This window comes from Mesoplodon bidens (genome assembly GCF_964165515.1).
Source record: "Mesoplodon bidens genome assembly, chromosome: 1".
NCBI lineage: Eukaryota > Metazoa > Chordata > Mammalia > Artiodactyla > Ziphiidae > Mesoplodon > Mesoplodon bidens.
In genome coordinates, this window is record NC_138176.1 from 46,226,547 (window position 1) to 46,298,635 (window position 72,089).

At 38.9% G+C, this 72,089-nt stretch overlaps 2 protein-coding genes across 5 annotated transcripts in view; both read left to right on the forward strand.

Moving 5' to 3' along the window:
* The first annotated feature begins 3,217 nt into the window (after window positions 1-3,217).
* On the forward strand, window positions 3,218-35,629 carry UBE2D1 (ubiquitin conjugating enzyme E2 D1). Of its 3 annotated transcripts, none has more exons than XM_081223620.1 (7): window positions 3,218-3,465; window positions 27,327-27,390; window positions 27,484-27,515; window positions 29,822-29,899; window positions 30,958-31,063; window positions 33,915-34,008; window positions 34,750-35,629. In XM_081223620.1, the coding sequence occupies exons 1-7, from the start codon at window positions 3,442-3,444 to the stop codon at window positions 34,793-34,795; spliced, it is 444 nt and encodes a 147-aa protein (XP_081079746.1). In that variant the 5' UTR covers window positions 3,218-3,441; the 3' UTR covers window positions 34,796-35,629. The 3 variants fall into 3 exon arrangements, with proteins under 3 accessions (XP_081079746.1, XP_081079745.1, XP_081079747.1); XM_081223619.1 differs by lacking the exon at window positions 3,218-3,465 and adding an exon at window positions 3,475-3,634; XM_081223621.1 differs by lacking the exons at window positions 3,218-3,465; window positions 27,484-27,515.
* A 20,171-nt stretch (window positions 35,630-55,800) lies between these two features.
* TFAM (transcription factor A, mitochondrial) overlaps window positions 55,801-72,089 on the forward strand; it is a 16,411-nt gene continuing 122 nt past the window's right edge. Inside the window, exons 1-7 of one of the 2 annotated variants that reach the window (XM_081250130.1) lie at window positions 55,801-56,029; window positions 56,602-56,720; window positions 57,975-58,045; window positions 58,461-58,610; window positions 62,059-62,154; window positions 67,124-67,180; window positions 69,026-72,089. The exon at window positions 69,026-72,089 is cut by the window's right edge and continues 122 nt beyond it. In XM_081250130.1, coding sequence (XP_081106256.1) covers window positions 55,929-56,029; window positions 56,602-56,720; window positions 57,975-58,045; window positions 58,461-58,610; window positions 62,059-62,154; window positions 67,124-67,180; window positions 69,026-69,154 — 723 coding nt within the window. In that variant the 5' untranslated portion in view covers window positions 55,801-55,928 and the 3' untranslated portion in view covers window positions 69,155-72,089. The remainder of the gene's footprint in view (window positions 56,030-56,601; window positions 56,721-57,974; window positions 58,046-58,460; window positions 58,611-62,058; window positions 62,155-67,123; window positions 67,181-69,025) is intronic. The other variant, XM_081250131.1, reaches the window with a different exon arrangement.

The following is a 72,089-nucleotide window of genomic DNA, read 5'->3' on the forward strand; positions in this document are numbered from 1 at the left end:
CTGTATAGAGAACAGGTGGAAGAGAAACAAAACTGGCTCTCAGCGACTGTTCCCAGCAGTACCTGAGAAACAGGTAACTTCTGTTCCAGAGAGAGCAGAGCTGGTGGTGGTATTCCTAGCAGGGCGGCCTCTCTGCTCACCTCACTCAGCCAGGGCCAAGTTCAGCGACTACAGACTCCGGAGTCCTGACACATGCCCTGCTCCATCATGCCACACTCACCAGGAATGCCTGAATCTTTTCATCGAACCCTTCCTTTTCACTCTACTCTGAAAATTTCTGGCCAGATCAGTGTGTCAGTTTCTCCAGGGTCTTGATAAACTGCCCAGATGGTTGCTTTGAGTCTGTCAAAGACTCAGCACATTCCACCTGGTCCCAAGAAGCTCTTCAGTCACCTCTTTTACTTGCTCAGCAAACCTCTCCAGAGACTTCTCCAAATGTCTTAATTCCTTAATTCAACTTCTTCCCCTGGACCATTCTTTTTCCCCATTAACATCATCCAGCAACCATTCTGTATTCCAAGTGCTGAGAATGGCTGCTCCATGTCCTTAAATATGAGTTTCTGAAAGAAGCGCAATCCCTCTCATAAAGTCTGTATCATTTGAGTTGGGTTTGTCAGGTGCAGGGTGGGAGGTCGTTCTATGCAGAGAGAATGCATTGTGCAAAGACATGTGACATTAATTAACTATAATGTGTGAGCTAAAGACGGAAAGGAGGCATTTAGGGACAAACTGAGATGGGTATTTTGCAGTAAGCTGAGGCATTGGACTTCCATGATACAAACCAGTAGAGGTTTTTAAGCAATGGAGTGATTTGACTACTGCGTCTTTTAGCAGTATGTAGGATAACGTGGAAGAGGGAGAAATTAATGCCAGTGTCCTGGCCTTTTGAATGAAATTGCCCTGACTGTAGCCTCTGCGTAAGTGTGTGTTTTTGTTATCTACGGAGTGATGATGGACTGTCCTATCAGGACTGTCCACTTAATGACCCTGCAGGTTTTTTCTGGGCTTCCTGGTAGTGAGCTACCTGCAACTAGTGCTTCCCCGTAGTGGGAGCAGCTGAGCATGGCCTCACTTCCTACATGATACTATCCAAATTCTATCAGCTTGGGAATGCAACTCCCCAAAGCAGCTGATGCCCAAGCTCAGACTATTTCTCCCCTATTTACAAGGACACTCTCATGCTTGCCCTATAAAAGGGAAGAGCAATGTTTGGGGTAGGGCTCCACTTTCTGGAGCACAAAGATGGTGCATCAAGCTAGCCCCAATACACCTCTCTACAGGATGATATGACCTTGCTGGTGTGTTTCAGAAACCTCTTTGCCCCACAGTACTTCAAACTTCCCCCAGCTGATTTGACCATGGGTGGCCAACTAACCCAAGTCAATCTATATATACTTTGCTCACTAGCTGAAAATGTATAGCCTGGAGTAAAAAGATGAGTTGTGTCAATGGAATTCTTCCTTTTAGGGAGATAAATAGGGAGTACCAAAAGGCTTGGCCATTTAGCAGCAGGAGCAGTTGCTTGAAGAGTGTCGAAAAGTGGGCTAAGGGTGGTGGGAGCCTTGTACAAGAGAAGTTAAGGCGGAGCTGGAAAAAGGAGGGCAGGCCAGCGTGCAGAGAGAAGCGAGACCTCAGGGAAAGGAAAGTAAGAGAGTAGCCAGGCTCCAGACCAGTTTTAGTTTTTATGTTTATTTTGGGTGGGAGGGCGGGGAGGGGGAATGACAGGCTTCTAAATTAAGTTTCAGATTCCATTAATTATTTCTACCATTCTTTCACGATCCTATTTCCCTAGACATTTTCTTTTAAGTTACATGAATGGATTTTTGCTCCTTGCTCTTTGTAAGCCTTTAGAATGCTATGGTAGCTATTGTTCTGGACTTCCTGAAAAGCTTTCCTCCAGCCCTCACCTGGTAACACATTCTGATTCCTGGCCACAGGGTAGGAAGGTGCACATGTCCAGTAGACTTTTGGACATAAAAGGCTGAAACTGGGGTGACAGTTTGGTTGGAAAGACAGATTTTAAAGGCATCATCATATAGACAAAAACAAATAAGGAAATAATTGTTATACAGCACTTTCAGCATATTAGGTACTGTGTTTGGAACATTACATTAATATCAGTGAATTCTTACAATAACATATCTAGAGATTATTATCGCTTTGGACATGAGGAAACTGAGGCTTAGAGAGTTTATGTAGCTACACGGTCACACAGTGGTAGGGGTCAGAGTTGGGATTCCACTCCAGGATAGGGGGTCAATCTACAAAGCCCAAGCTCCTCCAGCCGTGCTGGGTGGCCTCGCAGGACATGGGAGGACACGAAGTCTACTTTCTAGGAAGATAGTGATGGTGAGAGATCAGGGATTGGAACTCCAGGGCACTCTAACTCCTGAGAAGAGGAGCTGGTAACAGAAAAGAGCAAGTCAGAGAAGTAGAAGATCCAACCAACCTGGTGCTCGGGGAAGCGGGAGGCGGTGAGCGTTTTGAAAAGCGAAAGGGTAGCCAGCAATTAAATGGGTCAAAAACATCACAGAGGAAAAGGAGTGAATTGGATTCGGGAATTAGAAGCTCAAGCTCAACTTTGGTGAAAACCGAATTCTGCTGCTGAAAGCAGAAGGCAAGTTTTAATGAGCACACAAGTTCATAAGAACTGGGGGAGTGAGGAGTGCGAGTAGACTATGTGGGTTGAGCAGGTATTGTACTGCCAACGGAAAAGAGGGAGCCAAGAGTGAGGACGAAGCTCAGAATTCAGAGTTCCAAGGAGGAGCAGACATGCGAGATTAGCGTCGGACAGAAGAGGCGCCTTTTGAAACAGAAACTAAGGAGGTAAGTAAGGCGTCATAACTGGAATGGGTCTGTGCATGTGTGAGAAATTTAGGCAATTCATATATTTGAGAACAGTGAAATCTGTAAAGGTAAAAATAACGAGACGAGCTGTAGCACATATTCGAATCCGGTACATGTTTTTCGAGCTAATTTGTTATCCTCATTTTACAGATTGGGAACTCCAGGTTCAGTACCTTGATCAAAATCCAACTGCAGGGACCAGCTCCAGAGCCGGCAGCTCTGAGCCCACGCTGTGGGTCGAGGTCAGCGGTGAGTACCAGCCCGGCCCGGGGCGGCGGCCGAGCAGGGCGCAGAAACTACACTTCCCAGTGTGCCCGGCGGGGCGGGGCGGGGCGGGCGCAGGCTCCTTCCCAGAAGCAAAAGCGGAAACAAAAGAGTCTCGCCGGCGTCCCCGCCCGCACACTCGCGCACACTCGCGCTCGGGCGCCCTAGGAAGAGGCACCGGCACCCGGAGCGAGCCAGAGAGCGGCGAGCTGGGGATTCACCCGGCTGAGCCAGCCGAGGAGCCGGCGAGCCGGGCCCGCGACGACCTCACGCCCCCGAGCCCCGCAGCCGCCCCCAGCCGGCCGGTATCCCCGCCGCCCTCCCTGACCCATGGCGCTGAAGCGGATTCAGAAAGTGAGTGCCGGGGCCAGGCCTGGGGCGGCGGGTCGGGCTTCGGCCCCCTGCCCACGCTGACCCCGGCGGTGGCCTCGAGAGACGCGCCGGGAGGGAACGTGAAGGGAGGATGGGCCGGGGCGGGGACCGGGAACCAGAGACGCCGGCGGGGCCAGCGGGCACCCGACAGGTGAGGTGGGAGCAGCGGCAGGTCCCGTGTGCTGGAGGTGCGTGGAGGCAGGGGGCCCGCTGTGCCCTCGCGCCGGAGCTGAGCCCCGAGCCCAGGCTGGAGAGCCTCCTTGGTCTCCAGACCTTCCCGCAGTCTGTGCTGCTCGGTCACTGCTGGATTTTGCCCTACACCCGGCTAGTTTTGGCCCTTGTCATGCTGCTTTCTCCACGCTGTTTCTTAAGCCCGTCCTCTTTATGTGCTTGCCTCCCCGGGCTCTCGGGAGGGCCTGGGCCTGCAGCCTTCCTCCGCGGAGCTGTTCGGTTTGTTCTTTCTCTCCTCTGCGGTTGGCTGTTGCTCAGATCCCCGAATGGGCTGGAAAAGCTCTTTTGGGGCCGGGAAACCAGGAGAAACCTCCTGCCCCTTCTATTTTGGTGCCTCTCCTGCTGCCACTTTAGGTCACATAGCTGTAGTGAAAACATAGTTGCTGATACACAACAAGATGACCTCCTGGCTGTGATTCATCGTGAGTCAAGCCAAGCAGGTTTTTTTTCCCCTCGTGATAAACTTATATGTAAAGTTTGAGACACAACCGAAGCTGCTCCAAATTAAATTGTTTGATGCTTTGACACATGGCTATAGAATGAGGAAGAAATGTGTATGTTCATTAAACAAATATTTATCCATCCCAACTCAGTGTTAGGAATTATCTTCTCTTGCATAATGTTTATTGCTACCATCTCTAATGTGAACATCTTACAAAACTGAGGTTGGGGCATTTTCTTTCTCTTCACTTTTATTTCTTTTTGGGTTATCTCGTCTGTTCACTGACACAAGTTTTAGGTTTTTACTGTTATGGTTCATGTGGAGAACACTGAGAATTTGTTTTTTTTTTAATGGGTAGCGCGTTCAGCAAGTTAAGCCAACAATGGACAGCATGTTTTGCAAAGAATTTCAAAAGAAATCCTACCAAAAATTTGTGTCAACTTTTTCAGGCATGAATCCACAGAGCAGTGATAGAGATGTATACATTGTATTCTCGGTTACCCTTGTACATCTTCTGGTACAGAGGACAGCAACTTTCAGACCCAGCCAGTTTGCCGGGGGTGGGGGAGAGGTCAAATACTAAATCTGTGAAATACTGTTATTTTTTTGTGCCTTTTAAGGTTCCTCTCACTACAATACACATAGCTAATCATCAGCATTTATTGATTAATGTGTTTTCTGATTTGAAGATAATGCAATTACACATTTTTTTCATGTAGATAATTCTAATTTTGAAGCCACACTGAGCATCTTTGCCATGCCTTGTGTACTTATTAATGATGATGTAATGTTGGCTCACATTTGAGGTAAACACATTCTTCCAAGGAAGTCTTAAGATTCCATTTCCTTCTTCCCTAGTTGTGAGAATTTTTCACAAGACTTTGCACATCCAGTAGCTTTTAAATAGCATAGAATTTGTCCACAGTAAGTAGGCATTCAAAGAAAATTGACACTATTTGTAAATATACTGGGCAATTATCAATCACCATGCTAAGCCAACATATTTGGCTTATATTTATAATATGGCATATATGAAAATCATATTTTTAGTAGCTATTAGTTATTATTAGTTTATAACAGTTGTCTGTAAAAAAAAAAGAAATTTGGGATCACATAATATCTTATCTCTGCATATCAATCTTTGGCTTTTCTTCTCTGTTATCAGAAAAGTTGACCTATACAAATCTATTTTCCAGCCATTCTTTCAACTTCAGGAGGCATTTTATTTGATTCCCCACTTTTCCTCTTTCTTTACCTACCTCCTTGACTAGGAGCAAATTCCAGGGGAGCTGTGCTGTTTGCCATATGAACAGTTAAGTTACAAAGCTGTCTTTGATATCATCAGTTTACAGATTCTTTCTGAATCTTGCATGCTTCAGAAAGAATACACGTAATTAACTTTCGGCCTTTCTTTAAAAATGTAATAAAGTAACACTGTCAGGTACCTTCCAGGTCATTGGGTTGTGATTTTCCTGTACCTACAGTGGCAAGCTTTAGAACTGTGCAGAACCTTAAAGAACTCTGCAGGAGTGGAGTGGGGTGGAGGGCAGGGGAATAGCTTATAGGCAGTGGTCCCCAACCTTTTTGGCACCAGGGACCGGTTTCGTGGAAGATAGTTTTTCCATGGGGGGTGGTAATGCGAGCGATGGGGGGTATGGTTCAGGCTGTAATGCGAGCGATGGGGAGTGGCAGATGAAGCTTCGCTCGCTGGCCCATTGCTCACCTCCTACTGTGCGGCCTGGTTCCTAACAGGCCATGGACCGGTATCCAGTCCGAGCCTGGGGGCTGGGGACTCCTGTTATAAGGTAGTGTATCAGAATCACCTGTGGGACATTTTCAGACTGTCCCCACTGCTGTAAATGGAGAGATGTTGAATCCCTCAGATGCGCTGGGGTGGAAAGAAGGTTGTGAACCACTGACTGACATTCTAGTCTACTCTCCTTATTAGAGAAGGAGCTTGAGGTTTGGAGTGGAGTGCTTTGTCCAGGTTAATCTCTTAAGAAGTGATTTGGCATGTTTTTAAAAGTTCATAACTTCACTTCATCTGAAAAGATTAAAGATAGTTGAATTAAAATTGTATGAATATACAAAGCATGTGGATATGAGTGCTCAAAATATATTTTTATGCTAGAGTATGCTTAATGATTTAATACTCTGATTTGGACATCCAATGCCAGTTTTGCATTTCGGCTCATAAATTTACAGACCCATGCCCTATTTTTAGACACAATGGAAGATGTTGTCACAGTCACCTGAATCACTAAAGGGAAAAAACTTGAACAAAGTCTGAGGAAAGATCCCCTAAAACATGTCTGAAAAAAGAGGGCAGTTTTTCAGCTGGACATTTATTATTTTCTAGAATTAATTTTGAAGTGTTTATTCTATGAATACTCTTTTAATACCTTGGTAAACTTTTTTTGGAAATCATTTTTAAAAATAATTAATTAATTAATTTTGGGCTGCATTGGCTCTTCATTGCTGCGCATGGGCTTTCTCTAGTTGCAGCGAGCGGGGGCTACTCTTTGTTCGGTGCGCGACCTTCTCATTGTGGCGGCTTCTCTTGTTGTGGAGCACGGGCTCTAGGCTCATGGGCTTAAGTAGTCGTGGCTCGCAGGCTCTAGAGTGCAGGCTCAGTTGTTGTGGCGCATGGGCTTAGTTGCTCCGTGGCATGTGGGATCTTCCCGGACTAGGGCTCGAACCCATGTCCCCTGTGTTGGCAGGCAGATTCTTAACCACTGCGCCATCGGGGAAGTCCCTGGAAATAATTTTTTTAAATTATAAATGTTATATCACAATACTGAATGTCTTGAAAACCAGAAAGGGAAACAAAAAAAAAAAAAAGGAAATTCTAACACAGTTATCATCTTAGTATATTTCCCTCTAGATTTGAGTTTTGTTTTGCAAATATAGCAACACAGATGACTATTCCTCAGTGTATAGTTCTGCCGCCAAAATGGAATATTTGTATTTTTAATAGTCAATTTAACTTAAAATGTATATATAAATATAAATTAAAATACTTTATAAGTGCTCTGAACTGTTGAATTTTTTGATTTGTACACTTCCGCATTAAACTATTTTATGTCAGTCTAGAAAACCTTAGGATACTTCAAAAAACAAACAGAAAAAAACCCCCAGCCCTTTGTGGATGGAGCATCAAATGGGAGAAGAAGCTCTGGTTTCTGTTCCTGGCTCTGTGACTTACCAGCTTGTTTCCCTATCCATACAGTGATGCTGCTGATAAGTACAACCAGCATGTATAATATATAATGGTTCCTCTGTGCTAGATACTGTATTAAGTGCTTGACATATATTAATTGATTTAATCATTAGTGGGCCCAAGAGGTAGAAATGATTATTATCCCCATTTTACAGACGATAAAACTAAGGCATAAAGATGTTGAGTAATGTACTCAGAATCACATTCTGTAATTGTAAGTGGCAGCACTAAGAGTCCAAACCAGACAGTTGGCTCCAGAGTCCCTGCTTTTAACTATTTCAGTATATCCAGGTAGACTCACATCTTCTATCTATTGTACTTAAACTGAAGGACATAGAGTCAAATGAGTTTATGGATGTAAGTGTTTTGCAAACTGGAATATTCTGTACAAATGTAATGTGGTATTATAATTAAGACCTTGGCATATTTAATCATTTTCACTGATGCATCACTCAGCTTGTTGATTATGCATTGTAAGTTTTTGCTCTGAGGTAATGTGCACTAGACCGGTTAACATGGTAAAAGAATAATGTAACTTTGTTCATCTTTATTCCATCACTTAAAATGTTTCTCCTCCAAAAGGATTTAGAAAAATTGGTGTAACTCATAAATGTTCTGTCAAAAGTATCATTTTATTGTGAGGTTTTCATTTGAGAAAATGGTTTACGAATTGATCTAGCTATTTAGTTCCTATAATGGCTTTGAAGAGTAGTCAACAGTTCAGATTACACAGATATATTAGAAAGACTTTCAGATTACAAGATTAAGTCTAAGACTCCAGGTTCCTTCAGTAAAAAAGGATATGACTTCTAAAAACATTTTAAAAAGAAAGAATACACTATTCATGCTTCTTGGTAGATAAATGGTTTGCCTTGAGATGAAAGGAAGAAAGTGTTCTTTTTCTAAAAAGCCACTGTATGCATTTTTCTGCTTTTAAATCTTTGTAATTAAGTTCAATCTTCCTTTTGCCGCCAAGATCATATATTTTTCTTCCTTTATCACAACAAAGGTGTAAAAAGATTAGATAACCTGTCCTAGTTTAAAAGTTCTGAGGTTCCTTCTCTGTGGAAATAAATAGCATAGATCTAATAAGGCTGTTTATGCCTGTTTTAGGAAGCCAGGCACATGTTATAAAAACCAAACCTAGCAGGATGTGGGATCGCTTCCAGCAAAGCAGAATAGCATCCTTATTCATTTTAGTTCCCTGAAATACATGTAGGAAACGTATTTAATGAGCACCGCTAATCAAAATGATCAGCCTAATACTTTCCATCAAACTGAGTTAATGGTTGTCTGTAATGTATTAGCTCCCCCCACCCCTTTTTTAAAAAGTGGGTAAACTAATGCCATGTGTAATTAAAAAATTAAGTATTGAGATACTTGTCCTCTCTCCTCTTAACCCTGTATGCTGGATTAAAAAATACTGGAATATATAATATAACCCAGATTTGCAGGGTTTCAGGATTGGAGGGGTCCGTAGACCACCTCAGAACAAATGAAGGCCAAACAGGTTCTGATGCTGGCCTGCTTTGATCTAGATGGCCTCTGAGAAGCTGAGGGGTTTTTTTTTTTTGCATTTAATTTGGTCTTGGGATGAATCTGTGAAGGTTCAGTTACATACATTAGACAGTAGTAAGAGGCTCCTGTGTTCCAGGAGTTGTCCGTAGTATGGGGAGGAAACCATCCTGAACAACTCCATCTAGCACTGCCTGTTGGATCACACCATGCTCTGCAGCTTCCTGTCTTTCCTCTTTCTGGATGTTTCCCCCACTGTTCTGTATTCATATTATCCTGTTTGCATGGCTCTTCTCCTTCACTGACAGCAGATTGCTTATTAGATTCCTAGTCTTCTTTCAGATTTAGGAAAGCCTTTCTAACTGGGGTGAGGTGGGGGGGTTGTTCCTTCACCTTAAACTTCATTAGCAGTAAAATTAACCTATGGTTCTCACTCCAGGTGGCCACCCTCCTTTTGTGAGCAGTTTGGATTGCTCTAGAGGTAACCCAGCAGACTTGGTGGCCTGGGCTCATTGTTCTTCTCTAAACCAGTAAAACTCTTTATTTTTTTAAAAAATGTATGTTGATTACACTATTTTTAAAAATTAATTATTTAATTTTTGGCTGAGTTGGATCTTCATTGCTGTGTGTGGGCTTTCTCTAGTTGCGGCGAACTGGGGCTACTCTTCATTGAGGTGCACAGGCTTCTTATTGCAGTGGCTTCTCTTGTTGCGGCACACGGATGCTAGAGCACGCGAGCTTCAGTAGTTGCAGCACACGGGCTCAGTAGTTGTGGCTCACGGGCTCTAGAGCACAGGCTCAGTAGTTGTGGCACACGGGTTTAGTTGCTCCGCGGCATGTGGTGTCTTCCCAGACCAGGGCTTGAACCTGTGTCCCCTGCATTGGCAGGCGGATTCTTAACCACTGCGCCACCAGGGAAGTCCCATAAACTAGTAAAACTCTTGCTGGTGTTTTTGCTTCCCCCAAGTTTTGATGTGTTGTATTTTCATCTTCATTTAGTTAAAAATATTTTCTAATTTCCCTTTTGTTTTCTTTATCGATTCTTGAGTTATTTAAAAATATTTATTTCCTAAGTAATTGGAATTTTACAGAGCTTTCTGTTATTGATTTCTAATTTAATTCCATTGTGATCAGAATATCTGTTATTATTTGACTCCTTTAAAATTTTTGAGGCTTGCTTTATGGCCCAGAATGTGGTCTCTATTTTTTACTTACACAATGATAACGTCCTTCCGGTGTTCAGCATAGCTTTTCAATGAACAATGTTCAGTAACTTCTAGTGTTCATTTTGCCAGTGTCTGTTTGGTGTCTGGTAGAGCCTAGGCTATGTTTAAGGAATGAATGCCAAACTAAGACATTTACACCTTGCCAATGTCTTAGTGTCTTCTCGCACTTCTATGAGCTTTCAGAGCAGGGGTGACAAAATCAGTTTGGGGGGACACAAACTGAATTTTAAAAAGTGGAATAGAAAACATTAGTGCTTTGGGTATAGTAATGGTGTTGTTTCATGAAATCTTTGTTTTAGTTATGTATATGTATTCCTCTGCGTGTATGTGTTATGGTGTACTAGGTTGTGGTATATAATGTTTTTCTTATTATGACATGCTGTAAGGAAAGTTTGAAAATCACTGTCCCATAGCATAAGATCTTTAGGTAAAATCACTATTGTCAAAAATACATGTCATATACATATATGTGTACATATGTATATAGAGAGAAAACAAATGAACCTATATACATACATACAAGCACACATACACAGATATAGATTCACACACATTGTAAAATGTTCTAGTCTTAGAACGTTTCTGTTTGATACAAACTGTCAATGCTCCTTGTTTTCTACTACAAGTAGCAGCATTTTATAGTCACTGATGTACAACTGCAGTGTTCAAGAATAGTACTGGGTGATATTAAGAGAGATTAATTACTTAATTATGAAAATACTTATAAAGTACCTATTATGTGCCAGTTATTAGGAATAGAACTGTAAGAAGGTAAATATTTGGTACATATTGGTAGATAGGTTTGTGTTTTAAGTGGGTTTTGAGAAATAGGCTGCTACCTTTTTTCTTTTTCCCTGAAGCACCATCTTTCTTGGTTACTGTGAAATAAATAGTAACTTTTGATATTGTAGCATTTAAAATGTTCTGTGTGGGCTTCCCTGGTGGCGCAGTGGTTGAGAATCTGCCTGCCAATGCAGGGGACACGGGTTCGAGCCCTGGTCTGGGAAGATCCCACATGCCGCGGAGCAACTAGGCCCGTGAGCCACAACTACTGAGCCTGCGCGTCTGGAGCCTGTGCTCTGCAACGAGAGGCCGCGATAGTAAGAGGCCCGCGCACTGCGATGAAGAGTGGTCTTGGCTTGCCGCAACTAGAGAAAGCCCTCGCACAGAAACGAAGACCCAACACAGCCAAATAAATAAATAAATAAATAATTTAAAAAAAAAAAAAAAAGTTCTGTGTTGCATGTTCCATCGTGTGTCAAAATTCTATTATGTATGTAATTTCCTATCATGTTTTTCTCGCCTTTCAGTGTCTTTGAACACAGACCCTCTCAAAGCTTATGAAGTAATGTACATTTCTAACCATTTATAAGAAAGAAGGCTCCTGGGAAAAGATAATAAGAATTCCTTTTCATTTCTTCATTTGTCACACTTTTGTTTCTCTTGAGCATGACTGAAAAATGTGCAAATGGCCTTCATTCAGTACTGGAGTATTGTTGGCTCCAATGTCGACTGAAAATAATGTGCTCTAGTTATTACAGCCTTGAGGTGAGTATTGTTTTGGAGTGGGAAGAGTGCTGGAGTGGAAGTCAGATGGTCCGAGCCTGTGTCCTGGCTTTGGCTTTGTGACCTTGGCCAAGAAACTCATAGTCTTTATTTTCTTTATCTAGAAATATAATGAGTTGAACTAGATAACTTCTGTGGTCTTTTCTGACTTACAATTTTAAGCACATCTAAATAATGTTATTTGCTGTTTTCCTTTTGTCCAGCAAACAGCAAAAATGGTCACAAAAATAAATATTGAGCAGTGACACTGCTCTACTGCTGCATGAAACTTGAGTTAAAATTGTTTATTTTAAATTGTCAGAACTGAAATAAATGTGGGCATCTTAATGTATAATATAAGATGAATGAGTCTCTAAAGGTATATTACTTTTTGATTAAAGAGCATTTATTTGAGATGCAAATAAGATGTATTTCTGTTTTTGTATGGGCAACATAATGTGCTTTTCTAATTCCATTTAGCATCCATCTGTTTCAAAGGTGTCTTTTGTACTTAAAAGATTATTTTATCCACATATTTAGACAGCTCCCTTACACAACTGCTTTACATGTAGTAGATTTTTTAGATTCAAGTTAATGCACTTATGGAGCACCTTATGTATATAAGGCATATACAAAATGTGATAAGGAGATATATGGAAAAGCAAGGTATAACCAACATTATCTAAGAAATTTTAAACTAGTAAGGTTATGAGATGCACCATAACAACTAGGTAGACTTAGGAAAGTGCCATAAGGAAAATACAACATTTGAGCAGGAGGGGAGTCAAAAGGTGGGAGAGGCCAAATTTATTTGGGGGAAATTAGGAAAAATTCTACGGAAAAGGTGGAATTGGATATAGGTTTGGAAGAATGAGTAGCATTTTTTAAGACGGGGAAGCTAGGTTCATAGAGGAAGCTACAGAAATGAAGGCACTGGAAAGTACATGGCTTGTTTGGAAAGGAACAGATAATCATGCTTTTGGGAAGCATTCAGAAAATAGTAGACCATAAAAGTTCATACTGTGGAGGGCCTTGAAGACCCATGCTGACAAATGTGTACTTAATGCAGGAGTTGGGGGATGCCATTGAAGATTTTTGAGTAAGGAAGAAACATTCTTAATCCTATTGCTAGGTATACATTCTTGCCCTCATAGAACACAAGATTCTTTACTGTTTGTAGTTATAGATTTGTAGTACATCATGAAAAGGGAAGTACCAGAGTGCCATGGGAATATAGCAGGGACCCTTTGGAGGGTTCAAGGAAAGCCGCCCTAAGGAAATGATGTTTAAGATGAGACATGAGAGTGAAAGTTGGGGAGGGGGTGGTGATTAGGAGTCTTCTATCTGAAAGGAAATCATATTTGAAACTAGAAGCAAGACAGCATTTTGGGGAATTGAAAGTCACTGTGACTGGTGCAGAGAATGTTGGGGGAAAGTGTGGGGCTAGAGAGCAGTCAGATCCTGGAAACCATTTTAAGGATTTATAAATCTTCTATTAAGGCTAATGAAAAAACATTGAAAGGGTTTGACATGGTACTTCAAGAATATGATTTTGACCACAGTGTGTTGGTAGAGAAGTAGGAGGACAACAGGTCAGTTAAGATAGCATTACACTTGTTCAAGTGAGGTCCAGGAGGGTCTGAGCCAGCCTGGTGGCAGAGGGCATTTAGAGAAGGGGATATGTGAGGAAAATTGTGGGTGTTTGTACCACCTGGCCTTTTTGAATTGGTCTGACCCACCGTACCTCCCCCTGCTTGGCCTTTCTAGTCAGATCTCTAAGGCTCAGTAATCTGGGCAGTCTCTTCAGACCCCTCCATCTACTGGCCAGTTCTTTAATAGTGTCTCCCCGGTTCAAACCTTTGGTTTCTTATCCTGAAATGTCTCTCCTCTGGCTTTTCTCCAACTCTTCTGCCCTTTGGACCTCAGTTTTTCTATAGGATGGGCCTCCTTCTGGGACCCTTTCAGTGGGAGGACCTGGACTAAAGGAGAATCTAAACAACTTGGTACTGATTTGTATAGACGATGGGGCATGAAGGGAAGAAGGAATCATGGTGATCTCAAGGTTTAGAGTTTGGGTTCCTGGAATAAGTTCATTTTTACCATAATACTTCATAAAGTAGATTCAAATACAATTTTTTACTGGGATACCTTGGATTTGTCTAAAATATATTTTTATTTATGTAATTCCTATGATGGAAATATTACATATAAAGGGAGGTTATTGAGTCTTCCCTTTAAAAGGAAGCCATGTTTTAAATTACAGGCAAGGTAGCATTTTGGGAAATTGAAAGTCATATTATGGCTGCTCTAGAGAGCACTGGGGGAAAGTGGTTTCAGATCTGAGACATTGGGTAGATAATGTCCCTAACCTGACCTCAAACATTTATTCTAAATTGTGCTCTTTATAGTTCAGATTTAATAAATATTACTTTGATGTGGCAAAGTCAATAGTGTCATTGCTTTCTTCATCATCTTCCTTTTGTGTGGAATTTGGCTGCATTATCATCATTATTTTTAATAAACAGTCTTTGCCAGAGATACCTGATCCAAAGAGACAGCGAAGCAGCCAGGACCAGTTTATTGAAGTGAATTTGGTTCCTATAACTTAATTAATTGAATGTCATCAGCATTTTGAAGTCTTCAGGAAAGAATCTTCACAGTTTAAAATAAAGATTTTTTTTTTTTTTTTTGCGGTACGCGGGCCTCTCGCTGCCGCGGCCTCCCCCGTTTTGGAGCACAGGCTCCGGACGCGCAAGCTCCGCTCACGGGCCCAGCCGCTCTGCGGCGGCATATGGGATCCTCGCGGACCGGGGCACGAACCCGCGTCCCCTGCATCGGCAGGCGGACTCCCAACCACTGCGCCACCAGGGAAGCCCCAGTTTAAAATAAAGATTTTTTAATTCAAGGGTTTAGAGAGTTTCTGTATTCAGAGACATTTCTGAGAATTGTTTGACATCTCCCTATTGAAATAGCTCTAGTCAACTGGATAAGGAGATCAGAGTCTGAATTATAAGCCCATGAAGTGTTTATTTACAGACAAACCAATTATAGCTCATATATCCCTTTAGAGACAACATCAAAAATGCAATCCAGTAAGAATCACTGTCTTGTTTTAGAAGTTTTGATATAAAGATGGTTGTGTCACATTAATTAATTGCCTGTTGAGCCAGGATTTTTTTGGGGGGGCATTTATTTTAAGAGCCAGGATTTTTGAAATAATGCTTTCATGTGCTTTGGATTCAGTAATTTAGATTTTGGACTGTAAATCAGTCACTATGCATGGGCTGTTTAATGTCGTTTACACACACCCAGTGGGGTATATATTACATCTGTTATGGAGATTTAGACTTTCTGAATGTTGAAACTAGAGAACAACAAAGCATTTTCAGTCTGGTCAGCACAATTTTTTAGAGAATATTTACTGCATAGTGTCATATTAAGTATGATGGTAAATAAGGAAACTGAGTTGTTAGCTTTCCTTCTCCACTGTTCAGATTGGCCTGTTACCCTTCGGGGAGCTGAGAGATTAATGCAGGCCTCTCTGCTCTTACATTCCCTTCTTTGTTTCCTTTTATTTGTTTACTTTCTTTGAATTAGGCTGCCTCATCTACTTTTAGATTTTAAGTCCCCTAGAGGCAGGGACTGTGTCTAGGTTGGTTTTATGGAGAACACTCAGCATATTGTGGGGATGTTATAAACATGCCATCTGTGCCAATTTAAAATTCACTTTCAAGCCTCTCAGTACTATTCTTTGTGTCTAGTTCGATATAGAAATCTGAACTAGACTAGAGGTGCTTAGCCATGTAAGGCTATATGAATTCCTTAAGTACATGTTTTTGTGGACTCATAGTGCCAGTCTAGGGACACTATCTAGATAGGGACAATATCTTGTAATCTGCCTTTCATTATTGTATCTTGTATTTTTATTTTGAAATTTAATTAGTTTTTTTATGAGTGTCAGATTGGAATAGAAAACTGCTTCATTGATACAGACTGTCTAGGGGCATACTTTCACCATATTGATGATATTTATTGCATGGTCTATGTTTAAGTATAAGATTGGTTTGTTTTAAGCTTATTTTGTCTAAAAGGAGAAGACAGAAGTTAAAACTATGTATTTCAATTTTCCATTTAAAAAGCCACCGGAAATGAAATTGAAAGATACACAAAATACATGTATGCACACAGCGTGTTTACTATAACGAGTTTTTTTCATATATGGAGTTGTAGCTAGTGTCATTATTTGATAGCCATCTTTTACATTATATGATTTCTCTCTATGTAACTGGCAGTAGAATTGCTGGGTCATGTTCACCTTTAATGATTACTGTCAGATTTTTCCTCTTCCACCTCTTCCTCTTCCCGTGACATATGAGAGTTCCAGTAGCTTCACATCTTTGTCAACATTTGTACTTTTCTTCTTTTTTTATTTTCACCATCCTTTGGAGGTTGTAATGACATAGTATTTTGGTTTTAATTTGCATTTCCTTGATGACTAATGAAGCTGCAGCCCTTCCCATATGCTTGTTGGCCATTTGGATACCCTCTTTTGTAAAGTGTTTATTCAAGTCTGTCTTTGAAAAATTGACCTATAGGAATTTTTTTTAACATATTCTGGATGTGAGCAAAAAAAAAAAGAGTTCCTTTTTTTTGTATAGTTTGAGGTGGGGGATGTCAAGGTTCTTTTTTTTTCCTTTTCCTTTTTTAAAATACATTTATTTATTTATTTTTGGCTGCATTGGGTCTGGCGAGTGGGGGCTACTCTTCATTGCCCTGTGCAGGCTTCTCATTGCAGTGGCTTCTCTTGTGGAGCACAGGCTCTAGGCATGTGGGCTTCAGAATTTGTGGCACATGGGCTCAGTAGTTGTGGCTCTTGGGCTCTAGAGTGCAGGCTCAGTAGTTGTGGCGCACAGGCTTAGTTGCTCCGCAGCATGTGGGCTCTTCCCAGCCCAGGGCTCGAACCCATGTTCCCTGCATTGGCAGGTGAATTCTTAACCACTGCTCCACCAGGGAAGTCTCTTTTTTTTTCTTTTTCTATATGGATACCCAGTTGACCTAGCACCACCTATTGAAAAAATTTTTCCTTTTCCCTCCACTAGAATGTCACTGTGTTCACTTTTAATTTTTGAATTCCAAGTTTGCCATTTTCTTTCCATTTTCACCACATTGATGAAGTTAAAATAAGTGCTCACGGTACCACTCAGATGTCAAACACCATCACTTTTGTTTCTACATCAGAAGTGCTATTTGTTTATTCAAAACAGTGATAATATCCTAAATTGGGTTTAAAGGATATGCTGTCCATTTCTAAAATGTGCAGCTTTCTGTAATGGAGCTTTGTAGAGCCCCAGGGAGCACCACTCACATTGAAATCTATGTGAATGGCTCCCCCTGGAGTTGGTGCACATGGCCTGTGGGGCAAATGCAGCAGCCCTGAGTGCTGCTTGTAATAACTGGCAAATTATAAAAAAACAAAAACAAAAACATGATCTTGGGACTTCCCTGGTAGCACAGTGGTTAAGAATCCGCCTGCCAATGCAGGGGACACGGGTTCGAGCCCTGGTCCGGGAAGATCCCACATGCTGTGGAGCAGCTAAGCCCGCGAGCCACAACTAATGAGCCCATGTGCCACAACTACTGAAGCCCGCGTGCCTAGAGCCCGTGCTCCGCAACAAGAGAAGCCACTGCAATGAGAAGCCCGCGCACCCCAACAAAGAGTAGCCCCCGCTCTCCGCAACTAGAGAAAGCCAGCATGCTCCCAGCAATGAAGACCCAATGCAGCCAAAAATAAATGAATAAATTAATTAATTAAAATAAATAAGTAAATAAAACATGATCTTTTTCTATGCTCCAGCAATCCACGTTTTAACAAACGAGGGTTATTTGTGTTCGAATACTGTGGTGTGCCACAAGTTTAAAGGAGTGGAGTAAGAAAGAAACTCTGAGGCAATCCATGTGGCTTTTCAGAATTTCCCAGCTCTTACAACCTTTTAATGTTTCATATTTGAGTTTATTTTTTATTTAGAAAGTAGTTTATTAATTTAACAAAAAAGAAAGGAAGTAGTTTGTGTCAGTCAAGATATTTTATACCAGTCCCTTCCTAGATCACACTTCTGTCCTAGGAGAAACTTTCTTTCTAGGACTCCCTTGAGTGATCTAAACTTTAATGAACACATTCAGAAGGTGACCCTTGAGGCTCGTAGCTACTCTTATATGTATTTTCTTGGAGGCACAACTACTTGTAAGTTTCTAAGGATCCAGAGGACCTCTTTCCTATATCTTTTAAACTATTGGGTTGACCAAAAAGTTCATTCACTTTTAAGTAAAAATAAAAGGCACGTTTTTCATTTTCATGAAGAACTTTATTGAACAAGGAATTCACTAACCGAACGAACTTTTTGGCCAACCCAATATATCTTATAAAGTTACTTTTTTCCACAAATAAATTCTCCTTGAATTTCATGCCCCAGTTCAATCATCAACAAATGTGCCTGACTAGTGACTTGTGAGGATTTTTATTACTATCATAATCGTATACCATTAAAATAAATGTTTAAAACATTGGAGTTGGGACGAGAGTATAAAATCAGAGTCATGATCCCTATTAGAAAGGATGTGGAAGTGCTTAATAAACTCCTGCTATAATTAGTTCAACTGGTTAAATTGAGCTTGGAACAAGTAAGAAAAAAACCCCTCAGTCCATGCCACAGACTGCAGCTCTGAGTATGCGTAGCTCTGTCACCAAGCATTGCCAGTGTTTGGAAGACAGCTTAACTTTGAGACTAGGTCAGCTCAGCACAAACCCCTAACTCCTCTTGGAAAAGCAGCCCAAAGCTATGTCCTGAAAGTAGGTCAGCAGCATCTTAAATAAACAATAAGGATGGCATATTTAGAGTTTTGAGGTCTTCTAAATCAGAAGAACCACAACAAAAAAGACTCACAAGAATTTTGTGTGGCTTTGGACACTTTGCTAGAATATCATAATTCTGTAAATTGAAAATAGTTGTGGCAGTGGCATGTGTTTTTGATACCTTAATGATTAATATTCTTTTGAGGTTCATTTCTAGATGTTATTATATGTTATTTAAAAGGCCACCTCAGTCTTTTTTAAGTGACCTGCACGATTCTCTCTTAACACCTGTTATTAAGATTTTTTTTATTATATGCAGTCCGCATATCTACATAGGGGAGTAATTAATTCTGATTCTATCGCCAAATCTAATCATTTACATTTTTAAAATAAATTTATTTATTTTATTTTTTTATTTTTGGCTGCATTGGTCTTCACTGCTGCGCGTGGGCTTTCTCTAGTTGCTGCGAGCAAGGGCTACTGTTCATTGTGGTGTATGGGCTTCATTAGTTATGGCTCACAGGCTCAGTAGTTGTGGCACACGGGCTCAGTAGTTGTGGCTCGCAAGCTCTAGAGCGCAGACTCAGTAGTTGTGGTGCACGGGCTTAGTTGCTCCATGGCATGTGGGATCTTCCCGGACCAGAGCTCGAACCCATGTCCCCCGCATGGACAGGCAGATTCTCAACCACTGCGCCACCAGGGCAGCCCCTGCATTTCTAAAAAATAGAAATTTGAGATATCTATGCTCTGCTGATCACGCTATTCCTTTTTTTTTTTTTTAATTGGAGTACAGTTGCTTTACAATGTGTTAGTTTCTGCTGTACAGCAAAGTGAATCAGCTATACGTATACATATATCCCCTCTTTGTTGGATTTCCTTCCCATTTAGGTCACCATAGAGCACTGAGTAGAGTTCCCTGTGCTGTATGGTCGGTTCTCATTAGTTATCTATTTCATACATAGTAGTGTATATATGTCAATCCCAATCTCCCAATCCATCCCACGCCGCCTTCTCCCCTTGGTATTCATATGTTCTCTACACCTGTGTTTCTATTTCTGTTTTGCAAGTAAGTTCATCTGTACCATTTTTCTAGATTCCACATATGTGCATTAATATAGGATATTTGTTTTACTCTTTCTGACTTACTTCACTCTGGATGACAGACTCTAGGTCCATCCACATCTCTGCAAATGGCACAATTTCATCCCTTTTTATGGCAGAGTAATATTCCATTGTATATATATACCACATCTTCTTTATCCATTCGTCTGTTGATGGACATTTAGGTTGCTTCCATGTCCTGGCTATTGTAAATAGAGCTGCAACGAACATTGCAGTACATGACTCTTTTTAAATTATGGTTTTCTCTGGATGTATGGCCAGGAATGGGATTGCTAGATCATATGGTAGTTCTATTTTTAGTTTTTTAAGGAACCTCCGTACTGTTCTCCATAGGGGTTGTATCAAGCTATTCCTTAAATTGTATTGTTTAACTCAAACAGTATCAAGCACCTTATATGAAAAGCATTGTTCTAAGTATTGTGGAGGAATTCATGAATAAATGCAAAAAAGTCTTAGTTTTAAAATAATATTCTGGTAGAAGAGGAAAGGGAAGGAGGAAATTAGAATTTCTTGAGCATCTATTATACATGCCAGGTATTAAGCTAGTTACTACACTTATATGTTTTCATTTAATTCTCAGTATAGTTCTTCCAGTGATGTTCCCATATGAGGCACTTGAGCAAGAGGTTAAGTGAGTTGCCCAAGGTCACATAGCTAGTAAGGGTCAGTAGCAAGGCCAGGTCTGACTCCAAAACTCATATTTTTAAAGTGGTCATTGAGAAGACAGCCACTGTTAAGGAGAATGGATAAAATTTGGGCACAGGGAGTTAGAAGGAAGGTTATTTTCAGAGAAGGAAAATTATGAAGGTCAGAAAACTTTAGCCATGTACAGGGAACATCCAAGTACGCAGGCTAGACCTGACTAGATGGTTCTCAAACTTTTTGGTCTCGGGACCCCCTTATATTAAAAGTATTGAGTGCCTCAAAGAGCTTTTGTTTGTATAAGCTATATGTATTAATATTTACCATATGAGAAATTAAAACAAATTTAAAAATATTTAGTAATTTAAAAATAACAATAAACCCATTTCATATTAACATAATAACATTTTTATTAAAGATAACTGTATATTCCAAAACAAAAAAAAGTAGAGTGTCATTGTTTTATACGTGTTCAGATCTCATTATAGTCAGGCTTATAAATGACAGTTGAATTCTCACATCTGCTCGTGCATTCAATCTGTTACAGTATCAAATATTCTTAAACTGGAAAACTCCACTGTATACCCATGAGATAACTGAGAGTGAAAAAGGCAAATATCTTAGTTTTATTATGAAATTAATTTTGACCTCGCAGACCTCCTGAAAGTGTTTTAGAAAACCCAAGGGCATTCTTTGGAGAATTATTGGGGATGTTTGTGAAGGGGAACCCAATTGAAAGTGTAGGGTTAGGACTAGATAATGAATAGAGTTGGTTGAGTTTGGTCTTTAATAAGCAATGGGGAGCCACTGACATTTTCTAAGCAGAAAAATGAAATAAACCGCGCTGTGCTTTTAGAAGATTGTTATGCAAGTAATTCATAGAGTATTGGGAAGCAATTATAGTTGAACTGTAATTGATTTTTGAAGTAATGTAATAGGTATTAAGGTAGAATATATTATACTGTTCCTCTGACAAGATGAACTAGAGAAAGGGGAGTCAAAATAAGCGTGGTGACTAGGAGACTAATAATCCCATTAATAAATATAGGGAACACAGGAAAAGAAGCAAGCTTGGGAAGGAAGATAGTGAATTAAGTTTTGGAATATGTAAAAAAAAGTTTTACATTATTTTTTATTCTGAAATAATTTTAGTCTTACAGAAAATTTGCAAAAATAGTACAGAAAGGTCTCATATATCCTTCACCTAAATTCCCCTAATTTTTACAATATATATAACCATTGTACATTTATCAAAATGAGGAAAGTAACAGTGATACAGTACTGTAAGCTAAACTACGGACCTAATTCAGATTTTACCAGTTTTTCCACTGTTCTTTTGCTGTCCAAGGATCCAATCTGGGATCCCACATTGGATTTAGTTGTTGTGTCTCCTTAGTATATATATATATATATATATATATATATATATATATATGTCCTCTAATCTGTGACAGTTCCTCAGTCTTTCCTTGTCTTGCAAAAATTTTTTTTAAAAAAGAGAGAAGATGCTTATAATATATGTAGTGGGGAAAAAACAGTGTCATTTCATCTGTCTTAAAATGCATAAGAACCTGAGTAAAACCATTATTTTTTCTTTAAAAAGTTGAAAAAATTATTGTAAAAAATTGAAACAGGGCTTCCCTGGTGGCGCAGTGGTTGAGAGTCCGCCTGCCGATGCAGGGGACACAGGTTCGTGCCCCGGTCCAGGAAGATCCCACATGCCGCAGAGTGGCTAGGCCCGTGAGCCATGGCCGCTGAGCCTGCGCGTCCGGAGCCTGTGCTCCGCAACGGGAGAGGCCACAACAGTGAGAGGCCCGTGTACCGCAAATAAATTAAAAAAAATTTTTTTTAAATTGAAACAATGTAAAAGACATAAATAAAAAGTGGCAGCCCACTGCCAGATATAACTACTGTTAATAGTTTGGTGTGTATTCTTTTATTTTCTATGCATGTATATAGTATTATGGGATCTATTGAGCATACTTCTGCCACATATATTTTTCACTCAAAAACTATATTATTTTTGTACAACGTTCTTTGATGTCAACATATACATATCTCATTCTTTTTAGTGGCTGTAGTATCTCATAGTATGGTTATGTCATAGAACCATTCCCTTATTGATGGGCCTTTAGGTTATCCTCAGTCTTTCATAATTATACAAAATGCCTCACTAAACATCCTTATATATATATCTTTGTCTCTTTGGATGATTATTACTAGGAGGTGAAATTCCTGCATCAGAGATCATATACATTTTCCACTTTCACAATTATTGCCAAATTTCCCTCCAAAAGGTTCTATCTCAACTAACACTCCCTCCAACAGCAAGTGACATGCTTATTTCCCACCAAAGCCATGGATGGAGGTATTCTAATACGGTGACAGTGGTTTGGTTTGGGTAATGTCCTTATGGGTGTTTGACTATTTATACATTGCTCTCTCTTGTTTTTCCCTACAAAGCACTGTTTTGCTTTGTTTTGCTTTTGTAACACACACACACACACACACAATACTTAATTAAAAATGAATGGTTTTAGAAAGAGAAAAACAAATACCGTATGCTAACGCATATATATGGAATCTAAAAAAAACGGTACTGATGAACCTAGTGGCAGCGCAGGAATAAAGATGCAGACAAAGAGAATGGACTTGAGGACACAGAGGGGGAAGGGGAAGCCTGGGACGAACAGAGAGAGTAGCATTGACATACATACACTACCAAATGTAAAATGGAATGCTAGCGGGAAGCTGCTGCAGAGCACAGGGAGATCAATTTGATGCCTTGTGATGACCTAGAGGGCTGGGATAGGGAGGTTGGGAGGGAGGCTCAAAAGGGAGGAGATATGGGGATATATGTATCCATATAGCTGATTCACTTTGTTGTACAACAGAAACTAACACAACATTGTAAAGCAATTACACTCCAATAAAGATGTGGAAAAAAATGAATGGTTTTAAATGCTTTGTCTTTGAGACCTTTAACTGTTAATCAGCATGGGATAATTTGGATCTTATGAGGATCTTATGGACTTGAGCAACTTGTATAATTCAGTGTTAATTCTTAAAGAGTGGAGAGAAGAGCAAAGGAAGAGATTACTGATCCTAGCATTTCCTTTTGAAATAACATAAGAATCATTAAATTATTTTTAGTACTCCATATGTGGCTGTGATGCTAGAAGTAGATAAATAAGAATGCCAGTTATGGTAGAGAAAGCATAAATCAGGTAATTGGGTGATTTCTGAAAAACTTTGAGTAAACTAAATCAAAAGGGAGAAGTATAAGTGGTCCTTGATTTCTTGTGTTTGTCTAAAAGTATACTGGCTTCTGAATAGACTAAGAGCAAAAAGGTGGGGTTTTGATTTGTTTGGTTATAGTTTTTGTTTGTTTTGTATTTTCACCTCCTTAGCACAACTCATAATTTTTCAGTTTTCAAATTTAAGGTCTCTATTTTTGTAGGCAGGGGAGGGTGTGTATTGTGCCTTTTGTTTTCTGTTGGTCATTCTGTCTGTGCATATGCACCATAGTTTCAGTTGCATATTTCCAAACAGTGTAATAGGGCATATTTCCAGACATTTTTTTTTTTACTTTTTATTTTATATTGGGGTTTGGCGATTATCAATGTTGTGATAGTTAAAGGTACAGAGCAAAGTGACTCAGCCATACATATACATGTATCCATTTCTCCACCAAACTGCCATGCAGGCTGCCACATGCAGGCTGCCACATAACATTGAGCAGAGTTCCCTGTGCTATACAGTTGGTCCTTGTTGGTTATCCATCTTAAATATAGCAGCAGACACATATCTTGATAAAAAGAACATTAGAAATTTAGACCCTCCTAAAAAAGTCTAGGATGCGTAAGTTTCCTCACCAAAGCACTTGTGTCAGTATTAGTAGTAATTTAATGATTGATGTGACTATTAAGAATGTTTGATGTACCATCAGCCTCTTTCCTATAAGTGAGCTTTAAATAGACAACTTAAGAACCTGGCCTTGGCTTCACAGAGAACATGGTCCTGAGAAAAGGAGAAAGGCTGTGTGAGTTCACTGCTCAGAGCCCAGGCACGGAGCTTAGCATGTCCAGCTCTGTGCTCCCAGCTCTTCACTTTTTCTACCCACCTGCCTTCCTTTTAAAAATTAAAACAAAGCTTTTAAATTCTGATTATGATGTACATGTATAATGTATAATATATGATATAATATATGTTCACTCTAAAACAAGTAATAAAGTATTGAAAGTGATAAATGACAAAGTAAAGGCAACTGTAATCCTCAGAAAAAAAAAAAGAAAGAACCTGGCCTTGGGACTTCCCTGGTGGTCCAGTGGTAAAGAATCTACCTTCCGGGCTTCCCTGGTGGCACAGTGGTTAAGAATCCGCCTGCCAATACAGGGGACATGGGTTCGAGCCCTGGTCCGGGAAGATCCCGCATGCCGTGGAGCAACTAAGCCTGTGTGCCACAACTACTGAGCCCGCGTGCCACAACTACTGAACTCCCTGCTCCTAGAGCCCGTGCTCTGCAACAAGAGAATCCACGACAATGAGAAGCCTGCGCACCGCAACAAAGAGTAGCCCCCACTTGCCGCAACTAGAGAAAGCCCTTGAACAGCAACGAAGACCCAGTGCAGCCAAAAATTTAAATTAATTAATTAATTAATTAAAAAAAAAAAAGGAATCCCCCTTCCAATGCAGGGAACATGGGTTCGATCCCTGGTCAGGGAACTAAGATCCTACATGCCGCGGGGCAACTAAGCCCATGCGCCACAACTACTGAGCCTGTGTGCCTCAACTAGAGAGCCTGTATGCCACAAAACTAGAGCCCACACGCTCTGGAGCCCACGCATTACAACTAGAGAGAGAAAACCCACACGCGAAAACTAGAGAGAAGCCCCGCGTGCCACAACGAAAGATCTTGCATACTGCAACAAAGATCCTGCATACCGCAGCTAAGACCCACGGAGCCAAAAAAATAATAATATAATTAATTAATTAATTAATTAATTAAATTTGAAAAAAGAACCTGGTCTTTGCAGCAGTTCAGTTGTTAGATTTTATCTGTCTCATTCTTAGGTCTAACTTCTATCAAAAGGTAAAATCAGGACACAGAAATATAAGAACATGATAATGAGTATTTTTCTATACTATTTTGAAGGGATTTGAAAGAACAGTCTGACATTTGAAATTTGAACACAATTCAGGGCTATTCCATGTAAAACATGGTTTTGGGTTTTTTTATTAGTAAACAAAATAAATTTGTATGTATTTATGTATGATTTACTCGCATATACATTACTCCGTAAAATACATACATGCAAATCATTACAGTTTTTTAACCACAATTAGAGATTATTTTCTTTTTCTTAATTATATTTAATTGAAGTGTAGTTGATTTACAATGTTGTGTTAATTACTGCTATACAACAAAGTGATTCAGTTATACATATATATATGTATATATAGATATATATACACACATTATTTTTTTTAAATTTATTTATTTATGGCTGTGTTGGGTCTTCATTGCTGCACGCGGGCTTTCTCTAGTTGTGGTGAGTGGGGGCTACTCTTCATTGCTGTGCGTGGGCTTCTCACTGCCGTGGCCTCTCCTGTTGTGGAGCACGGGCTCTAGGCGCGTGGGCTTCAGTAGCTGCAGCACGTGGGCTCAGTAGTTGTAGCTCACAGGCTCTAGAGCGCAGGCTTAGTAGTTGTGGTGCACGGGCTTAGTTGCTCCGTGGCATGTAGGATCCTCCCGACAAGGGATCTAACCCATGTCCCCTGCTCTGGCAGGCGGATTCCCAACCACTGTGCCACCAGGGAAGTCCCTATACACACATTCTTAGATATATATATTCTTTTCTATTATGGTTTATCATAGGATCCTGAATATAGTTCTCTGTGCTATACAGTAGGACCTTGTTGTTTATCCATTCTATATATAAAAGCTTACATCTGGGGCTTCCCTGGTGGCAATCCTTAATATGGTGTATATTGTTCTCAGTTTTCTACCTACTCTTTCATCCTCATCTTATGCCACTCTACCTCACGTTACTCATTTATCCCAAAACTGACTCCCACTCATCCTTTTGATTTCAGCTGAAATGTCACTTTCTCAAAGACATTCCCTTATCTTTGTAACTAAATTAGGTTCTTCAGTTCTAATATGTAGTCTTTTATATTGAATTTACACCTTTCATAGTTGGTGGTGATCATTTCCTTCCCAGCTGAAGGTAAATTATTTCCCCAAAGTCATAGAGCTAGTTATGGTAGGATTGCAATGCCAGCCTAGGACTGGCCAACTAAAGCTGTGCCATTTCCATGATCCTTCCTTTGCTTCCTTGAGAGCAGAAAAGAGCATATGAATCAATGTGCTAGCCTTTAAAATATGGCCCAACTGCTCTCCTTTCTTTCCATTTAACCTTCATGTTGTTCCTTAAATATCCATCTCTCTGTGAGCCTTCACTCTCCCAAATTAGACTATTAACTGGTTGAAGTAGGATCTGTTTTTTATATATTATACACCTAGCATTTACATAAGTTACCCTGCATATGATACTCAAAAGTAGTTTGTCTTAGAGATGCTAAAGAAACACAATTTTTTAATCCATTTAATTTTTTCAGGGTTTGGAGCTATCTCATGAAGGAATTTAATACCTCATTCCATACTCTACCCATCAGTGACAGAGTATATTTTATTTTTTTTATTTTTATTTTTTTTGCGGTACGTGGGCCTCTCACTGTTGTGGCCTCTCCCGTTGCGGAGCACAGGCTCCGGACGCGCAGACTCAGTGGCCATGGCTCACAGGTCCAGCCGCTCCGCGGCATGTGGGATCTTCCCAGACCGGGGCACGAACCCATGTCCCCTGCATCAGCAGGTGGACTCTCAACCACTGCGCCACCAGGGAAGCCCAACAGAGTATATTTTATGTGTCCATATTGTGAATAGAACTGCTTAAAATGATTTTTAAATGAGTAGTTTGTGTCTTAATGGATTATTATGCTTGTTTCACTGGAAAAGAATTAACCTTAAGTATTTTTGCTTTGCTTCAGGAATTGAGTGATCTACAGCGCGACCCACCTGCTCACTGTTCGGCTGGACCTGTGGGAGATGACTGTAAGCTTTGCTCTCTTGCTAGGATTTTGCTACCATTAATAATACAGGTTTGAACACTTGTTAATGACTCCAAAACTCCTTTGTTTGTTTCAGTGTTCCACTGGCAAGCAACTATTATGGGGCCTGTAAGTATGATTCATTTGTGTGAAATTAATCCCCTCAGCCATCCTTCATTCTTGGCATTTCACCTTTGATCAGATGTTTGTGGCTAGGGTTGAATTTTCTTGTACTCTGAATCACTCAGAAAGCAAAATATGAGTAAAGGATTTATGATGATTTTCTAGAGCCCTGGTGGCAAATACTTGCTAGGAACACGTTTACAATACTTTGCCAAATCCTTGATCATTATGCATAATAATGAATCACCCACAATTTGCAACCAGGCTGCGTGTTTATCTTTTTTTAAACACAGAAAGTCAGTTGTTCAGAACTAAGTGTAATTACTCTTACATCAACATTTTAGTAGGTTAGAAATAAGTCTAATTAACCCAATAATGGAATTCCTACAAGTAACAAGTACCGATTTGCAATAAGTTTCATCACTGTTCCTGTGTGTGAGAGGAACGGATAAAATATTGCAGTGGCTCTATTGTTGCCACATCATGAATTTGCCTCTTTTGTTGCATTGTCCTGAACTCAGAATTACCTGCTATTCTATGACTGGCTTCTCTTAATACTTACTACCTTTGTTAAGATTATTTCTTTCTACACCTGAGAAGCAGTTATGACTTTTCTTTCTGTGGGCAAAAATCTGATTGCATAAGAATGGGCACTGACAGCTCAAATCTACTTTCTGGGTAAAGACTGCATTAGTAACATGTTTCTGTTAACATCATTCTCTCCTCCCTCCCTTGAAAGATCTTTATCTAGTAAGGCATAGAGTTGGTTTTGTTTTTTGTTTTTTGTTTTGTTTTTGCGGTACGTGGGCCTCTTACTGTTGTGGCCTCTCCCGTTGCGGAGCACAGGCTCCAGACGCGCAGGCTCAGTGGCCATGGCTCATGGGCCTAGCCACTCCATGGCATGTGGGATCTTCCTGGACTGGGGCATGAACCCGTGTCCCCTACATCAGCAGGCGGACTCTCAACCACTGTGCCGCCAGGGAAGCCCAGCCATAGTGTTTTCAGTCATATTGCCTCATGCTTAACTTTTAAAAAATATAACAGTTATTGAATTTACAGATCAGGAGTCCTGAGCAAGTGTCTTAAATTACTAAATTGTTTTATTAAGTTAGTTTTTTAAAGGGTGAAGTGCAACATATTTATTTAACAACTTAATAAGAATCTAGTTATTTGATTTTCATTGCTTACCAAAAACCTTCAAAATAATATCAAGTCTCACCCTTACCATTTGAACTATAGCCCATCACAAATATTTCTCAGGTGAATCACATGTAGCAAATGGTTACAATTATGTTACTCATACCCTCTTTATTGTAGTAATGTAAATATGCCACTCAATAATATAATTAGAACATCTAAGAAGACCATATCTGTTGATTGCAATTAACTTACATTTTCTACGTTCCTTATAATTTTTGATGAACTAGAATTAAACTATGTGTATAGTAAGAATAATTATATGGTACGGTCCTCTAATGTATATGTAGAAACTTAAGGAGGAAGTAATGATAGCCTTGCTATTATTAACCAAAATGTTAATATACATGATACTTTTAATTATAAATGAATTAAAATAGAATTTAAGGTATTTTTGCTACTTTTTTCCCCCTTTTCCCTTTTTCTAATCATCCTTTTTTTTCCCTTGCTTGTAACATTATAAGTATTTCCTAATTGCTATAAAGAGATATGGCCAAACTTAAATTCCTCTTGTAAAGTTGATTCCTAATTCGATAATTCTATGAAACTGAATTTATCTAGTTTTGTTTGGGGCTTTTTTGCATTTCCCACGTTGTTTTGTAAACTGTTACTAAGTGAAGATTTGAGGTCTAAATTACATAACAGTGTCACTTAGCCTTTTCTTTTCATAAGTTGGTCCTTTCAGTTCATCTCTATTCTTGCCCCTTAAAAGACCATGAGAACTTAAGTTTTATAATTAAGATGAAAAACACTAGCCCCAACCCTTTTCTTTTATACTGATTACTGCTACAGAAAATTATTCTTTTCTCAAAGCAGTCTTTTGTGTTTACTGATCTTTAACAGTCTATACTCATAAACAGATTTGTTTGGGCAAGTCACACCACTCCACTGTGTATGTCCTATTTTTGTTTTGTTTTAAACTATGATGTTGGCATGATTGGTGGAAAGTCTTCCTTCATGCCTGCAAAGAGAAACCTGTTTTTAAGGTAAATGATTTGAACTTATGACAAAATGATGGCATTTTTTTCAAACTGGTATGTTTGGAGGGAATCATCTTGGGTTACTAATAATAAATATAGTAATCAAACACTGATGTGATTATTTTGTAATTTCAGCCTGATAGCGCATATCAAGGTGGAGTCTTCTTTCTCACTGTACATTTTCCGACAGACTATCCTTTTAAACCACCAAAGGTATTTTTATTTTTATGATTGACATGACTCCTGTGTCAGGGGTTTTACTCTATCCAGAGATATTTTCATGAAAAGACCGTGGGTAGGTTAGCATGTTCAAACTGTTCTGTAAAATCAATGAATCTAAAATATGCTTTCTTACTCAAATATTGTATTATGTCTGTAAACAGAAGGCAGTATCTGTTAGGCTAGAAATTAGCTTCCCTACCTGTCTTTCCCTCTGCATTAGATATGTGTAGTTTGGGAAGTTTTTATGGTCAAGAGTTAGACTCTTCCATTCAGGGTAATATCTTTCCTAGGCTGACCCTTCTTTCTCAGTTTTTAAGTATTCAACAAACATTTATTGAGCACCTACCATGTTCTTTTGCATTGGGGAATACAAAAGTAAATATGACATAGTCCTTTTATTTAGTGTAGGAAAGATTAAAGCACATTCTTACTAAATTTAGCTTAGATCTAAAGAGGAAACCAACAAATGATGGGGGTGTCAATGAGGGAGAAAACCATTAACAAATTCTGTCACTGAGGAAATAATTACTTTAGATTTTTAAAAACACCTAATTAACAATACATATGAAACGATGTAACAACTCTCATGGAAGTTTAGAATTCTTGGTGGATTTGTTAGGGCAGGTAATAAGCTGGGGCCCCTCAACTTTCCTCTGGAATAAGGTCAGCAGCCTATTTCTAGATCCAGGTGTCAATTGATAATCAAATTAAGAAAAGGATTGCTTTGAGGGTTGATGAAAGCCATGGTTAATTACTTCAGGTGCTACTCAACCAGTCATACCATCTATTACAGACTTATTTATCACACTTTCCAAAATACTCCTGAATTCCTTGGGGTTGGGGAGAGCAGGAAACTGACTTTGCTTTCACATTATCAGTAGCTAAAACTATGTGCACATAAAGTAGATGCTCACCCAATTTGTGTTGAATACATTTCTCCTCTAAGATCACATAAAATTGAGGACATTTTACCCTAGAGCAAATTGGTTCTGTTTGCTTTCATAGTTCATGGATTGTCACAGTTTTGTTTTGTTTTGTTTTATGTTTAGATTGCTTTCACAACAAAAATTTACCATCCAAACATAAACAGTAATGGAAGTATTTGTCTTGATATCCTGAGGTCACAATGGTCACCAGCTCTGACTGTATCAAAAGGTAATTTCATTTATCAGATTTACAACAGTTGATAACAGTGAGACAGGAAAAATACAGCAGCAATATCTTAGGGACCAAAGTTTAGAAAAACCAATCTACTGTGTTTTCTTTTGCTTTGCTTTTGCTTTGCTTTGCTTTGCTTTGCTTTCATAGCTTTTATATTACTCTTGCTTGGGGTTGGATGGACAGATCTAAATGATGAAATGAGAGAGATTTAAAATGTTAGAACTAGGAATTTGGGGATAAGACTGTTGACATTTCGTCCCTTTAGTTTGGGCCTTATCTTTAAAAAGAAAGAGACAGGGACAGAGAGAGAGACACAGAAGTAAAAATAAGATTTTAGGACCAGATGTCCCATTCATTAAATGGAATTATTTATGGACATGATGAGTAAAGCTTTACATTTTACTTCATCTCAGAGGAAATGTCAGATTGGCAGATAAAGTAAATGATTTAAAATGAAAGACAGGAATTCCCTAGCAGTCCAGTAGTTAGGACTCCACGCTTTCACTGCCGAGGGCCCAGCTTCAATCCCTTGTCGGGGAACTAAGATCCCACAAGCTGCATGGTGTGGCCAAAAAAATGAAAGACATATTTCACACTTTAGAGTAATGTAGTATATATAGCATGTTAGTCTAAACTTCAAATAATCAATAGCATCATTGTAAGGACTGATACATAATCCATGCAGATTCTCAACTTTCACAGTTGCATAGCATTATTCTTTGCTAAATTATGAGATGTGTATATAGGGCATCTGAAGCCGTTTGTTTCATTAGCTCATGTTATTTGCTTTGCCAGCCTCTTAATTTTGTCTTGTTTCTCTAACAGAAGAGAGCCCGAGTTATTGTTTTGAGTTAGAACCATCTACCCCTGAAAGTAACTTGGTAGTTTTCCCTTTTTATAAAATTTAAGAGAACTGTTTCTCTTGAAGGATTTGGGGGAGGAATCCATGGTCATTAAAAAAAATTTTTTAAATAAATGCTACCTGAATATATAACTTGTTTTAAAAATTGATAAGGTTTAGAGGAAGCAGTGTCCATAGCCATGATTATTTCAAGTATTAGATAAGTAACAGCCCTTCAGATTGGTTAGTTATTCATGAATGGCAGTTTTTCTGATCTAACATATCCCTATAAAATGTTAATGTAGATTCTAGTGTCCTTTTAAAAATCTTTCACATACTATAACCATTACACACTAGATATAGGAAAGATACTGTGTCATAGGGTTTTTCAAATTAATATTCTCTTTCCTGGAATAGGATCACAAAATGAAATTCATTTAGCATATGCAGCTAAATACTTAGAGAGCGCAGACTGCCAGATGTTGAACACTTACCTTCTGCCATTGGTAGCTTTTTATAAAAAATAGTTTTGTTAGCTTCTAGACACTGTCCTTTAAGGACAGTTTCAAACAGCCTCAGTTTCCTCATATGTCAAATGGGGATTATAACAGTATTACCACATATGGTTACTATGCAACTAGCACATAGTAAGCATTCAAATGAATGTTATATATTGTTATCTTTTTCCTTATCTGAAAACATTTGATTTGTGTGCATAATAGTGAAATCAGGGCACAGGGCTCTTGGCAGCAGGAGTGGGGAGATGAGGAACTTCCCTCTTGCCTATTTTATAAAGTAGCTTATATTTTCTTTATTTGTACATTTTTCATTTTTTAATATTTTAAATGTCTTATTTCGCTTTTTATCATGAGTTTAGTTTGAAAACTTTCTGGAGGTGTGAGCCCAGATGACTTACCCAGTTGGTTCAATATACAGGCTTGAAATTCCATTGGGCAGATGAAGGATTAAAAAGATGAATGAAATATTAGTTTTTGTTAGCCCGTAGCACCCCCTTTCCAAGTCATTTAAGAATCATCTCTGCTTTCCTTATAAATCCACCTTTGGATTTGTAAGAGTAGGAAAAGATAAAGGAACATAGTAGAGGAAGGTGAAGATGGAATGTTGTTCCAAAGATTCCACGTATCCCCTCAGAAGTGATGGCATGGAAGCAGACAAATGAGGAACCAGAGTCCTTGTTTCCTTCTTTTTCAGATACTTAGTTGTTTATTTTTTTAAGTGTAGCTATTTGCATTAGTATTTTGATACAACATGCAAGAAACGACTACTATAATTTATCAATTTTCATTTATATTTAAAAATATACGTTATGTAATGATAGCTCTGCCTATTATTTTTAAATGCATTTGCTACAAATAATGTACATGGAATAAAAAAAATTCATTGAAAATGATCTTACAGATCTTCCTTCTTTAGCTCTAAGCCCAAGTAAAACACTGCATGAGCTTCATCTCCCAAAGCGGTTTGAACTGTTAACTGTAATTTGATTGCTTTACCTTGAACTGTTTAGGACACAGATTTTCTGCATTAAAGTAGAATAAAAAGTGGACAGTTTTCTTATTAAAGTAAAAAAAATATCTAAGAAACATCTAAAGTTAGGATGCTATTCTAATATTTTTCCAACTATGTACTATCCGGGGTATATGTGTGTTACCTAAAAAATATTTTTGTAGAGAACTCTTGAGTTTAAAAGTTAATAGCTACTTTGGAGGTTCACATTTTTAAAATAAATAGAAATTCAAATAGAATTTAAAATTGCAAAAGTGATAATAATTTTGTATTATATACACTGTATGGTAATTTTGTAATTTAAAAAATTAAAGATATTTGCTGCCAACCAAAATTAATCTCAAATGTAATTTAATGTGTTCATCTTGGTTTTTTCTTTGTAAGTTTATTGTCTATTCAGTTCAATTATTTTCACATGTGTAATTCATATAAAGTAGAAAGCTCACTACTTAATATGATGTTCTCTTTTAAATCTAGTTTTATTGTCCATATGTTCTCTGCTTTGTGACCCTAATCCAGATGACCCCTTAGTACCAGATATTGCACAAATCTATAAATCAGACAAAGAAAAGTAAGTGTTTGCTTATATTAATTTCTATTTGGGTGCATTTCTATGTAGTCTGCCAAAACAAAAGTATTATCAATGTATTGAAGTACATTTAATTGTGCTTATTGTGTTTATGTTAAGTTTGTTTATCTATCCAGTGGAGTAAACCTTTCTTTTTAAATTCTATTACTCCTTTTACAAAAAAATCTCATCCCTTCCCACTTGTTGTTTCATCCTTTACTATTTAAAAGTACTTGTTCTGCGTTTACATAGTATGCATGTTTTTTAATAGTAACTATCAAACTATAATTCTAAGTAGTAAATTTAAAATTTAAAAAGTTGATAATTGGAAATTACTGAATATCATATTCCTTACCTTCTCCCAGGAAAAGTTATCCTTAACTACCCCTAAACTGTCCTAATTTTCAAGGTGCTACATCTTGCTGGCACCATTGATTCATTTGCATTTTACAGATAATGACCATTCAGGGTTGGCATTTACAGATTTGTATTAGAAATTGATTTCTTTATTTCGTTGTGTATAACTTAGGTACGTTTTCATATAGGTTGTAAAGAGATGCATTAGTTTAAAAAATCGCTCACGTTTTCTGTTTTATTTATGCATGAACCTAAGTCACATTGACCCAATAATTGGTGTATGTATAATTATTGCAGTTAAGCATAAAAAAGGTATACAGTTTTACATAGATCTTCTAAAAGATTTAATTTGTATGTTTTTACTATATCCCTTTTGTATGTCTACAGATACAACAGACACGCAAGAGAATGGACTCAGAAATATGCAATGTAAAATAAAAAAAATTTTCATATATACCAGAGTACTGTAAAATCTAGGTTTTTTCAACATTAGCAGTAAATCGAGCACCGTTTACTGTTTCATTGTACCATGAAATCCTTTGATTTTTACCCATTTTAAATGTATTTCTGAAGCAAGACAAAACAAACTTCCAAAAATATTCTTGAGACTGTGATGAGAGCATTTATCATTTTGTATGCATTGAGAAAGACATTTATTACGGTTTTTAAGATACTTGGACATCTGCATCTTCAGCTTACAAGATCTACAGTGCATCTGAAAAGCAACCAAATTATTTTTTGCTGAAACTAGATGTTTTTACATGAAAAATACTGTATGTGTTGTCTAAGATGTCGTCAGTTATATAAATCTGTATTCAGATTTCATTCTTTGTTAGCTCACTTTATAATTTGTATTTTTTTACTGTATAGACTAAATATATTCTATTTACATGTATGTCAACTCGTTACTTTTTTCCTGTGAACAGTATTGAAAAAACCCAACAGCTGATAATGAAATGAATTAACTGTCCGTCTCCCTTGTCTTAGGGTATTCTGTAGATTGATTGCAGATTCCTTAAACCTGAAATGATCTTTACACTGTAATTCTCAGTATACTGATTATGGAGAAACACTTGTTTTGATTTTGTTATACTTGACTTAACTTTATTACAATGTGAATTAATTGCACTGCTAAGTAGGAAGACGTGTAACTTTTATTTGTTGCTAGTCACATCTGAATTTTTTTCTGTATAGGCAATATTATATTGACACCTTTTACAGATCTTAATGTAGCTTTTTCCATTTAAATAAAATGCTTTTTCTACTATTTGTCTTGATTACTTAAAAAGATAAAAAATTACTTTATAAGTAAGGATCAATACTCTCTATAAAATTTTGCATGGAAATTAATTCCAAATTGTAAGGATGAAGTCTGAATCACCATTAATTATATAAATTTTATTGCTTTAGGTTTGTATTGATATCTGTTTACTAAATTGTCAATCTAGAGGATGATATACACTGGTCCGTTGTTATTGAAAAGAATTTAAGATATGTTGGCATTTGTCTTGGATCACATCTAAAATGAATTATTTTCTAAGGTACTGAGATGAATGTAAGACAGTGTCACCTACATTGAAGAAAAGTCTTTATAGACCTGAAGAATAATTAGGTTAATTCATTCAAATGCCCCTCTAGGTATAACTGACGTTGTATTTCTTAACATTTTAAAATCTAGAATTTCTAAAATAGAATTTTAATGCCATCACAGTTTGAAAGAGGACATCCATTTTTTACTGTAGAAGTTATACAGAAAATTCTAAAATGACACTTTCCCTCTGTCTTATAAATTGTCAGTTAAAATTATTTAAATGAGCAGGTTATCTTTGCAGATTTTAAAGAAAGCTAGAAAGTTCTAATGTTTTAACTTGGAAGAAAAATGTCTCTAATTATTAGCATGCTTACCAAACTTGAGTGTCATTTTTAAGAAGAGTTGTAGCTCTTCTGATTATTTTAGTAGCTGTATAAGTGTACAAAAATCTGTGATGGGTGTAGTCATTAGCAAAGAATGTAAATCACTTAAGTATTTTTACCATGGTTCATTATTATAAAGCACAAAATAACCCATTGTTAAAAAATGTGTTTTTATAAATGAATGTAAAATAATTAAATGAATTGTGAAATGGATGTTTAAGAAAATATAGGTTTAAAAAGTAACTATATTAAGTGATGTCTTGAAACAGCCATATCATGAAGAATACTACTATGTTATTATAAGCTACATTGGCCCAGAATTTGAACACTCAACATCATTAGATTTAAGTATTTAGTATATTTTGATAATAAAGGGTTTTGTTTTTTGAATATCTTTCACTTTTTAAAAAACTTTTGTGTGGCATTTATTTTTGGAAATGTCTTTTTTTTTTCTGTATTAAAGTTTTGAAACTTGCCTAACACTCTAACTCTGTTTGCCTTTGCTTACATCTGAATTGTACAATTGTACAACCACTCTCTTGAGGAGTGAGCACAAGTTCTCATAATTAATTAAAAAATCTTAGAAGTTCAGCAATGGCATAATGATCAGCCAGATCAGTATTTTGGGTTTGTTGTTTTGTTTAATTCTAACAAAGGGTATATCAGTTGCCTAACTGTAAATCCGAAGCCAAGGACCTTCCTCCATAGATCAACCATTAATTTAAGGACCTCCTGGGAGTGAGGAAAATGGATAGTCTTTTGGAGTTTTACGATCCTACCTCTTGAAGTCTTGGATTCTGAACACTCGTAACTGCCACATACAATAAATCCATGATACAGGCTGTAAGGGGTAACCTCACGCTCATCCCCCCAACTATCTCTAATTCCTGAACAAGCTTTACACGTGCATGTGTAAATCATATACAATTATTCATTTTTGCTTTACGTTATACCCCCACCCCTCCATGAACTCTGTTAGGGAAAATTTTAAATTTACTTTGTCAATTAAGCAATTTCAAAGGATCAAAAGGTATTAGGTGAGAAACACAAACACAGAGCACCAGGGCAACCCTAAGAGTTAATATTCAGAAGGGTAACCTTTGGGACTTCCCTGGTGGCACAGTGGTTAAGAATCCGCCTGACAATGCAGGGGACACGGGTTCAAGCCCTGGTCCGGGAAGATCCCACATGCCGTGGAGCAACTGAGTCCATGCACCACAACTACTGAGCTCACGTGCTACAACTACTGAAGCCCACGCGCCTAGAGCCCGTGCTTCACAACAAGAGAAGCCACCGCAATGAGAAGCCCGCGCACCGCAATGAAGAGTAGCCCCTGCTTGCCGCAACTAGGGAAAGTCCGTGCACAGCAACGAAGACCCAATGCAGCCCAAAATAAATAAGAGTAACTTTTTTTTAAACTTAATAAAAACAATACCACATGTAGTTTTTCATTTCTCATTATTTTACCACAATGATATGTTTATCTTCTTTGTACATGATTCTAGTCATTGATGTTTCACAGAATCCTGCTCTCTCACAGTTCTGTATTTTTAAGGTGGAAAGATTGGGGAAATGAATTTTCCTCTCGGGTTAAGAGAGATTCTTGGTGAAGCTATTTATATCCTATTTGTTGGTAGTCAGTTTGACCTGGATTCAGAGTCCGGTCCAATGTTTTAAAATTTGAGTTCTGTAGTAGAATCATTGGTCCTGTTACTCATTTTTATTAGGACTAGCCATGGAAAATGTGATTAATACTCTAGCCACGGCCATATAGCTTCAGTGTATTCAAATTGTTGACTTTGGTCTGTTAAGATACAGCACTTATCTTTTTTTTTTTTTTTTTTGCGGTATGTGGGCCTCTCACTGTTGTGGCCTCTCCCGTTGCGGAGCACAGGCTCCGGACGCGCAGGCTCAGCGGCCATGGCTCACGGGCCTAGCTGCTCCGTGGCATGTGGGATCTTCCCGGACCGGGGCACGAACCCGTGTCCCCTGCATCGGCAGGCGAACTCTCAACCACTGCGCCACCAGGGAAGCCCCACAGCACTTATCTTTTTAGTTGACTTTGGTCTGTTAAGATACAGCACTTATCTTTTTAGTTTGTTTAAATCTTTTGTGGTTATTACTATAATAAAATAACAAACATGAATTTTAAAAGTTTACTTCTAGCACTCTATCAATGTAAACTATGCCGAAAATTTTCTTTAAAGCGGAAGTTTAATTGCAGTTTAATAGCCCTAAAATGTAATGCAGATTATTCGTGAAAGTTCTAATTTTTTACGGTGCTTCTCTTTGACTGTTCTGACAGTTGTGTTGTACAAACAGGGCAGCGGGTAGAGATTCATCTAATTTCATTTGTAAAAATTCATCTGTGTAGATAACTAGTCATTTCTGAAAAAAAAATTTTTTTTGTACTGACATCTGCCAACTCCTAAACTGTATATTGATACACTTTGACCAGGAGTTTTTTCAGTAGTAGTGATAACTGAAAATTTGTGGACAGCTGATGTTTTGGGTAATAGAAATAATTTGTAACACAATAGTGTATTGGTGATAACCTAATAGTGTTTTATCACTTATTTGTATCATGTTACATTTAAATTTCTGCTCTCATTATCCTGTAATATATGTAAGAATGTGGTTTTAAATTGTAAATGAACTGAACTAATAGGAGGAGGGAATATTCACCTAAAAGTTCTAGTACTTGGAGGCATTTTTGTATTATACATTTTTTTAAAAACTTAGCGCTCTCTTAGGTTCTATTGTTGTAGAGGGAGGAATGTGCCTTTCTTACCCCAGGAGGAAGTTGCTTTTATTATGATGGCACATGTACAAGTTCTGAGCTATGCTTCCTCATATCATTTGCTTGCTTTTGTTAAAATCTTTTTAGTGCAAAAGATCACTGTGAGTTGCATGTAAGATTTTATTGTAAACTTAATATACATATTGTGGGGAATAGTTGTGACACCACTTGTGTAAGCACTCCTGATACACCCGTTTAGGTGGTCCAGTGACCACGCACAGGTTCAGTGTGTCAATAGAAGAATTCACCAGACTAAGCATATGTTCATACTCACAGCTAAGATTTATTATAGCGACACAGCAAAAATATACAGCTCCCTCAGTAAGGGGAAAAGACAGATCATGAAGGAAACCATGAAGCTCTCTCTGAAGGGGCCACACAGAGCTCACTCTCCCTCCATCAGTGAAATGCCGGAACACAGGCACAGTGTTTCTGCTCAGGGAAGCCTGTTTGAAATGCAAAGTTCAGGGGTTTTAATAGGGGCTAAACCATGTAGGCACTCTTTGCCCACCAAAACTCCAGACTCCCAGAAGGTAAGCAGGTGTTCACTGAAATCACATTGTTTATTTAAAAAGTCTAGTCAGGCTAGCATAGCAGATAGAACCTTATATCACATAGGGAAAGTTTTAAAAGCCATACTCCTTGATGCCAGCTGAAGGCCAACCTGGTAAGCCCTTCTAAAAATCAGGCCTGCACTATTCGTTGAAAAGACTGTTCTTTCCCCTTGAAAAGGTCTCTGTACCCGTCGAAAATCAACTGACCCTAGAGGTTTTTTATGGACTCTGAATTCTGTTCTAATGACCTGTATGCCTCATGCTAACACCACACTACATTGATGACTGTAGCTGCATAGTAACTTTTGAAATCAAGAAGTGTGGATTTTCCAACTTTGTTCTTTTACAATATTGTTCTGACTATTCACATCCCTCGTGATTCAAAATGCATTTTAGGATCAGCTTTTCCATTTCTTCTGCTGAGATTTTCATTGGGATTTTATTGGATCTCTAGGGCAGTTTTGGTAAAGTTGGCATTTTTGTCCTGGTTATCTATTGCTGAATGACAAACCACCCTCAAATAAGTGATATAAAAGAACAGTTCTTGCTCATAAATTCTGTTGGGTCAGGAATTGGAATGGGGCACAGTAGGGAGGGCTTGTCTATTCCATGTACTTGGGGCCTCAGCTCAGGTGATTCAAATGGCTGGAGGCAGAAATCATTGGGAGGCTTCTGAGATGTTGGCACCTGGATGAGCACTGTCTACTAGAGCACTTATTAAAAGCCTTTCTAGGACTTCCCTGGTGGCGCAGTGGTTAAGAGTCTGCCTGCCAATGCTGGGGACACGGGTTCGATCCCTGGTCCAGGAAGATCCCGCATGCCACGGAGCAACTAAGCCCCTGCGCCACTACTGAGCTTGTGCTCTAGAGCCACAACTACTGAGCCCACGTGCCACAACTACTGAAGCCCGTATGCCTAGAGCCCGTACTCTGCAACAAGAGAAGCCACTGCAATGAGAAGCCTGTGCACCGCAATGAAGAGTAGCCCCTGCTTGCTGCAACTAGAGAAAGCCCGTGCACAGTAACGAAGACCCAACGCAGCCAATAAATAAATAAATAAATAAATTTATATGACTAAATAAAAGCCTTTCTGTGTGGCTTGAACTTCTCACAACATAGCAGCTCAGTGCCAACAGGCAGCATCTGGAGAGCAGGTTTACCAAGAGAAGGAGGAGAAAGTCCTATGACCTTTTATGATCTAGCTTTTCATGTCACATAGTGTCACTTCTTGTGTGAAGCAGTAAGAAACCCTCTCAAATTCACAAGAAGGGAACATAGACTCCCACTTCTCCATGAGAAGGAATTTGGGGTCACCATCACATCTTACTGAATCTTCCAGGAATATATAGATCACTCAGTGTACTTAGGCTGTCTTTAATTTCTGATTGTTTTGTAGTTTGCTGTGCAGAGGTCTTGTACATTTTTCATTGGAGTTATCCCTTGGTACCTTATTTTTTAAACCTTGCTTTCAGACCCAGAATGTGGTAAATTTTGATAAATGGTCCATTTGCGTTTGAATATAATATGAATCTGTTATTAGGTGCAGAGTTTATATATGTGCCAATTCAATCAAGTTTGTTAATTGTGCTCACAGTATTTGATTTTTCTCACAGCCATTATGGGTGATGTGTGCAAGTTTCCCGTTTATGATTGTGAAATTGTCTATTTATTAGTTTATATTTGCTGTAAAGATTTTGAAGTCATTATTGGATACACACACACGCATGCACAATACGCTCATGAAATTGTGATGTTTTACTGGCAGAATGATCCCTTTCTCGTTAAGAAATGTCTGTGTTTATCTCTAATAATGCTTTTGGCTTAAAGTCTAATATTAATATAGCTTTCTTTTTGGCTAGTATTTGCAGTGTATATCTGTCTCTGTTCTTTAACTTTGGGCCTTTCTGTGTCTTTTTAAAAATGTCTCCTGCACTCATTATAGTAAGTTTAATAAAACCATTATTTGGTTTTATTTGATTTGGTTTTTATCCAATATGACAATTTTAGTATTTTAATTGGAGTATTTAGTCCTTTGCATTTAATGGAATTACTGATGTTGGTTGGGTTTCTACCTACTACGTTCCTGATTTATTTATTTACTTACTTACTTGGCCACGCTGCGTGGCTTGAGGTATCTTAGTTCCCTGACCAGGGATTGAACCCAGGCCACAACAGTGAAAGCGCCGAGTCCTAACCACTGGATTGCCAGGGAATTCCTGTGCTGATTTTTTTTAAACCATGTTTTATTTCTTCCTCCTTTCTTGCCCTCTTTTGGATTAATCAATTTTTATAATAGTCCCATTTTTTCCCTCTAATAACTTGTTAGGGAACTTCCCTGGTGGTGCAGTGGTTAAGAATCTGCCTGCCAATGCAGAGGACAGGGGTTCGAGCCCTGGTCTGGGAAGATCCCACATGGCAGAGAGCAACTAAGCTCGTGAGCCTAGAGCCTGTGCTCGGAAACAAGGAGAAGCCACCGTAATGAGACGCCCGTGCACCGCAACGAAGAGTAGCCCCCCACCCACCACAACTGGAGAAAGCCCGTGCACAGCAACAAAGATCCAATGCAGCCAAAAATAAATAAATAAATTTATTTTAAAAAATAACTTGTTAGTTCCACATCCTTTTATTTTTTATGTGTGTGATTACCCTGAATTAAAAGATCCATCTGTCTTATTAAGTTTAATATAAATGATTACTTATACCATTTTCCCAGTAATGTAAGAACCTTAAACTATTTGTGCCTTGTTACCTCTTTCCCACTTTTTGCATTATCATTATGAAGTTTGATTCTACATGTATGTTAAATTCCACAAGACATTAATATTCTTATTTTGTATGTTATTGCCAGTATACTGACCTCCATATGTACTTTTCCAGTGGTCTTCATTGCTTCTTGAATTTTCATGTTTCTATCTGAGATCATTTGCCTTCTGACTAAAGAACTTCATTTAGTATTTCTTTTAGTGCAAGTCTTCTGGTGACAAATACTTTTTTTTTTCTTGAAATGTTTTTATTTTGCTATCATCTGTATAGGATATTTTCTCTGGGAATAGAAGTTAGCTTATTTTCTTTCAGCGCTTTAAAGGTATCATTCCATTGTCTTTGGATTCCACAATTCTGTTGAGAAATCACCTGTTTTTTTTATTGTTGCAGCTTTAAAAAGTGTCTATTTTCTCTACTTTTATTTTTAAATTTTAATACTTTTACTATGATGTTACAAGGTATAATTTTCTTTGTTTTTATCCTGCTTGAGGTTCACAGAGCTTCTTGATCTGTAGGCTGATATATTTTCATGAGTTTTGGAAAATCTCAGCCCTTGTTTCATCGAATATTGCCTCTGCCCCATTCTATTTTTCCCCTTTAGGACTCCAGTATAAAATGTATTAGACCTGTTTCCTAACCTATTTTCTGTGTTTTTCTTTTTCTTTTTTCCTCTGTGCTTCTGTTTGGAAATTTTATTTTCATCTTTTTCCAGTTCACTAATCCTGTCTTCTGCATGTGCAATCTGCTCTTAAACCCATCCCCTCAATTTCAGATACTGTAGTTCATTTCAGATTGTCTTTTTCAGTTCTAGAACTATCATTTGACTTTTTTAAACATATTTTAGTTTTCTATTATGTTCCAAAATTGTTTATTTTGTCTACGTTTTTTTTTCTATTTTTTGAAGTACTTCATCACGGTTATTTTAAAGCCTTTGTTAACTTCAAGGAACTGAATCACCTGTGTGTGTGCTTTTACACGTTTATTGAAAGCCAGACATTGTGTATAAAAACTGTAGAGTCTCTTGGGATTGTGTATAAAAACTGTAGAGTCTCTTGGGACTTCCCTCGTGGCTCATTGGTTAAGAATCCACCTGCCAATGCAGGGGACATGGGTTCAAGCCCTGGTCCGGGAAGATCCCACATGCCATGGAGCAAATAAGCCCGTGTGCCACAACTACTGAGCCCATGTGCCGCAACTACTGAAGCCTGCGCGCCTAGAGCCCGTGCTCTGCAACAAGAGAAGCCACCCCGATGAGAAGCCCGTGCACCGCCACAAAGAGTAGCTCCCGCTTGCCACAGTTAGAGAAAGCCTGCGCGCAGCAACGAAGACCCAATGCAGCCAAAAAAAAAAAAAGAAAAAAAAAGAAAAAAAACAAAAAACTGTAGTCTCTAGATGATGTTCTCTTCCACCAGAGAGGGCTTATCCTCTCCTCTGCTAGACAAATAGTGTGCAGAGATGATCACCTTAAGGCAATCAGGGTCTGTGCTTAGTTGAGGCTGGTTGCAGTTTCATCAGATTCAATCTATGTCTGGTTTACCCTTGTTCATAGTGCACAGCCCTCTAGGATTGTCTTTGCTTTCTCAGACCAGAGAGACTGCAGGAAATTCCGCTCTGCTTTTAGATAGTATTTTTGATTCACAGTTTTAGCTTTTTTCTTCTTAGAGCTGCAGAATTTGGCAAACATCCTGAGGGGGCAATAACCATATGTTTGAAGTCTTTCAAATCCACCATTTTGTCACTTCTGATCTGTGCAACCACCACAAGTACTACTATTTTTTCTGTCATGAATAGCCACTCTCTGTCAGAGATCAAGCCTGAATTCTCAGCCTTACACCCCATCCAAATCAAGTGCCCCAGGTAAAAGGGGGACTGTAGATCATTAGTGTCAGTTCTCCACTTCAGTCTTACTGTGTTCTTTGGGGACCCTGTCCTCTGGCAGGCCTTTGTCTTAACAATGCTACAAGACTGCAGAAAATTATACCATGTTTTCAAAAGTTTAGTTCTTTAGCTTCTTTACCAATATAGCTTAAGATTCTGGTACATATCTTGAGAAAACAAGTTGCATGTTGAGGTCCTTTAAGTTTCCAGTTTTGTCACTCTAGCACTGTGCAACCACAGAAGGCTCTGTTAGTTTATCTGCCCCAGCAGTGGTCTGCTGCCTGTGCTAAGCCCAAATTCTCAGCTCTAGCCTGTACTCCAGGAGAAGAATGAGTGCAAATACACAGAGTTGATCTTTGATGTATTTCATCCAGTTCTGATTTTCAGTAGGACCACCTATCTGGAAACAGGTATCCCTAACCTCTTCATTCTTTGAATGCAGTGCTACTACAACCTCCTATCTTTTTCCCTACCCTCAGACTGCCCTCAAATTAATCATCCTCAGAAATGTCAAAGTATTCCTGTAACTGAAATTTGATCTTGTGGGTTATCATTTAAAAATATTTAGAATGGGGCTTCCCTGGTGGCGCAGTGGTTGAGAATCTGCCTGCTAATGCAGGGGACACGGGTTCGAGCCCTGGTCTGGGAAGATCCCACATGCTGCGAGCAACTAGGCCCGTGAGCCACAACTACTGAGCCTGCGCGTCTGGAGCCTGTGCTCCACAAAAAGAGAGGCCGCGATAGTGAGAGGCCCGCGCACCACGATGAAGAGTGGCCCCCGCTTGCCACAACTAGAGAAAGCCCTCGCACAGAAATGAAGACCCAACACAGCCATAAATAAATAAATAAATAAATAGATACATAGATAGATAGATAAGCAAGCCAAGCATTTGAAGCCCTTTTTCTAAATATATATATATATATATATATATATATATATATATATATATATATATATATATATATATATTTAGAATGTTTAGGAACTTCCCTTGAGGTCCAGTGGTTAAGACTCCGCGCTTCCACCGCAGGGGGGCACGGGTTTGATCCCTGTGGGGGAAATAAGATCCCGCATGGCATGGCCAAAAAAAGAGGTTTAATATTTCCCCACAGCCTCAAGAGTGGTTTTGCAGAGGAGTCTGGGAAAGAAAATGGAGATGCTGGGAAAGAAAATGAAGTGGAAGTGAATCATACATTTCTACTTCAAACAGTGATGCTCATTTTTATTGGATTTATATATGCGTCCTATGGTTCACAGGTTCATTTCCTTGGTTTAAATCATCAACCAGAAGAATAAAGTACTAAGTCCTTAAGACTCTTGTGATCAGATATGGCTTGCATCTCCAGATTCATTTTCCACTCTCTGCCTCCCACCAAAATTCCTGCAGTTCCCATCGGCTCCCAACTTCTTCCACTTCCAGTATAGAGTGGTGCTTCTCAATCTCAGACTTTGGTCAAACTGTTCATGGTGCCTAAAATGCCCTCTTCAATCCTTTAACTATCTCTCCCAGTGCCGATATCTTCCCTTTTGTTTTCCCAAAGGTGGTGCTAAAGCTCAAGTTTGGGGTTTTTCTCTGGCCTGCAGATTCTGGCTGGCTTTCTGTGTGTGCTCACTAGCCATATGCCAAAACTGGCTTTCATTGTTGCCAAAAACTCAGCCTCTGTTCACCGGTGCCGAATAGAAACGCAGAGAGAGAGCTCTGGAGGAGTAGAAAAGAGTAGCTTTATTACTTTGCCAGGAAAAGGGGGACATAGCCGACTCCTGCCTTGAAAAACTATGTGCCCCAACCCAGGAGGATTTGATGAAGAGTTTTATAACAGTACTTCCCAAGAGTGGGTTTGCTGACAAGATTAGGGGGTGTGCAGGGTCTCAGGTGGTCTCCTAATCTTGAGGAGCTTCTCTGGTCCCTTTAATCTGGCCTCACGTGGTCTCTTGGCTGCTCCTTCCTTGATTAGCAACTGTTCAAATCTGCCCTTTGGAACTCAGGGAAGATCACGGAGGCTGGAGTCTTGCCTACAAGAAATGAGGGACAAAAAGAGGCCTCAGGACCCAGGAGCCCCACAGGGACCCGCTCGGTTTCATCACTAGTGTTGTCAGAAATGCACGCAGGGAGCTGGACACGGAGGGGGGGGGCGTGTGGGGGGGCATGTGCATGTGCACGAGTTGTGCCAGGAACTGGGGGTTCTCGTGGACCAGTTGGGGGGGACCATGGGTGATGTGTCCCCAGCAGCTATGGTTTCTTGATGGAGTCCACAACATAGTGTGAGCCGTGTCCCATTAATGCCCTCCAAGAATTCTATCCCAGCCTCTTCCCACTCCCCAGTCCTGAAGTTCACGATTCAGTATTACGGATGCGCTGAGAGAGAAATGAGCTCCTTTCTGTGTTCCCCACAGTTGGGGAGGCCAGGTGGTCACTCACACACTCTCACTTTCCCTTGTTAGAGGTATCACAGGCTCAGAGGATCTCTTTTGGCCCTAAGCTGTGCTCTCTTGGGGGAGGGTTGATGCAGTAAAGTCAAACTATTTCTTTTACCTTCTCCGATGTGTCCAAACTTGTATTTTTTTTTTTTTCTTCAACATTGTCCTGGAAGTTCGCTGCTGGAAACCTGGACTTCCACAATGGCTCTTTCATCCATAAGTGATTGTCTAAGACAGTGTTTTGCAGGAGTTCCTGGGCTGTGGCTATGAGGGGCTGGAGCCAGTTCATGGACCACTGCAGGGTCCACAGCCAGGACCAGGACCATGTTCTGTATGTCTATTACCCAACACACAGGTGGGCAAGATTCCTCCCAGATCCCTTGGCAGAGATGCTCACAGCTCTCACAAAGGCACTTCTGTCCATGGATAGATGCCAAATTTTTGTTGGGGGCAGGGCACAAGCAAGGGTCAACTTATTCAGCCATAGTGCTGACATCACTCTACCCCCAGTGTGTATCTTTATAAGTGCCCTTACCATGCTGTATTATCAGTATCACTAACCATGAGATCCTTAGTGTTTATCATTTTTGACTCCCTGGGACCTAGCACAGCACAAGAGCTCAAATATTTATTGAATAAATAAATGAATGAACTGGGCCTCAGATGATACTTAGGATTTTAAGTGGCATATTTAAGTGGGGAAGGCATATATTCAAGTAAGAGAAACCAAAGATAATAAAGTAAAAATAAGTGAAAATGGCCTTGGTCTGTGTGCAATTAATCAGAGAAAAGATTAGGTGGAGAAGGCAGATTAATTAGATGTGAAACCTTGATTTGATGGCCTGTAAGAAATCAGTGAGTTTTTTTTTGAATTCTATTTTATTTTTTTATACAGCAGGTTCTTATTAGTTATCTATTTTATACATATTAGTGTATGTATGTCAATCCCAATCTCCCAATTCATCACACCACCACCCCACCCCCCCTGCCACTTTCCCCCCTTGGTGTCCATACGTTTGTTCTCTACATCTGTGTGTCTATTTCTGCCCTGCAAACCAGTTCACCTGTACCATTTTTCTAGGTTCCAGACCAGTGTAAGTTTTTAATCAACAAAATGATGTAATAAAAGCATGCATTTGGGGCTATTTATTTAGCAGAGTGTAGAATTGGAATTGGAATAATCTGTCATACTAGAATCCTCGGAATCATTCTTGGCTTCCACCTGTGAATGAAATCCTGCTGATTGTACTTAGAAATGCCTTTGGCATATGAGCCATGGCAGAATCTTATTTCAGAATCTCAACCTATTTCCTGAATCATAGCAATAACCTCCTAATTTACCTCCTTCTTTACAGTCTCCTCACTTCCATCACTCTCAGTGCTCCTACCAAAGAGGTTTTTCTAAAAATGAGTTTAAGCTGCCTAAAAAGTTATTTGTCCATCTTTTGCAAACAAACTCCTCAGCATATTACACACAGCCCTTCACAACCTAATGCCACCCAACCTCTTTAGACTTGTCTCATACTACTCCTTTTCACACATATTTTGTCTTCTTAAGGACACCATGCCCTCATGCATATCTGTGACTTGCACATACTGTTTCCTTTTTCTGGAAAGCACCTCCACCCTTCCTCACTTGAAAAAAACAGTTCAAATGTCACCTACTCTATGAAACCATTCCCTACTCTCCCAGCAGATTTAAAAAGATGGATCATGCCTTAGTCACCTTTGTATTTTTAGAACTTATTGCAGTATCTAGCATAGTACTGGCTTCTACTAGGAATGGAGGGTTTTTTTATATATATATTTAAAATGATAAATATTACCGTTGTATTTTGGAAAAAAATGTAAAACAATACAGGTCTATATAAAGTAAAAATTGAGTACCATCTACTCATTCCTGCAATACTAAGGTATAATCACCATTAAACCCAATTTTGTGTGTATTATTTTGCACACTTTTTATGCATGCACACACATGCATATGTTTGTGTATAGTTTTAAAAAATTCAAGCCTGAATGACTGAATGAGTGAGGAATTAAAGGAACTTCAGATGTTATTTTTAGAAACCCACAAATTAGTTAAATAAGTCAAGAAAGAGTCTTTTTTTTAAACTGTTTTTAAAAAAATATTTATTTGGCTGCGCCGGGTCTTTGTTGCAGCATGTGGGATCTTTATTGCGGCATGTGGGATTTTTCAGTTGTGGCATTTGAACTCTTAAGTTGCGGCCTGTGGGATGTAGTTCCCCGACCAGGGATGTGGGATGTAGTTCCCTGACCAGGGATCGAACCCAGGCCCCCTGCATCGGTAGTGTGGAGTCTTTCTTAACCACTGGACCATGAGGGAAGTCCCAAGAAGGAGTCTTTACAAGGATAGAAAAGAAACAATAAAATGTAAGGGAATATTAAAAAAAAACAAACAAACTGGGAATTCCCTGGTGGTCCAGTGGTTAGAACTCCACGCTTACACTGCAGGATTGCACAGGTTCGATCCCTGGTCAGGGAACTAAGATCCTGCAAGCCGAACAGTGCAGCCAGAAAAACAAAAACAAAACCAAAAAAACTATTGCAACCTCATGACTGAATTGCCTATATTACACTTACATAGAGTCAAATATAATTTCAAAGCTGCAAACTGTGGATTCATAGGTGGAAATTTTTAACAAGATGCAACAAGGAAGATAATGCTTCCTATATATCTCTCTCTGAATACCAGTTTTCATACCTGTACAATACAAATAATTCCACTTTGTAGGATTTGTGAAAGGATTAGAAGCAAAATATATTAACATGCTTGCCATGTAGTTGAGTGATAAATTATAATTATTACCATTTGTATTGATCCAGTGTTTTACAATGTGAGGGCAGACAATGTAGGTTATCTTGTTTATTAATAGCATTATTCCCTCAATATAATCATTCTGAATTTCTTCCACTCTTTAAGTTGGCTTTCAGGAATATCCAGCAATATGAATTTGGGTTTTATAATTTGCATAAAATTATAGTTATCCTTTTTACTTGTCCTTCCTCCTGCTGACTCATAGAATCAGCTTTAAAATAGAAAACCTATATTTATTTTGCATAATACTGCTATAGCAATGGCTAAAAATAACCCTGATACCCTCTTAATAATTAAGGTTGTATACCTTGTTCTAATTGAGAAGTAATTCATAAACTAATTTAGATATCTGGGAACTATTAATATGCAATAGATCTTTCTTTACAATTTTTCTCTCCCTTCCATCCTTTTGTATACTGTTGGGTTTTTTTGTTGTTGTGTTGTGTTTTTGTTTTGTTTTTTATGTTTTGGCTGCACTGTGCGGCATGTGTACTGTTTTAAAAGGCAAACTGCTGTGAGGTGATAATAGACCCTAAGTGAATGAAAATGGTTTGAAGGAAAAAATTATACATGTAGTTTTCTTCACATACTTTATTAAAATCTTGATTTACAGGAAAGCTAGGAGATATTCAGATTATAATTTTTTCCTTATATTGCTGCAAAGAATTGTTATACTTTTATAATTTGTGTGTGTTTATACTTTATTTCCCCAAAGTGTAAACTTGTTGAAACAGGAACGATGTCTTATCCTTTTTGTACCACTTCCAATGCCTATCACAGTGCTATTTAATTGCTGATGAGTACACTGTCTTTAGATGTGGTGTTTACAGTATAACCATATTTCTAGAAATATATTTTACTTATGAGTTCAGAATTACATCTATTCCTCATGCTAAACCTACTAGGTGATTGTTCCTATTGTAGCTGGATTATTTGTCCATTATAATTACAAAAGCAAGACTGCTTTCTCTTAGGAATATTTTTTTCTTCAAGTGATAACTATGGATCTAACTCTTATTCACCAGGGAATTATCGTGGTCTCTGACTGCTGCTGCTGCTATCTATTGGTGCTACTTTCAGCTTTACTAGTGTGCAATATCAATAAACCATGATCATTGCTTTCATATATATTTTCCCAAATTTTACATTGCTCCCATCTACACACATAACTGTCCCTCCTATTGGCAAATGACACTTCTAACAGGTAGCTGCTATTTTCTGTGGTGCCAAATTTGTATATAAATAATTTGTGCAAAAGTAATCTTTTTACATTTCTAAATCTCCCTCTCTCTCTTTCTCTCCCTCCCTCCATCCATCTGTCATGCTCAATATACTATGCTAATATTATAGGGGACAGAGAGAAGCATAAGACTTAGTCTTGTCCTCAAGTATAGCTTATCATCTATTGAGGAAAAAAATATGTACACATAAAAAAAGATTAACAACCAGAGGGCTATATGATATGTCACAAGTAAATAACATGAGTTCACATAGTCTAGAAGATCCAAGGAAGATATTTGGGGCTGGAATGATGTGATGTGTTGACTGAGTCTGAGGGATAGTCTGGTATAATGGGAAAAGTGCAAGACAATAAATTGGAAGACCAGGTGTTCATTTCCACATTTTATTAACTATTGTAACATTGTGACATGGGCTTTCTGAACTTAATTTCTCTCATTTCTAAATTGGGAACCATGATCATGATAATACTTGCTCTGTCTACTTCCTCAATTCGTGAATCATATAATCAAATACAGTTATATAAAGATGTTCTGAAAACATTAAAGAACAATTCCAACCTAAGTGTGTGTTGTTTTAATTTTTCATCACCTACCATAGTGTTTATGCTCAAAACATCACTAATAATTAAGAAATGTTAAAAGTTCAATAGGAAGAGAGGAGCAATGCTGGTATATAATTCGTATGTTATTTAACCGGGAGAGGAAGTGACAAAATAAAAGACAGGGCTGTGATGCAAATATGACTTTTTTGTTTGGATACAATCCATACTACACCTACAATTATTTAGAAGCTAATAATAAGTGTTATGAATAATGTAAGGATAATGATAACCACTGTTGGGACTTCCCTGGCAGTCTAGTGGTTAAGACTCTGTGCTCCCAATGCAGGAGGCACAGGTTCCATCCCTGGTCAGGGAACTAGATCCCACACGCCACATGGCATGGCCAAAAAAAAAAAAAGATAGCTATTATTTATTGAGCTTTTACTCTGTGCCAGGGATTGCAGTAAGAACTTTTTATACACTCTCTAATTTTTTTTTTTTTTTTTTTTTTTTTTGCGGTAGGCGGGCCTCTCACTGTTGTGGCCTCTCCCCTTGCAGAGCACAGGCTCCGGATGCGCAGGCCCAGCAGCCATGGCTCACGGGCCTAGCCGCTCTGCGGCATGTGGGATCTTCCCAGACCGGGGCACGAACCCGTGTCCCCTGCATCGGCAGGCGGACTCTCAACCACTGCGCCACCAGGGAAGCCCTACACTCTCTAATTTAATCTTCATAATAATCCTAAGAATCAACTATCACTGTTCCCATTTCACAGAGGGGAAAACTCTTGGACAGAGAGATTGTCATTTAGCAAGGTCACACAGGTAGTAACAAGCACGGGATTTGAACTTAGATCTGTCTAACTTTTAAGTCTGTATGCTTATCCAGTAATTTCCATAACTTTGGCATATCACACAAAATGCAATGGTAAACTCAGAGCCAAATTGAAGTGCTTTGGTGTATTTATTAACAGACAAGAAGTGGATATTTAAATAATAAACTATTTCAAGCAAAGGTGAAGTGAGGAATGAAGCTTTAGAGGGAGGAGAAAGGCCAGTTCATGGAGGACTTGTATGCCATATATGAGAATTTAAACTTGATTCTGTGGGTAATCATGAGCCATTGAAGGTTTCAAGTACAGAAATGTGATCATGCCTGCCTGGCACAGAGTTGCTGCTCCATTCATACTTCATGAACAAATGAATGAATGGGATTTGCTTTTTAGAAGGACTGACTTGGTGACAGTGTGAAATATGGTTTGGAGGGAAGTAAGACTGAAAGTAGGCAAACTGGGGACTTCCCTGGCAGTCCAGTGGTTAAGAGTCCGCGCTTCCACTGCAGGGGCCATGGGTTCAATCCCTGGTCCGGGAACTAAGATCCCACATGCTGCACAACGCAGCCAAAAAAAAAAAAAAAAGAAAGAAAGAAAGAAAGTAGGAAAACTACTGTAAGATTTTGGGAAAAGATAGCAGAGCCGTTGTGAACCAGTGGCATACAGGAGCTGACTGGTACTGGCTTAAAAAGCCAATTATATATATCTCTTCCCAACTTCAGGTTCAGTGACATTCAGTTGGTGTTTTGAAATCAGCCATGCGAGTATTTATTTACACCATAGATCTCAGCAAACACTACAAATTAGGGCTCTCTTTTCGGAGAGCTGATTTACCAACACACTACTGGCCTGATCAAAAGCTATAGCAATGTGATGGAAGAGTAGGAAATACTTACTAGAGGGGCTAATGAAATAGAATCAGCAATACTTATCATTAGTTGGTTGGTGGGTGAGGAGTGTGAATGAGGGAGATTATATAATAGTTTATCAAGTTATTGGCTTCCATGATTCCGACGGGATACTGGTGCCTCTTACCAAGAGAAGGAGTTCAAGATAGGGGAAAGATAGTGAATTCTGTTCAGGGAAAACTGAGGTATCTGTGAAACATGATGGTAAAGATGCCAGTGGCTATATATTGGGGCTGGCCAAAAAGTTCGTTCGGGTTTGCCGTAAGATTTTACGGCTACGGAAAACTTGAACGAAATTGTTGGCCAACCCAATAGATGTGAGAGTAAAAGGAGAGGTCCGGATTCAATATGAAATAGGGAACCATGAGGATGTAACTGATAGTTGAAGTCAGTTGGGACTGAAACACTGGGAGCAGATGAAATTTGAAAACAATATAAAGGGATAGAACCCTGGAAAAGTCTTCAAGTTTTATAAAGTAAATATACAGGAAGCCATATGCCTTTTTGTTCAAAGACAGTGTGAGTAAGTAGGCAGAATTATATTTTCTGTGTAAATGCTGAGTTTGGAATAGAATTATCACTGCAATGTATATGAGTTTTAAAGAATATTGGAATCTGATGAAAACAGAAATGTTATAGGTCAGATTTATAAGAACTTTATAGCAAGGTTTATGAAAATGACACTTTAAAACAACAAAAAGCTTTTTAAATATCCAAAAGAAGTTTAACTTTATATCAAACATCTGAAAGAATAAAAACACTCTAGAAAAATATAAAGAAAAATTATTTCAGAAATTAGCTAAAATGTAATTATAAGGAATTCTAGGCTATACTTACCTCTATCTTCTTTTTTTGTGGTACACGGGCCTCTCACTGTTGTGGCCTCTCCCGTTGCGGAGCATAGGCTCCGGATGCGCAGGCTCAGTGGCCATGGCTCATGGGCCTAGCGGCTCTGTGGCATGTGGGATCTTCCCAGACCGGGACACGAACCCGTGTCCCCTGCATCGGCAGGGGCGGACTCTCAACCACTGCGCCACCAGGGAAGCCCCTTACCTCTATCTTGACACTGTACTGCAACTCTTCCTTTCTTTGCCTCTGCCACTAGTTTTCACTGCAGGTGGGGAGAATGCTGTGTCTATTTTTGTTTGGGGCCTTGTACATAGTATGTACTCAGAAAAAAACAAACAATAAAACCCAGCCCTGTTTCTTCCATGACAGGGTGAGAGGTTTGAACAGATGACCTGGAAGGTCCCTTTCAATCTGGAGAATCTGTGAAAAGGAAGACCACTTCCTTTTAAGTGCTTACCACTTAAAAGAAGAAGTGGGCTTAATCTTTTATGGCACCGAAGGACCAATGTTTCAAAGCTACAGACTCTCAGCTCAATATTACACTGGTAAGAATTTTCTAACAAAGCTATCCAACAGAGGAAAGGCTGTTTCAGGAGGTGGCTATCTTTGAAATAAATGGAACGTAAGAGCTAGAAGGACCCTTCCATAGCTTTTTTTCATGCCATTGTCCACATGGAAAATGGTTGTACAGCACATCTATCAATATCTCAAAGCAGGACTTCCCTGGTGGCACAGTGGTTAAGAATCCGCCTGCCAATTCAGGGGACACAGGTTCGAGCCCTGGTCCGGGAAGATCCCACATGCTGCGGAGCAACTAAGCCCGTGCGTCACAACTACTGAGCCTGCTCTCCAGAGGCCATGAACCACAAGCACTGAGCCCGCGTGCCACAACTACTGAAGCCCACGCGCTCTAGGGCCTGTGCTTCACAACAAGAGAAGGCACCGCAATGAGAAGCACGCGCACTGCAACGAAGAATAACCCCCGCTCACCACTAGAGAAAGCCCACATGCAGCAACGAAGACCCAACACAGCCAAAAGTAAGTAAATAAAATAAATAAATTTATAAAAAAAAGAAAAAATCTCAAGGCATACTTGTCACACGTTCTCAAGGGCTTTGGTTGGGAAAATGCTGACGTAGTCCAGCGTCCTCAGCTGCAGTGGGGGAATTAAATCCTAGAGAGGGGATGCGACATTCCCAGATCAAGATGTTAATGCTGAGGCTACAACTCTAGTCTCCGGACAACTAACTAGCCAAAGTCTCCTCCCCACAAATTAAGCAGGGGTTGGATGTCAAGCTTGAAGACTGTGTCAGCGGTTGTCACAGTGGATGGGGTGATGGTCCGGATCGGTATTGCTTTAATGTGGTCCCATTACCACTGGCATTAGAACTTGTTAAACCTTGAGGAACCTGGGACCCACACAGACATACTGAATCTGGCTCTGCTGCAAGGCCTGGGAATATCTGCATTTTAAGGTTTGCAACCATGCCCCACCCCCCTCCTCGGCAGTAATTTTGGACTCTGAACTCCAGCTCCTGCTTGAACTGAGGGACTCCGCTGGGCGCGTAGCACCCAGCAACCTGACCTCAAAGAAGCGTGGGCGGCACAGCTACACTGTGGTAAAATTGTCTGTTACGTACTAGTCCTTCCCGTCGTCACAGGCCAGCCAGTACCGTGTCCGGGTGAGGCCACCGCCGTGCCTCCATCAGCCTCCTGGGCCAGCGGCTGAACAGTCTGCGGAGGGCGGGCTGCGAATGGGGGCAGAGGCGGCTCAGCAGTGCCCCCTCGAGGCACTGCTGAGCCGGGCGGCGGTTTCCCTTCTCCGCCCCCGAGTTCCTCCTACTTCTTCCTTGCCCCGCCCCCATCCAAACCGGATGTTATCCGACGTCCCATAGTGCCTTGCGAGTGGCGGGCCTGATAGCAAGTCTGGGTGCTGGCGCGCGTGTTCAACTCGTCCTTGTTGGAGTTGTTTTATTGTGCCCGGGCGCTCTACGAGGTTGGGGCCTGGTCAGTGCTTCGTCTGCGGATGCAATGGCGCTTCTCCGGGGCGTGTGGGGCGTGCTGAGTGCTCTGGGAAAGTCAGGAGCGGACCTCTGCGCGGGATGTGGCAGTCGGCTGCGCTCTCCTCTCAGGTAGGACTGCTCGCCTGCGCCTCCGGAGGCGGCAGGGTTCAGAACCCCCTGGGGTTGGAATGTAGACGCTTTTCTCCGCTTTCTGCCCCTCCTAAAAGGTTAGGGCCGAGTTGGCCCTGTGATTCAGACCTCGACCTTGCCACGGGGATGGTGGCTTTGAGACCAGGCCTTACTGCATCAGTACCCCGTGCCTTGCTTCCGGCTACCTTTCCCCTCCTCCCCTCCCCTTTTTACTGTCTAACCTTGGAGCACCTGGTTCGGTGTCCCCTACGAAGTCGCTCCAAGAGTCTCCTGCCTTCATCTAGGCATTAAGGAGGCGGGGCCCAGGAGCTGGAGTGTACACGCTTTCCTCCACTGTCTGCCCTTCCTAGGAGGTAAGGGCTTTGAGACTTAAGTTTTGCAAGCTTTTGCCTCTGGATAGGACAGGATTTTAAATGTCATTATCTTTCTTGTCGAAGGTGTCAGATACATAGCATCTTGATGACATCTTGTTTGGCATCTGTGTTCAGATCCTTACGAATATGGGCACTTAAATGCTTAACATTGGTTATTTTCTTTTTATTTGTATGTAGTTTTGCGAATGTACCAAGATGGTTTTCATCTAACTTCATTGGTTATCCAAAGAAACCTATGACTTCATACGTTCGATTTTCTAAAGAACAGCTACCCATATTTAAAGCTCAGAACCCAGGTGAGGAGTTTGGGCTATATACTCTTCTTTGATGTTATAAAGAGGCCACTAAGCAGTTAAATTGGAAACTTGATTTTCACTACCAACGCATCCAGTGAATGCAGAAACATAATGATTCTGTTTGATGTTCTGTAAAATAGGAGGTATAACATATTTTTTTTACCAAATAAAAATGCTTTAAATGTAATTGAGAACTAGTGAAAGGTATTTTTAAAATAGCATGCAGAGTGGAAAGCACCCAGGGAAGAGGATGAAAAAGCTGAATTTTGGGCCTTTTTGCCATTGGCCCAGAGGACCATTGATGAATCATTTTACCTTTTGCTTAGCCCCTGCTTCTGCCAGTGGGAATTATTTATAAAGTTGCAATGAAATAAGTTATGTGGACATGTTATGTAAACTTTAAAGCTCTACACAAATTACTGTTAATTTCAGGAGCTTTTTCACTGAAAGTTCTTGAGTTCCTGAAAATTTCCAGTTAGGAGGTTTGTTGACTCCCTAGAAAGGGTGTGGGTCTTTATTTAGGTTACAGTGTGAAGATAATGACTAAATTAGTAATTGCTGACCTTTGCTTATGATTTCTAAAGCCTTTTCACATGCAGTACGTCACAGGGCACTTGTGAAAATCAAATGAGCTGTTAGTCTTACATTATAAAGAACTGGTTTAAGAGACATGCTTCAGTACTCACATCTTTTAAAATGTAGGAGTTGAAACTAACAAGTGGTTTGTTAAATCATTTTTACCCTGTCATTCCAGTTAAGATGAGGAAGGCAATGGGGAATAATGAATTGGTTTTAGTATAATTTAGTTTGTTTGCAAATGGTATTTCTGTAATTAATATACAAGGTGGTGTTACATGAATCAAGACTATATTTTGTTGTTTAGTCAGGTTTAGTGAACTTGATAATTCCTGAAAGACTTGAAAAAAATGTTTTGATTGAAATGTGAAGTAAAAAGCTTGTAGACACTGATTATGCAATGACTTAAATAGTAATCAATTTCTGAGGACCATTTTGGTGGTAATAATCCCTAATTATTAGATAACAGACTTTAACAATGTTAGAAAATATTAAATTATTTATCGTATTTAAATTAGTTGGTTAGAGAAAAGCTAAATCATTGTATTAAGTTGTGTGTGGTATAGAGGTATCTGTAAAAATACTTAATTTTAGAGCTAATGGACTATGCTTTGCTTTAGAAATTGATCCTGAGACATAAAATTGTGACATCAATTTTTACTTTATTTCATTTCATAGATGCGAAAAATTCAGAACTAATTAAAAAAATCGCTGAGCTATGGAGGGAACTTCCTGTTGCAGAGAAAAAGGTAAGCATATAAGTTTTCAACATTGCTGACCAGTTATTCTGTAGTTAAGAACAATTGTCATGTCCTTTATGGAACCAGATGACCCAGAGTTTTTTTTTTTTTTTTTAACATCCATTATCTACAAAGGAACTTCATATGTTCTGATCCACATAAATGATGAGAATATGGATGTATGGGAGTGGCGATGAAGGGTTGGCAGCAATTTGAAGTTGAAGGCTAATTACTGGACTGTCACCTCAGTAATCATGTATATGAAAAATACGTGACTTATAAATGTGATCCGAGAGCACATTTTTCACTTGGTGGTTCAGTCTGTCTTTACCTGAAGTCATGCAGTTGTCTTTCCCTGACAGGTGTGCTATGTTTAATTAGTCAGCAAGTTTATTGACTTCTTATATGAGTTTTCTATTTATAGATATACGAAGATGCTTACAGGACAGACTGGCAGGCATACAAAGAAGAGATAAACAGAATTCAAGAACAGCTAACTCCAAGTCAACTGGTATCTTTGGAAAAAGAAATCATGCAGAAACGTTTAAAAAAGAAAGCGTTAATAAAGAAGAGAGTGAGTATCATTGAAATATTCTTTTCCTTTGGCAAATAACTGAAATATATGTATCTGTGAGTATAGGTATTTTTGTCTTATTTTAATGACATGGTAGAATGTCATCAAGTGTACTCTAGTTAGGAAAAAATAGGATAGTTCCCTTCTGCCACTAGAGCCACTTGCCTTTGAGTCTGTTTTGGAAACCCTTTTTGCTACTTCTGGATGCATCTAAATTTAAGATATATAGTTAGGACTGGCATGAAAGCTGTAGGAACAGAGTTATGAAACAGCCAAATCAGGAATAGCAAGAATCTTGCTTCTGGGTCTTGTCTAGAATAACCTACTGATTTGAATTGTTCTATAGGTAATGGTGAATTTGATTCTGAATATTGCTGAAGAGACTGAATTAATTAACTCTACAATGTTTAAAAAGTGCCTATTGTATCTAATCAAATAAGAAGTGCCTTTAGGATGAAATCCTGTTTTTCCTCATTAAAAAAAACCCCACGTTTCAAAATTAGTGGTTTCCAGCTTAAGGTATTAATTCATATAAATTCCACTATTTGATAGTTAGACTACATCTTTCTGTAGTAGTAGGTGTGAGGTGGAGAACTTGCTGGTCCAGTACATATACAATAGAAAAGGGTCATCAGAGTTAAAACGATTTCTCTGGAAAAGTAGATTCTAGCCTTTAATGTGAGGTGCTAGGATCTTTCTCCCTAACCCTAATGTCTTAAGCCCTCCTAGCACTCGGGTTGAGGACTCATCCAATTTCATGTCAATGATAGTAATCTGAGACTGCTGATCCAATTAGAAAAAGGAAGCCAGAAAAGATACTAAGAGTGAGAAATAACAGTCTCTGCATAGGGATGGTACTTGGTAAACTAGGGTTTACTCTCCCTTTTTTGCTCTCCCTTTCTCCTTAATGCACCCAAACCAGTATTTAGAGTGGGGAGGACCAGAAATGAGGATTGGGCAGATATAAGGGGTTTCCTAGTTAAATATTTCTTCTGTTCCTTTCTCTGTTCTCCTCATATTCCCATTACATGTGTGTTATGCCTATTGTAGTTGTCCCATGGTTGTTGGATATTCTGTTATGTTTTCTTTTCTTTTCAGTCTTTGTTCTCTTTGCTTTTGGGTTTTCGAGGATTCTTTTTTTTGGCCGCGCCATGCAGCTTGTTCCCTGACCAGGGATCAAATCCGTGCCCCCTGAAGCGGAAGCTCGGAGTCCTAACCACTGGACTGCCAGGGAATTCCCTCTGTTAGTGTTTTTTATCTCTGGCACTTCTTTTTTTTAAAAAAAAATGATTGTGCACTTATTTTATTTATTTATTTTTGGCTGTGTTGGGTCTTCATTGCTGTGTGCAGGCTTTCTCTAGTTGCGGCGAGTGGGGGCTACTCTTCATTGTGGTGCGCGGGCTTCTCACTGCTGTGGTTTCTCTTGTTGCAGAGCACAGGCTGTAGGTGCGTGGGCTTCAGTAGTTGTGGCATGTGGGCTCTAGAGCGCAGGCTCAGTAGTTGTGGCACACGGGCTTAGTTGCTCTGCGGCATTTGGGATCTTCCCGGACCAGGGATCGAACCCATGTCTCCTGCATTGGCAGGTGGATTCTTAACCACTGCGCCACCCGGGTAGTCCCTCTAGCACTTATTTTTGGTTCTTAGGATTTCCATCTCTGCTTACAATGCCCATCTGTTCTTGCAAGCTGTCTAGAATCCTTAGCATATTAATCACAGTTGTTTTAAAATTCTGGTCTGATAATTACAGCATCCCTGCCATGTCTAGTTCTGAGGATTGCTTTGTCTCTTCAAATTAGGTTTTTTGCCTTTTAGTATGCCTTGAAATTTTTTCTTGATAGCTGGACATGACGTGCTGGGTAAAAAGAAATGCTGTATATAGGCCTTAGTAATGTGGTAAGGCATGGGGACAAGGGAAGCATTCTACAGTCCTGTGATTAGGTCTTGGTCTTTTAATGAGCCTATGCCTTGGCACTGTGAAGTTCACAAGTGTTTCTTAGTTTTTCCTCCCCTTTGTAGGTGGTACAGGATGGCTAGAATAAGCTGTAGTCAGGTATTTCCTTTCATTGAAGTCAGTTAGGCTCTGATAGTGTACCAGCAGGTTAGGTTCTGATTAACTAGTTTCCCCTGAGGGCAGGCCTTGTTAAGAATAATAAAATGCTCAGGCATTTCAAAATGTTTCCTTTTTCTCTCATCCTGCTGAAAGCAAGAGGGGATTTTTTCTTGATATTTACTGTTGGAATCTGGTCAAGTTCCTGGGGATAAACCTCACAATGTGAGGTCCTTCCTATGACTGGGTAACTCTCAGAGTTGTCCGCATGGAGCCTCCAGCAGTTTAACTGCAGTTCAGTTTCCTCCCCGGCACTGGTTTCCGTTTCTGAGTCTCTGCTCCGGTAAGCCTCGACTCCCTGTGTTCACCCCTCTGTGTCTGTCTCTTCAGTCTTGGGGGCAGCAGTTTGCCATGTGTCCTCTCTTCTGTGCATCCAAGAGGAGTTGTTGATTTTCCAGTCTGTTCAGCTTTATCTTTGTTAGGATGGAGTGGTGATTTCCAAACTCCTTATATGTGGAACCGGAAACCTGAAGTCTGAGTGTTTCCATTCTTTCCCTCTGTTGGAATTTTTCTTTCCATTAGAATCCCAGTTCCAACTAGTTAGAGAGTAGGTGAGAAGTGTGGGAACCAGGAAGTTGCAGGCGAAGCACCTAGGAGAGAAATCCCTAGCAGTAGCTCTAGAAACAAAAGGGGAAATGCATAGTTAAGTTGTAAAATGCCTAGTTTCCTGACTGAGAGGTTCAGGGCCAAGAAAGTGATCTCTACTTGTAAATCAGAGAAGCCCTACTTTTACTTATGAATGAAAGTTGGGTTTGTTATTGACTGTAACCAAATTGCCATTAAAAGCTCCATCATTTTACAAATTACTATTAAATTCAGCAACTAAATAAGTTAAGATGATGCAATATCTTTCATTAGATAATGCATCCCCCTTACCCCTTTTGATACCTAGTAAAAAGAATTGAAATTAACATATCTGTGGAGGGTTAAAGGTTGAGAGACATGCAGGGAAGGAAATGAAATGAGAGATTATTAAACAGATACTCTAATGTTCTTGAGTTGTGGTGGAGACATGTAGTGCTTTGGCCAAGGAGATGGTGGTGTACAAAAAGATTTTGTACATATGTGCTCAGTTATTCAGTTCATGGAGACCATGAAAATAATATGTAAAGGAAATGTTTTTGTATGAAAAATAACTCACAAAATCTATTGGAATTTTCAAACAGTACTATAAAAATTCTGAGCCCAAGAGGGAACAATCACATACTTTATATAAGAATCATAATGTTCACTTTAAAGAACATTCTGTAATGCATAGTAGTGAATAAAGTTTTTCTGTAGGTGAAATTAAGTCTCATAGAGGTTAAAACTTTATCTCACTCTTCCATTTTTATTACTTAGGAGTTAACAATGCTTGGAAAACCGAAAAGACCTCGCTCAGCTTATAACATTTTTATAGCTGAACGCTTTCAGGAAGCTAAGGATGGTACATCACAGGTAAAACAGAGCTGTGTTTATTTTAAAAATTTTTGTTTATTCTAATTTTAAAAATACCTAGATAGGAAATTTTAGGGGTGCCACATGTCACATGGTGAAGAAAAGTGGTAAATTACTATAAACAAATTCTATATACAAATAAGGCCCTCTTTCTTGTATCTCTTTTAAAGAAGAATCCTTTTTCTTACCACATACAAGTAATTTGAATATGTAGTTGCCTATATATATATATAGAGAGAGAGAGAGTCAACTTTTAAAATTCAAAAAAACATATAAAATTTTCAGCTTTATAGGGTTGTTAAAGTTCTGGAGACTTCTTATCCAGCAGTTCTTAACTGTTTTACAGTCACTGGGAAAGTAGGGTTGAGGTGTAATATTTTGTACTGGGATTTGAGTGTAACCTATGGCTTCATGTTACATCCTTTAATAAAATTTTAGTTTTGCCCACAGGAATGTATTACACATGTGAATGTCATATGAATGTGCAGAAAAAAAAAAGCTTGTCGTTCCTGCTGTGGCTTAGTGTTTCGTTTATTTCCTTCTTAGAGGCTCCAAATTGACAATTGTATTTTTCCTTTTATAATAAGCCATGGTAAGAGAAGTCGGTTCAGATTCCTAATTCTTGTCAATCTGAGATGAAGGTGTTTTGCCACTCTGTCTCTTTGCGTTACTCAGATCATTTTACAAATCCTGTTGAACATATGATTAAATAATATATATATGTGATGTACTTTTTCCTGGCTATATACTTTTACTGATTTACTCCCCTTGGGATTTTAAATTTAGTTTCCATGGCCCTGCATTACTGAAACAGCAAGCCTATTTATTTTTTTAGTTGGAATTTGCTCAGTCACTAACTTACCTTGGATTTATTGATAGTCTTCTTATTAGTATAAGAAGGTTATATGCTTGAAAATCCTGAATCAGTGGTTCTCAACTCTGACTGCATCTTGGAATCACTTCAGAAGCTTCATGGCTGGGCCTTATCCCTGGAAATTAAAATTAACTCAATTATATGATTTTTATTCATGTAAAAAATACATCCTCATAGTTTAAAGAATCAAAATAAGGCTTGTTATGAAAGATACTAGTTTTACCGTGCTGTCATATTCCTTACTCCAGAATTAATACATTCTGTTTTAGTCGATTCTTGTGGTATTTACCTCCATATCTCTAAATAATGTTCTGTATCGTTACTTCCTGATTTTTTTTTAATTCTAAGCATTACATATATTTTAGGCATTACCTCTCACTATTTGATGAACATTTAACTCTTTCTTATTCTGCTGTTCACATTTCCATCATCCTACCTCCCAATATAGTTATCATAATTTTGTTTAGATCAATATTGAGTACTTAACATTATTATGATAATGTAGACCATATTCTTGGCTGAGCTGTTCCATTTGCTATGATTATTTTTCCTTTCTTGCAAAATTTTCCCTGAAATTGATTGTCTTGTTTTTGTATTTGCTTATTTTTTTAAGTACTATCCATAATTCCACCCAAATTCTTCAATATTCACTAGCTTTGAGTACATTTAGATGCATTAAATATTCTGTCAGTTTCAATCGGAACCTCTGATTTGTTCCAGTTTGGTTGTTGCCTTCTATGCTTAGTGCATAGCTGACATCCTGGATCTTCATCATCATCCTTGTGGTGCTTTTGCTTCTTCTGTTGTCTTTCTTGGTTTACTGATTCTATTACAGCATCTCCCCCAGTAAGAGTACATGGGAGATTAATGTTTTGAGTTCTTGCATGTCTAAAAATGTCTACATTTGTTTGAGAGTTTGACTTGACATAGAATTCTAGGAAATCATGTTCTTTGAAAAATGTTAAAATATTGTTCCTTTCTCTGGTAGCTTTTTAAATTGCTTTTGAGAAGTATAAAGCCGTTTTGATTGTTGGTCTTTTGACTGTGATCTGTTTTCTTTTTTCTCCCCTCCTCTTTTTTCTTTGTTCTGACTCTCTGGAACTCTTATTGTTTATGCATCTTCTGAACTGGTCCTCTAGTTTTCTTAGCTTTTCTGTATTGTTTTCTCTTGGCCTTTTTTGCTTTTCTTTCTGGGATATACATTTTCACTTAATCTCCCTGTTTTCAGCATGTTACCATTGCCCCAACTGTACTGGGTATCCACAGAGTAACTATTTTACCCTTTTAAGAGGATGAATATCATAGCATCTGCCCATGGTGGGGACTTCACCTCTTTTTTAAACAGACTTTCAGTTGATCCTCATGTTTTAGCCTGACCTTCACCTCTATTTTATACCTGTCTGGTGCCGCCAAATTCCTGAGCTACTTGAGAATTCTGCATTGTAAATCAATTTGCCTTTTACTTTTTTGGGTTTAGTTATCATTTCTCCACCTGCTTTTCAGCTTCCAAAATGCTGTGTTGGTACTGCCCTCTCCGGTTGTCTTTGTCCATGTGGTTTTTATGCCTTAAGAAATTTTAGTTTAATTTAAAAAAATAAATAAACCACAGAAATGTATTGCTTACATTTCTGCAGGTTAGGAAATCCAAGATCAAGGCACCATCATGGTGAGGGCCCTTTTCTGGTTCATAGCTGGCACCTTCTTACTGTGTCCTCACATGGTGGAAAGGCTCATTTAATGGGGTTTTAGGAAGCAACAAAAGTAAATATCTTTCCATCCCTTTAATTTCTTTTCATGATTTATTTTTTTAGGTGAAAGATTATTCATGCAACTTCACAAATTATTGTTTAACGTATTGAGTGTGAAACTTTATGGATTAAATATATTTTTTGAATTTATTTATTTTATTATTTATTTTTGGCTATGTTGGGTCTTCGTTGCTGCACACAGGCTTTCTCTAGATGTGGCGAGTGGGGGTTATTCTTTGTTGCAGTGTGCTGGCTTCTCATTGCAGTGGCTTCTCTTGTTGTGAGCACGGGCTCTAGGCGCACGGGCTTCAGTAGTTGTGGAGCATGGGCTTAGTTGCTCTGCGGCATTTGGCATCTTCCCGGAGCAGGGATCAAACCTGTGTCTCCTGCATTGGCAGGCGGATTCTTAACCACTGTGTCACCAGGGAAGTCCCTATGGATTAAATATAAGCAAAAAGATATGTTATGAAAGAATTGAGAGCATTAAAGCAATTCTTTCCAAAGCTAAGAGAACAGTTATTTAGTAACCATCCCTGAATATACTGAATGTGTTTATAAGTTTAAAATATTCAAAACATAGGCTCGGATACTATCTGGTACCTCATTTTTTCTTAATAAGAAAATAAAATTCAGTCAAAGTTCTGGTCAGAATAGTAAAGTTCATTGTTTTAACTCTACTTCTCCTTAAAGTCACTGATGATATTCTCCTAGCTTTAAACAGGTACTTTTCAAACCATATCCCTCTTTCCCTTACATTCTCCTTCTCCTATCCCTCTGTCTCTTCTCTGCCCGTTATTCTCCACCGACTCATTTTTCCCTTCTGTCTTTGCTCTCTGGTAGCAACAGCACAAGCTGTGTGAAGCGTACTCACTCTCCTCTCTGCCTCTCCTCCCGCTATGGGATCCCTGCATCCCTTTAATTTTATAGATGAAGAACCAAGCCTAAGGGAGGTAATACGACTTTTTCCAAGTCACATAGTTAAGTTCAGCTAAGTAGAATAAGAACTGGTGTTGTATTTTTCCTATGACTACACCTAAACATGTTGGCACAGATTTTAGAAGAAAACATTAAGCTACAGAGAGGAAATAAAACACTTAGTCTTTGAAGTTAGTCTATGACAGAATGTAGTTTATACTTGAATATTAATGTTTCTGAATCCAAAAAGATAAATATCTGTACAGGAAAAGGAACCATCAACAAAATGAAAAGTCATCCTACCAAATGGGAGAAGATATTTGCAAATGATTTAAAGAATTCATACAACTCAGCAAAAAAAAAAAAAGAAAAAATATGATTAAAAAAATGGGCAAAGGATCTGAATAGACATTTTTCCAAAGAAAGACGTAGAGATGGCTAACAAGTACCTGAAAAGGTGCTCAACATCACTAACAGGGAAATGTAAATCAGAACTACAATGAGATATCAGCTCATACCTGTTAGAATGGCTATTGTCAGAAAAACCCAGGAAATAACGAATGTTGGTAAGGATGTGGTAAAAAGGGAACTCTTGTGCTGAAACACTAACTCAAAAAGATATATACACCCCCATGTTCACTGAAGTATTATTTACAATAGCCAAGACATGGAAGCAATCTAAGTGTCCATTGATGGATGAATGGATAAAAAAATGTGTATATGCAGTGGAATATTACTCAGCTATCATAAATAAGGGAGTTTTGCCATCTGTGACAACATGAATGGTCCTTGAGAGTATTATGCTAAGTGAAAAAAAATCAGAGAAAGACAACGTATAATCTCATTTATATGTGGAATCTTAAAAAAAGAGTTCATAGACATAGATAACAGATTGGTGTTTGCTAGAGTTGGCGGGTGGGGATGGGGGTCAAAATGGGTGGAGGAGGTCAAAAGGTACAAACTTCCAGTTATAAATAAATAAGTCCTGGCAATGTAAGGTACAATATGGTGACTGTAGTAAATACTGTACTGCACATTTAAAAGTTGCTAAGAGAGTAGATCCTAAAAGTTCTCATCACACACAAAAATTTGTAACCATGTAAGGTGATGGATGTTAACTAGACTTACTTTGATCATTCTGCAATATATACAAATACCTAATCGTTATGTTGTACACCTGAAACTAATGTTATTTGTCAATTATATCTCAGATTTTAAAAAGATACCTTTTAAAATACCTTCATACCATTAATTTTTGTACATTTTAACAGTTTAATAATTTTTACTTAGAAAAAAATGTTAAGAATTGATGAATCTTTGCTTGTGATTCTTGATATCTGAGTGTTTGTTGTTGGAATGAATAATAATAAAACATTTTTCTTTAATCATTGAAATCCCTATATCTGGTACTTAAAGATATGTTGTTTTACAGGTAAAGCTGAAAACTATAAATGAAAGCTGGAAAAATCTCTCCAGTACTCAAAAGCAAGTAAGTAGTATGGTTTTAGTCTCAAGTGTCTAGTTAGAATATCTATGAGAATATGTTAGAGCAAGGCTTGATTCATGTGAAAGCAACCTTATATTACACAAAGTATTATAAAATTATTTTCATATTCTTGGAACCAATTTAGCTTTTCTCTTTTGGTAGTTTTTTTTTTTAATTGGCTTCATTTTATTTTATTTTTAAAAATATTTATTTATTATTTTTGGCTGCATTGTGGCACACGGGAACTTTCGTTGCAGCATGGGCTCTTCATTGCAGTGCACGGGCTTCTCTCTACTTGTGGCGCGGTGGCTTCTCTCTAGTTGCGGCACGTGGGCTTAGTTGCCCTATGGCAGGCATGTGGGATCTTAGTTCCCTGACCATGGATTGAACCCATGTCCCCTGCATTGGAAAGCAGATCCTTTTATTTATTTATATATAAATAAATACACACATACATACATTACATAAATTTAGGCTGCGTTGGGTCTTTGTTGCTGCTCGTGGGCTTTCTCTAGTTGCGGTGAGCAGGGGCTACTCTTCATTGTGGTGCACAGGCTTCTCACTGTGGTGGCTTCTCTTGCTGCGGAGCATGGGCTCTAGGCACGTGGGCTTCAGTAGTTGTGGTGCACAGGCACAGTAGTTGTGGCTCGCAGGCTCTAGAGCACAGGCTCAGTAGTTGTGGCGCATGGGTTTAGCTGCTCTGTGGCATGTGGGATCTTCCCTGCCCGGGGCTCGAACCTGTGTCCCTTGCATTGGCAGGCGGATTCTTAACCACTACCCCACCAGGGAAGTCCCTGGTAGTTTTTTTTTTGTTTTAATTTATTTATTTTTGGCTGTGTTGGGTCTTCGTTGCTGCATGGGCTTTCTCTAGTTGCGGCGAGCAGGGGCTACTCTCTGTTGCGGTGTGCAGGCGTCTCATTGTGGTGGCTTCTCGTTGTGGAGCACGGGCTCTAGGCATGTGGGCTTCAGTAGTTGTGGCGCACAGGCTCAGTAGTTATGGCTCACGGGCTCTAGAGCACAGACTCAGTAGTTGTGGTGCACGGGCTTAGTTGCTCCGCGGCACGTGGGATCTTCCTGGCCCATGGCTTGAACCCGTGTCCCCTGTGTTGGCAGGCGGGTTCTTAACCACTGCGCCACCAGGGAAGCCCCTGGAAGGCAGATTCTTAACCACTGGACCACCAGGGAAGTCCCTGGTAGGTTTTTTTTTGTTTTTGTTTTTTTAAATTAATTTATTTATTTTTGGCTGTGCTGCGTCTTCGTTGCTGTGCAGGCTTTCTCTAGTTGCGGCGAGTGGGGGCTACTCTCTTTTGCGGTGTGCAGGTATCTCATTGTGGTGGCCTCTCGTTGCAGAGCAGGGGCTCTAGGGCATGGGCTTCAGTAGTTGTGGCGCATGGGCTCAGTAGTTGTGGCTCACGGGCTTAGTTGCTCCGCAGCATGTGGAATCTTCCCGGACCAGGGATCGAACCCGTGTCTCCTGCATTGGCAGGTGGATTCTTAACCACTGCGCCACCAGGGAAGCCCCCTGGTAGTTTTTGACTGCAAATAAAATTGGTATTTAAAAGTGTCACTCAACTTAGTGTCACTGTATCCAGTGATAGTCACACCCTGCCCCTGTTCCTTTTCCATACTCCAAGCCCTGAAATTGTAAGAACTTCATTAATATTTAAAATTTTTATCTCTTACCTTTTTTCATCTAATTTTTATCTCATGAAAACATTCATTTCCAATCCCCCCTTATACATGTAGAATAGTAAGGTAATTTCTAGAGTATATATAGGAAAGCATTCCAGAAATTAATTGTAAAGATTCCTCTAAAGAAATCTTTTTAACAATTACACTTTTTCTCAGGTATATATTCAACTTGCTAAAGATGATAAAGTTCGTTATTATAACGAAATGAAATCTTGGGAAGAACAAATGGTTGAAGTTGGACGAGATGATCTTGTACGACGCTCAGTGAAATACACAGCAAAATAGTGACCCTGAGAAGTATTAAAATAGAAGATTGGATTATGTTCATAATGGATAGACACAAGAAACCAATTAGGTCTCAATACCCAAAGCTGTTGTAAAATTAAAATGGATAAAAGTTGGTAAACATTTATATTTAATTTCTTTTCTTTAGCCCATTGACTTCTGCCAGCCAGTTCAATACATTTTGTATTGGTGTCTTGCTTTGGAAAACCCAAACAGATAAGAGTTCATGTGGAATGTATTTTGTGTTTAGGAGCCACTGAGCATCAAAATAATCCATGAAATGTAACCGTGAATCATTTTACCTTTGATAAAGGTAAATCAGACTGTGAAGTTTTTTTATACTCTATGACTATGGCAAGAATATTCTTGTTTCCTTATATTATGGAGGCAGGAGTTTCCTTTTCAAAAGTGTCTGAAAGTTTGTAGAAGCCATAATGTTCTGTGATATAATTGTTCGTTTTTAATAGAGCATCGAGAACTCATGTTGGCAAATTCCAAATTGTAGGTATAATTCATATTGTAGTCAGAGTTGACAGTTGTACATGCAAGAGATTTCTGGTGTCAGTTGCAACTTTTATAAAAGGGATAGAGAAATTTATAAACCTTTTCCTCATTATCTTTTTTCCTAAATTAAAAACTAAAAAATTATGTACCATATCTATGCATATTGTTTTATATTGCATAGAGTAAAAATTTAAGTGTTTCCTAATTATATATTTTAAGGTGAGACATTCATTGTACAGCTTTCTGGGTTTTTTTTTTTTTTTTTTTTTTCTTAAAGTAGGAATTTGTGGGCTTCCCTGGTGGCGCAGTGATTGAGAGTCTGCCTGCCGATGCAGGGGACACGGGTTCGTGACACGGGTTCGTGCCCCGGGCCGGGAAGATCCCACATGCCGTGGAGCGGCTGGGCCTGTGAGCCATGGCCGCTGAGCCTGCACGTCCGGAGCCTGTGTTCCGCAACGGGAGAGGCCACAACAGTGAGAGGCCCGCGTACCGCCAAAAAAAAAAAGAAAAAAAAAAAAGTAGGAATTTGTATTCTGAATTCTTTTTTCTCTTATGTGAGTATATTTATCCAGAAAGTAGAGAACTTATTTGGTATAAGTTTTAAAATGAGAGATCTAAAAAAACATAAGTCTCCTGTCTCTAGATTTGGAGCCTGTAATTTTTAAACATTTTGCGTAACATATAGAAGCCTATGTATGGGACCCAGCTCTGGCCTGTTGGCGAAATCCAGCCCACTGCCTGCTTTTCATGGCCTTGTGAGGTAAGAATTGTGTTCACAATTTTAAATGGTTAAAAAAAAAGAATATTTCAAGGCACATGAAAATTAATGTGAAATTCAGTGTCCATAAATAATGTTTTATTGGAACACAGCCATACTCATTGCTTATGGCTGCTTTTGTGCAACAGTGACAGAGTTGACTAGTTGTTACAGAGATGGATAGCCTGCAAAGACTGACCTGTACAGTGTGGAATGAGATGCTCTTAAATTATTTGCTATGGCTCAGTAAAATAAACCTTAAGAATTTGCCAGTTAGCATATAAACCTTACCATCCTTTAGCATTTGTTTATCCTCTTAGGAGAGTCAGGCAAAGGTTTTCAAAATCCTCACCAGCTTTTTGAGCAAAATATTCAACTGTCATCATCAGTTCACAGGAATAAGATAACTCAAAATTTATATTATACAAAATATTATGGCAAAAAATTGTGTATTCTCGATCTCCAGAAACGAAGATTTCTGTAGTTTGTGGATAGAAAATAAGTTAAAAGTCATGAAAAAATGACTTTTTACATACTGAATTTGGCAAAGGTAGGGACTGTAGAGAAAAATATAGCTTAAGAGAAGCCTAAGATTTAAATATATGAAGCTGAGTGTGTTCAGACAACTTTCCCCTGTGGATAGGAATACAGGACAAAGTCTGCCATTAGGTAGATAGGCACCGTGGGTCTGAGGCTAGAGTATTTGGGGGAGTAAGGGTTAGGGAAGAAAAGGACGTGTGGTAGTGTCTATCACAAGCTTTTCTCAATTAGGTTTCCAGGAGAGAATTAAGCCCTAATTCCCTATGGCATCTAGAATGGTACTGCTTTTGTATCATCCTCAGGAGAATGGAGAAAATAATCACTCAGATAATTTACTGTGTTCTGTGCTTCAGATGAGCCTAGGGAGCAGATAGGAGTCAGTGTTTGTAATGAATATTATAGAATGGGTGAGGTAGAGAAATGAGTTATGTAAACACCTGCAGGACAAGTGTAGTATAAAACACATCTTTGCAATTACTTTCTGAGCTCTTTTAGCATTTAACTACCTATATCATTTTATACCAAACACATTCAAATCTTATCTTCCTGAATATACTGGGAAGTTCAGTGTCTGGTAAGTTCTTAAATATTTACATCTTAATATAGGGAAGAAAAATATGAAACAGTGAAAGGAGCTAGAGCAAAACCATTTTATGGTAATATTTTATTTGTTTTTCTTTGTTTCTAAAAGAATGTCATCATTAATACTTTAAATATTAGGATAATCTGATTTCACACCTTTCTTAATAAACTTCAGTACCTGTTGAAGATTGGCATGCCATATATCAAATGCCATCCAGTTTAACAATGTACACAAATATTCTATTGTTACAAAGAATAAGAGCTTATATCAATAACCAGTGGCCAGTCATATAACACCTTACTTTTTAGACTTTTCTTAAATTGACCCAACAAAGTAATTGCTGTGAGAGCTAAAGAATAGTGCCAGGGAAAAGATGCTGAGGAAATGAAAGCAGTGTTTATGCTTTTCTGAGCAGTTGGTCATAAAGAGATGTTTATACTTTTGTTCATTAGAGTACTGGTATTAGATATTTTGAAATTGATGATGGGTATGTGTGTAATTATTTTACTTTCTGATGTTTAAGGGATATTATGTGCAGATTCAGCCTACTG

Bases quoted from the DNA above. Each gene is read 5' to 3' on its own strand.
- UBE2D1 (XM_081223619.1), top strand. From the start codon at position 3,575: ATGGGCCGGGGCGGGGACCGGGAACCAGAGACGCCGGCGGGGCCAGCG. The intron at 27,391-27,483 runs GTAAGCTTTGCT...TGTTTGTTTCAG, and splicing joins TGGACCTGTGGGAGATGACT to TGTTCCACTGGCAAGCAACT. The intron at 34,009-34,749 runs GTAAGTGTTTGC...GTATGTCTACAG, and splicing joins TATAAATCAGACAAAGAAAA to ATACAACAGACACGCAAGAG.